This window comes from Capricornis sumatraensis, chromosome 20 (genome assembly GCF_032405125.1).
Source record: "Capricornis sumatraensis isolate serow.1 chromosome 20, serow.2, whole genome shotgun sequence".
Lineage (NCBI taxonomy): Eukaryota > Metazoa > Chordata > Mammalia > Artiodactyla > Bovidae > Capricornis > Capricornis sumatraensis.
This window is the reverse complement of record NC_091088.1, coordinates 62,141,171-62,208,970: the sequence shown is the minus strand read 5'-3', so window position 1 is coordinate 62,208,970 and position 67,800 is coordinate 62,141,171. Positions and strand designations below refer to the sequence as shown.

General features: G+C 54.2%; 5 protein-coding genes and 4 non-coding genes across 12 annotated transcripts; 8 read left to right on the top strand and 1 right to left on the bottom strand.

Moving 5' to 3' along the window:
• Positions 1-6,431: 6,431 nt before the first annotated feature.
• On the top strand, positions 6,432-10,072 carry KLK4 (kallikrein related peptidase 4). The gene is made up of 5 exons (XM_068992533.1): positions 6,432-6,492; positions 7,975-8,137; positions 8,566-8,819; positions 8,906-9,042; positions 9,920-10,072. The coding sequence occupies exons 1-5, from the start codon at positions 6,432-6,434 to the stop codon at positions 10,070-10,072; spliced, it is 768 nt and encodes a 255-aa protein (XP_068848634.1).
• Positions 10,073-19,572: 9,500 nt separating this feature from the next.
• On the top strand, positions 19,573-24,661 carry KLK15 (kallikrein related peptidase 15). Its single transcript, XM_068992531.1, has 5 exons — positions 19,573-19,617; positions 22,868-23,016; positions 23,329-23,612; positions 23,742-23,878; positions 24,509-24,661. The coding sequence occupies exons 1-5, from the start codon at positions 19,573-19,575 to the stop codon at positions 24,659-24,661; spliced, it is 768 nt and encodes a 255-aa protein (XP_068848632.1).
• A 1,621-nt stretch (positions 24,662-26,282) lies between these two features.
• On the top strand, positions 26,283-31,322 carry KLK1 (kallikrein 1). Its single transcript, XM_068992529.1, has 5 exons — positions 26,283-26,328; positions 28,093-28,252; positions 30,015-30,301; positions 30,449-30,585; positions 31,167-31,322. Exons 1-5 carry the CDS (start codon positions 26,283-26,285, stop codon positions 31,320-31,322), a joined length of 786 nt encoding a protein of 261 aa, XP_068848630.1.
• A 14,509-nt stretch (positions 31,323-45,831) lies between these two features.
• Positions 45,832-52,174, top strand: LOC138096353 (Friend virus susceptibility protein 1-like). Of its 4 annotated transcripts, none has more exons than XM_068992511.1 (5): positions 45,832-45,844; positions 47,689-47,726; positions 49,122-49,160; positions 50,145-50,184; positions 50,600-52,174. In XM_068992511.1, exon 5 carries the CDS (start codon positions 50,667-50,669, stop codon positions 51,495-51,497), a length of 831 nt encoding a protein of 276 aa, XP_068848612.1. In that variant the 5' UTR covers positions 45,832-45,844; positions 47,689-47,726; positions 49,122-49,160; positions 50,145-50,184; positions 50,600-50,666; the 3' UTR covers positions 51,498-52,174. The 4 variants fall into 4 exon arrangements, with proteins under 4 accessions (XP_068848612.1, XP_068848611.1, XP_068848610.1 ...); XM_068992510.1 differs by lacking the exon at positions 45,832-45,844 and adding an exon at positions 46,246-47,486; XM_068992509.1 differs by lacking the exon at positions 45,832-45,844 and adding an exon at positions 46,246-47,486 and having other exon boundaries at positions 50,010-50,184.
• LOC138097252 (small nucleolar RNA SNORD88) lies at positions 47,522-47,613 on the top strand. Its single transcript, XR_011146457.1, has one exon. It is a non-coding gene; the product is annotated as a small nucleolar RNA SNORD88 (small nucleolar RNA).
• LOC138097250 (small nucleolar RNA SNORD88) lies at positions 48,945-49,035 on the top strand. The gene has a single exon (XR_011146455.1). It is a non-coding gene; the product is annotated as a small nucleolar RNA SNORD88 (small nucleolar RNA).
• On the top strand, positions 49,965-50,057 carry LOC138097251 (small nucleolar RNA SNORD88). The gene has a single exon (XR_011146456.1). It is a non-coding gene; the product is annotated as a small nucleolar RNA SNORD88 (small nucleolar RNA).
• LOC138097249 (small nucleolar RNA SNORD88) lies at positions 50,436-50,529 on the top strand. Its single transcript, XR_011146454.1, has one exon. It is a non-coding gene; the product is annotated as a small nucleolar RNA SNORD88 (small nucleolar RNA).
• A 1,920-nt stretch (positions 52,175-54,094) lies between the features above and the next one.
• On the bottom strand, positions 54,095-58,876 carry ACP4 (acid phosphatase 4). Its single transcript, XM_068992505.1, has 11 exons — positions 58,775-58,876; positions 58,599-58,703; positions 58,440-58,526; positions 57,543-57,689; positions 57,135-57,233; positions 56,809-56,904; positions 55,432-55,564; positions 55,269-55,351; positions 54,741-54,883; positions 54,333-54,511; positions 54,095-54,257 (listed from the first exon to the last, which is right to left on the bottom strand). Exons 1-11 carry the CDS (start codon positions 58,874-58,876, stop codon positions 54,142-54,144), a joined length of 1,290 nt encoding a protein of 429 aa, XP_068848606.1. The 3' UTR covers positions 54,095-54,141.
• Positions 58,877-67,800: the final 8,924 nt, after the last annotated feature.

Sequence of the window (67,800 nt, the reverse complement as noted above, 5' to 3'; positions counted from 1 at the left end):
ACTATTTCATAGGATAATGAGGACATAGAATTAACGTTTGTGGAAAACCTAGAACAAAGGCGCATAGAACGTGGTTGGGCCTTTGGGTCCTGGTAAGTTTTCTAATTTCTATTCTGAGTGTGATCAGAAGTCTTTGGATCAGGTTATATGCCTTAGAGAGGACTCTCCTACAGTTGAAGGCTATTTGTGGATCAGCCCAGACAAAAGATCTGCCATTTCCAGAGCTTTTTTTTTTTTAGATCAGTGAAACTCATAGACGCCAAGAACAGCCCGGAAAAAAAAGAAACTCACTGGTCCCCCGTCACGTTGTCGTTTAATCACTCAGTCATGTCCGCCTCCGCAAACCCAGGGACTGTATGCCAGGATTCCCTGTCCTTCACTATCTCCCAGAGTTTGCTCAAACTCATGTCCATTGAGTCGGTGATGCCATCCAACCATCTCACCCTCTGTCGCCCCCTTCTCCTCCCGACTTTAATCTTTCCCAGCATCAGGGTCTTTTCCAGTGAGTCGGCTCTTTGAATCAGGGGGCCAAAGTATTGAAGCTTCAGCTTCAGCATCAGTCCTTCCAGTGAATATTCAAGGGTTGATTTCCTTTCGAATTGACTGGTTTGATCTCCTCGCAGTCCAAGGGACCCTCAAGAGTCTTCTCCAGCACCACAAATTGAACGCATCAATTCTTCGGCACTCAACCTTCTTTATGATCCAACTCTCACATCCATCTCACGTCCCCAGTCACATCAGTTTACATAGCATAAGCTTTTTTGTGTTGCTAATCTTTGATTCCTATTCCCTCCACACCGGCATTGTCCAATCAAAATATAGCAGCAACTGCCTAAGTACTTTAAAATTTTCTAGTAGCTACTGTTGCTACGCAACAAGAGAAGCCACCCCCAATGAGAGGCCCTGGGCACAGCTCCTAGAGGGTAGTCCCCGCTCGCTGGAGCTAGAACAATCTCTCAAACAGCAACGAAGACCCAGCACAGACAAAAATAAAGAAAGTAAATTTTAGAAAACTAAAAATCCGGTGACTATTTCACACCTACAGCAGCATCTCCACTAGAATGCTAAATTTTCATTTGGAATTCTAGGTCTTCATTTTAGAGCCTGTAAAACTTAAAAGAGTTGGAAAGGTGGATTCAGGTACCCGGCTGGTTCCAAAGGAACTTAAAACTTTCCCAATAATTGAACCAAGTGTTGGCATTTATGCTGAAACTCACTGAAATTAACTAAACAGTGAAAGCCAGTTCTTTAACCACACACTGGACGTTTTAAGCGCCCAACAGACATCGATGGTTGCTGCTGTTTGGGCAGTGAAGATCGAAATGGATTTTAATCTGCTTCAAGCCCACTGGTCCTCCCCCAACTCCATATCCCACCAGTCTGGCAGGAAATGTCTGTCACTTGCAGGCCCCATTTTCTTCTACAGGGGGGATGACATAACTTAGCTTGAAAATACCGGGAAAAAGAGAAATGTCCAGGCTGCTGGTCCATGGGGGCTACTTACTGCCTTTTTTTTTTGGCTGTGCCAGGTCCTAGTCGCCACACTCAGGATCTATGGTTGTGGCATTTGAGATCTTAGTTCCAGCATGGGGTATCTAGTTCCCTGCCCAGAGGCTGAACCCAGGTCCCCTGCACTGGGAGCATGGAGTCTTAGCTGCTGGACCGCTAGGGAAGTCCCATGAGGGCTACTGTCTTAACTTCTGCTCCTTTGACATTCACTGAGAGCTCCCCAGCCCCAGCCCCTGTCACTGTGAAATGTCCAGGAGACACCCCAGTAGTGGTCCCCACAGTCCACAGCCATCTCCCCAGCTCACAAGTGGGCAGGCTGTGGCCTCCGTAGTTCTCCAGGCTCCAACGCTCTCACCCCTCCCCAAATCCCTGTCTCCGTTGTCCCTGCTTCGGGGTGGACCCCCACCCCAGGTGTTGGCCTCTCTCGCCCCCAGGAGAGAAGCAGGAAGGGGAGATACTTTCAGCAGGCAGTTTTCCTACAGAATCCCCCATCGCCCTTGATAAGCGGAGAAAAACCACTTCTCTTCAGGGAATACAATCTATGCCAATGTGGTTTTAGTTATTGAATGAAACAGGGGTAACCCCTCCGCCCGCCACCCTCACGTTGGTTCAGAGCCAGTCTGAAGGCGTTTCCTGAGTTTACCGGGTAAAACTTGGGGGTGAATTTCCTAAGGCAGGGTCCCCAACCTCCAGGATCTAATGCTCGATGATCTCAGGTGGAGCTGATGTGATAATAATAGAAATAAAACGAACAATAAATGTAACGCGCTTGAGTCATCCTGAAACCACCCTCCCTGCACCCCACACCCGGTCTGTGGAAAAATTGTCTTCTGTGAAACTGGTCCCTGGTCCCCAAAAGAATGGGGAGTGCTATCCTAAGGGCTGGGACAGACGCCCCTGAAAACGTGGTCAGGGCCGCTTTGGGCCTTAGAGCAGATGACATCTGTAAGCAGGTGGCCAGCCTCCACTGTGTCCAGGAGATTTAAGATTCTCTTCTTAGCTCCGTCTACGGGAGCGGGAGAGGCTTGCTTTTCCAGTTACGCAATGAGAGGGGTACTTGGGGCTGGCGTGGCCGCATCTCACCCCCTCCCCAGCGATGCTCTACACCTTCCCTGGCTGAGGCTGCCCCTCAGCTGCAGATGGGGATGAGGGCAGATGGTTCAGGTGAGGGGCTGTGGACCCAGGTGTATCCTGAACCCCCATGACCTGTGTCCCGAGACAGCACACCCATCCCTCAGCTTCTGTTTCTGTTTCTTAATGAAGGAAGCTGCACGGCAGAGAGCTCAAGATGCGGGCTCTGGATTCAGATGCCTGGATTTGCTGCCACTTTGCTATGTGACTTTGGGTTAGCCAATTGCCCTCTCTGTGCCTCCCTTTCCGCCTTCATAAAATTAAGCATTATAACGGGGACCTCGTGGGATTATTGTGACGATAAAAACTAGTTGGTATGCATAAAACTGTTATGAAGGCACCTAGTAAAAACTGATATATAACTGTTAGATCTTTTTGTTTTTAAATATTATTATCCTGAGATGTGTGTCTTTCAGCATCTACCTTTCGCTTCGTTTCCAACTCTCTCGTGCTCTGTATCTGTCCATCTCTGCCCATTTGTCCATCTCCATCTTTCCCAGACTCTGTGACCTTGCTGCTGCAGCTAAGTCGCTTCAGTCATATCCGACTGTTTGTGACCTTATGGACTGTAGCCCACCAGGCTCCTCTGTCCATGGGATTCTCCAGGCAAGAATACCAGAGTGGGTAGCTGTTCCCTTCCCCAGGGGATCTTCCCAACCCAGGGATTGAACCCAGGTCTCCTGCATTACAGGAGGATTCTTTACCTGCTGAGCCGCCAGGGAAGCCCATCTCGCTCTCTGTCTCTCTCTATACCCTTCTGGGGTTTTATTTCTCTGCCTCTGGTCCCAGTCTCTTTGCCTATCTCTGCATCCCGTGGTCTCTGCCTCTCTCCACCACCCCCCTCCCCCCCGAGCCTGGGTTCTCACCCGTGGAGCCCCTGTTCCAAACCCTTCCCACTTGCCAGGCTGGAGGTGTCTCCATGATATGACCTAACCCCACCCCAACCCCGCCAAACACAGACACACTCACTCTTGGATTCATCCCCAAATAACTGGGTCACCTCTGCCTAACCTCAAGCAGGACAGGACAAGAGGTGAGGCCGCAGAGCAGGGTAGAAGGATGCCGCATCCACCCCCTTCTCCCTCATTCCAGCCGCCCCAGCCCTGTCCCTCCCTCTGGCTCCAACCCCCCTTCTCCCACTGCCCAGACCTAAGTCACGTCTGGGCAGCTGTGAGGTCTGAGCCCACCCTGCACCATCCACCCCCCCACCCCCCCACACACACCCCTCCTGCTGACCTCCTCCATGTTCATGGTCAAAGCTGCAGGTCCCCGGAGCAGAGGAGTCCGGGGTCTCTGTGCCCCCAGGTGACCGAACACCGCAGGCAGGTAGATGGAGACAGGGTCGGAGAACCAGACACTAGGGAAGGGCCAGACACAGAAAAAGCAGAGGGAATCGGGGCCCGAGAGAGACTGAGGGAGGCCCAGCCATCCCTCAGCATCACCTCAACTGTCCCTACAACCCCTCATCAGGGCGGTCCACACCTGCTTCTTGGGTGATCTCATCCAACCCCATGGCTCTAAACACACGTCTCCCCGGGTGACTGTTCACCATGCCTCACCCACCCCGGCCTCTGTCTGTCCCCTGGGGCTCATACATCCAACCGCTTGGCTCCCGATGGGCGCCCTCAGTTCAGCCCTTCTCCCCCACACCCCCTAGCACCTCTACACAGATGGCGCCACAAATGTGACCGCCAACACACCCAGGCGGAGACACCCTCCACGCCTCCCTTCTCCTCCCTCCCCACCGTCCACCCATCGATCGGGTACTTGACTCCCCGTCCCTCCCCTTTCTCTTCTCCCAGGGGCCACAGGCTCTCCCATCTGGGGGTCTGTTGCCACCTCCCACCTCCTCGCTGATTTCTCCGCTTCCATCTTACCCCTACTCCCATCATTCTCCACGCGGAATGCTTTTTAAAAAAGAAATCAGATCACGCCACTCCTATCTCATGCTTAAAAATCCAGTGCACTGAGGGACTTCCCTGGTGGTCCAGGGGTTAAGACGTCACCTTTTTAATACCGAGGGTCCCTGGTCGGGAAGCTAAGACCCCACATGCTTTGCAGCCAAAAAAATAAATAAAAAACGAAACATAAAAGTGAAGCAGTATTGTAATACATTCAGTTAAGACTTTTAAAATGGTCCACAGCAAAAAATAAAAATAAAAAATAAAAAATCCATTGCATTGAAAATACACCCAAACTCTCCCCTTGCATGCAAATCTCTCAGGGATTGAACCCAGGCCCTCGCAGCGTAAATGCCCAGTCCTAACCACTGGACAACGAGGGAATTCCTCCAACTTCTCTCTCTTTTTCCTGCCAAGTTCGCTGCCTCTCAGCTTTAAAGTCCCCTCCTCCGAGACGCCCCGACACCCCCTCATTTGCAGTCACCCCACCTGGTCCCAGTCCCTCTCTAATATCAGCCAAGTTCTCTGCACACACACGACTACCAGATATTCACTCGTCCCTGCATCTTTTTCTGCTGGTCGGCCTCCCCCGCTGGGACATGTGCCCCTGAAGCATCAAAACGTGCTTGTCCCTTCCCGCAGCTTGGAGCCTCAGAAGGGCGCAGGTGCTCTTTGACTAGCAAAGGCTTCATCCTACCCCCCACTCTCTGGGTGCCCACAGCATGCCTGGCTCGGTGTCCAGGCATTCCCCCCCTTCCCCCAGCAGAGTCTTTTGGAAGAATTTTGAGACAGAGGAACAATGATCACCCTGACTTTGCAGATGAGAAAACGGAGGTTCACAGGGGTGCAGTCACGTGTGCAAGGTTCCAAAGGCAGAATGTGCTACTGGGGATTTGAATCGGGGAGGTTCTGCTGGGGAAACTCAGCTGGGAGAGGGAGGAAGGGAGGATGAGAGAGATTTAATGAGAGGGAGAATAAGAGAAAAGGAAACAGAGAGTGTGTGTACATGTGTGAGAGAGAGAGGGAGGGAGAACCGGAGAGAGGGAGAGGAGAAAGCTGGCAGGCCACCAAGCAAGAAGGGGCCAGTGAGACCGGGGTCTCCTGGCCCCTCTGGCTCACTGAACTCAGCCTGGCACCAGGCAGCCTGAGAGCTCTGAGCTGCAAGCTGGCAGCACCTCGCCCCAGGAGTGTGTCCCTAGGGGGCAGGCCAGCCCAGCTGGGGATGTTTATAAGCTCCCCAGGGGGCCCCTGCTGGAGGCAGCAGGCAGGAGCCCAGCCCAGTGTAGGATCCCAGAGTCCAGAGGCAACCATAGGATCCCAGAGCCCAGAGGCAACCAGGTGAGCGTTCCACCCACTACTCCCCTAAGAGCAGTCTTCATGATCTCCTCTCCCTACAGCTCCATGTCCCTGTGGTTCTGGGCCTCCGGACCTTAGGTCTTCAGGTCTGTTTCCTCCAAATAAGTCTCTAGTTAGGAGGGTCTCTCCAGTCCTCCCTGTGTCTCCCCTGGTCTATTTCCCTGAATCTCTCTCTCCCGGACTCTGACTCTCAGCCAGTCTCTGATGTTCCCTCTTCTCTGCATCCTTGAGGGCCCTGTCTCCATCCTCCTAGGTCTCCCAGTCTATAGATGGAGAGACAATTTCTCCATCTCTTCCTCTCCACCCACGACTCTCTCTCTTTCCACTTCTCTCTCAGCCTCTCAGTCTCTCCAGGCTGTGGGTCTCTAGGCCATGAGCTCAGACACTGCAATGTGTGTGTGTGTGTCAGAAAGGGGGTGGTATAGATCCTTGTCTGTCCAATAATATCCCGGGGGTGGGGGGGCAGGAGTGGAGAGAGAGACCGATGGAAAGACTTGGTTCCCTAGAGACTGACCCTCATACAGGTGCTGAAGGATGACCACAGCAGGAAACCCCTGGGGCTGGTTCCTGGGGCATCTCCTCCTCGGTGTCACAGGTATCTGAGTGAGGTGTGTGTGTGTGAGATTGTGTCTGAGGCTTGTTACTGGGTGGGCACAACTCAGGGTCCTCCAGGACCTGACTGAAGCTGCGTGGGTGACAGTACGGTGTGACGGTTGCTCTCTGGATGCACACATGTGATTTCTTGTATCACAGGGTGTTTGCATGGGTGCCACCTGGGTACTGGCATGTGTGTGGCTTTGCATGCCTCCGTGTACAGTCGTACCCATAAGAGTCGGTGCATGATTGGGGGAACGGGTCTGACAGTCTATGCCTCTGGATACCCTGCGCAGTGACAATGCTGAGAGGACCTGAGTGATGAGGCTGCAAGGACCTGTGGAGCCGGAAAGTGTGAAAGTGTCAGTCGCTTCAGTCATGTCCCGTTCTTTGCGACCCTGTGGACTGTAGCCCGCCCTCCCCCCACACCAGGCTCCTCTGTCCATGGGATTCTCCAGGCAAGAATACTGGAGTGGGTAGCCATGCGCTTCTCCAGGGGATCTTCCCGAACCAGGGCTGGAACCCGGATCTCCTGCACTGCAGGCAGATTCTTTACTGTCTAAGCCACCAGACCTTGCCTGGGGTACCCCTGAAAGGGAGATTGCGATTCTAGGGGAGTCACCCATTGCTGGCAATCTGAGCCTGCTTCTTGGGTCTCCAATCCTGAGAGGCCCCAGGGACCCACATGAGGACGGGGTTGCTGTGTGAGCCGGCTGTCTGCTGCCCTGGGGGGACGGGACTGAGCCAAGTTGGGCGAGACACCCGGGCTACAGATACTGGCACTGCCTCCCTGAGCGTCTTCCTCTGTCTCCCTTGCCTCTGCCACCTTGTGTGGAGGGGTCTGCTCGTGCTGGGAGATGGAGGCCCCAGCAGTGCACAGGCCTGCCGTGGTGCTTGTGTGTGTGTGTGTGAGAGAGAGAGATGGAGTGTGGGTCTGGGAGATGGCTGTGACGAACTCGAAGCTGAAACTCTTCCCCGACAAGAGACCCGAACCCACGCCAAGGAGCCTGATGCGTGGAATTAAGGCCCCACACTGTGACTCCGCCCCTAGGACTCTCACTGCCCGCAGGATCCCTGACTCCATCCCTGCGATTCTAACCACACCCGCCCCCCGAGAGGTCTATTCCCATCCGACCGCCACACACCGCAGTGCACTGTGACCCCGCCCCCAAGAGGCCTAGTCCCGCCTCCTGTCTGTCTCCCAGCTCTGACCACGCCCCCGTGCACCGAGAGCCCCGCCCCCAACCCCGCTCCCGCAAGTCCGGCTTCCACCCTGAGCCACGCCCCCTTACCGCGGCAGAAGCCCCTTCCACCCAGTCAACAGTGGCTACGCCCCCTAGAGCCATGGCCACGGCCCCAGGAGTTAGTGTCCTGCATTCTGGGCCTTTGGCTCAGTCCTGACCACGCCCCCACGCCGAGCCCCGCCCCCAGAAGCCCCGTTTCGGCTCAGAGCCGGGTCCCCCAGCCCTGCCTCCGCCCTCAGGATCCCTCGCCTGGGGCGGCAGCAGCCGCATCATCAACGGCGAGGACTGCCGCCCGCACTCGCAGCCCTGGCAGGCGGCCCTGTTCTTGGAAAATGAATTTTTCTGCGGGGGCGTCCTGGTGCATCCGCAGTGGGTGCTGTCAGCTGCGCATTGCTTCCAGAAGTGAGTGCAGGGCGCCGGGGCGGGAGGTGCGGAGAAGAGGGACAGGGACGGGGCTTGGGTTCTAGGGAGGGTCTGGATGCACTGTTAGGGGCTTCATAGGTTAAGTCTCCGGGTACTAAAAGGAAGGTTCTGCGAGGGAAGCGGGAGTTCTTGCTTTGGAAAGACTCAGAGAGTCCTGGGTTGAAATCTCAGTTCCATTGCTGAGTATCTAGTAAATTAAGGCAAGTTCTTGCCTCTGGATTATTGCTTGTGCATTAGGATTTGAAATCATGACTGGGTAGTGCAGAGCTTAGCCAGGAAGATGAGGGTGGGGCAGGGGACCGGAGATGGCGTTGTGGTTGAAGACAAGAATGGAGATAATGGCGCGGCTGCCACAGAACTAACCTGTCCCCACGCTACCCCGGCACCCTCGACCCCCTGGCCCTCAGGTCCTATACCATTGGGCTGGGCCTGCACAGTCTTGAGGCCGACCAAGAACCAGGCAGTCAGATGATAGAAGCCCACCTCTCCATCCAACACCCAGAGTACAACAAACCATCTTTCGCCAACGACCTCATGCTCATCAAGTTGGAAGAATCGGTGCCCTCGTCTGATACCATCCAGGACATCAGCATCGCCTCCCAGTGCCCGGGCGCCGCGGGGGATTCCTGCCTGGTTTCCGGCTGGGGTCGGCTGGTGAATGGTGAGCTCCGGAGATGGGTGTGTCTGGTCTCTCTGAGGGGTTCTCCGCCCAGCCAGTAGAGGCTGATCTGATGCTCTGCGTCCCAGGCAGACTGCCCAAAGTGCTCCAATGTGTGACTATCTCAGTGGTGTCGGAGAAGATCTGCAGTGAACTCTATGCTCACGTGTACCACCCCAGCATGTTCTGCGCTGGTGGAGGCCAGGACCAGAAGGACTCCTGCCATGTGAGAGATGGGGGAAGGGAAGAGGGGAGAAGATCCAGGGAGAGGTGGAAAAGGGAGGGGACAGGGACCCCGTGGTGTGAAGAAACAGAGATATGGGAGAGAGACTGGAAGAGAAATAGACACGGGAATAAAGAGAAGCAAGGAAAGTGAGAAACAGAAATAAAGACAGATGTCGTAAGGCAGAAACAGACATACACACATACACACATGCACACCCGGAGAGAAACAGATACATTGACACACAGAGATGAAATGAAAGTGAAATAGGATAAAAAATCAACATACAAGGAGGTGCCGAGATGCACAGAGACTCCGCGAGTCATTGAGACAGAGAAGTAAGCTATAGTGGGAGAAAAAGAAGGAGAGACCCAGAGATGGAACAGCAGCAAACGCAAGAGAATCGGCCAGCTGTTAGGACATAGGGAGCCGAATTAGGTGTGATCAGGGCTCTGGAGTGGAACCTTTAAGGAATATGTTGCCGTCTTTTGCCCTCTCTCTCTCCTGTCTTTGCCTCTCTTCATTTGGCTCCTCTCTCATCTCACATCTATCTCCACTTCTCTGTGTTTTGTTTGTTTTTAATATTCACTTATTAGTCTGTCTACTGGCCTGACCTGCATCTTAGTTACAGCACACAGGATCTTCGTGCAACACGCTGGCTTCTCTACTTGTGGTGCTCAGGCGTCTCTCTAGCTGCGGCACATTAGTCGGTTGCCCCACTCTAGTTAGTTGCCCCACCGCATGCGGGAGCTTAGTTCTCTGACTAGGGGTCGAATTTGTGTTGCCTGCCTTGGAAAGGGGATTCTGAACCACTGGGCCGCCAGGCGCGTCCCCACCTCTCCGTGTTTTGGATTCTTTATTCTCTGTCTCTCCACAACAGGGTGACTCTGGGGGCCCCCTGGTCTGCAACGGGTCCCTGCAGGGCCTGGTATCCTTTGGACAAGCCCAGTGTGGCCAACCCGACGTGCCAAGCGTCTACACCAACCTCTGCAAGTTCACGGACTGGATACAGAAGACCATCCAGGCCAGTTAACTCCTGCGACTGGGATTCATGAAATTGAACCCCAAAATATAAGCTGCTGAAGGAGTTCAGGAATCTGGGTTCCCAGTGCCTTCCACCCTCAGACTCTAGAGTCTAGACCCCCACCCCCAGCCCCCTCCCTCAACCCCAGGAGTCCTATCCCATCAAGAATCTTTTCCCGTACACGGTGCCCCCTAGCGGCATGATGTTGACAGCGCCTTACCACTGGCAGAGAAAGCTGATGCTTCACCGTTTTTGTCCCTCCCCCTAAGCCCTGAAATAAAGTCTAAGAGAGTACCAGCTCTGCTCAAACTCTCCTCCTCGCTTCCTTTCCCATCCAAGGGATTCCAGCAAATAGTTTGCCTTCTTTGTGCCTCAGTTTTTTCATCTGGGAAATGGGACCCTTGACCAGGAGAGTCACAGGATCCCCATGGAAGAAGACATACCTGAGAGGAGGTTAAGAGAAACTGATTCTGTGGATGTTGTCCAGTTTCTGAAAAGTCGAATCAGCAAACAGCAAATTAATGGGGTTTCCTTATTTTGTTTAATCAACTTTAGTTGACTTATTTTGGTTCTTCGGTGCATTTTAAGAATTTTTCACTTGGGGTTGCCTCAGGACCCACCTGCTGTAGCTGGAGACTGGTGGCGAGAATCTGGGAGGCAGGGGTAGGGGAGTCTGAGGACGGAGAGAGGGGCGAGTTAGGACAGAAAGAGAGAAGACTGAAGGCCCAAGAATATAAGGAATTGTTATTATACTAAATACAATGGGGCTTCCCTGGTGGCTCAATGGTAAAGAATCTGCCTGACAATGTAGGAGATGCAGGTTCAGTCCCTGGGTCAGGAAGATCTCCTGGAGAAGGAAATGGCAACTCACTTAGTATTCTTGCCTGGAGAATCCCATGGACAGAGGAGCCCAGTGGCAGTCCAGTTAAAGTCCATGGGGTGGCAAAAAGTCGCACACAACTTAGAGACTAACCAACAGCAACTAAATAGAGTAAAAAAGATAAGAGTTTATATCCAGGAATGTCTTCATAAATAAACTGTGAACCTATACTTAAGGAGATATTCAAATTTCTCTGTATCTCTTCAGTATCCTCAAATATATAAAGTAAATGATGAGATAACTAAGAGAGACAAATCCCCACTCACGATAGAGGACTTGGGGAAATCCCTGGTGGTCTAGTGGCTAGGACTCTGTTTTCACTGCTGATGGCTCAGGTGCAAATTCAATCCTTGGTCAAGGAACTAAGATCCCACAAGCCACTCGGTGCGACCAAAAGTTAAAAAAAAAAAAGAAAAAAAAAGATTTTGAAAAACGTAAAGAGGACTTTAAGGAGCCTCTTAAAAAATAATAGAACAAACAAGATAAAAGTGGATAAGGACATATATGATTTGAACAAAGTGATTAACAAACTTTATTTAGTCATCATATATAGAACATTGCACCCAGTATCTGAATATACAACCTTTTCAAATCACACATATCTACTACAATGGCTAAGACTAAAAAGAAGGACAGCATGGTGTATTGGTTGTATGTAGAGCAGCAGTAATTCTCACATATTTCTGGGGGCGGGGGAGTATAAAATGGTACAACTGCCTTGGAAGACAGTTTGGCAGTTTCTTAGAACATAAACATACACTGTCTACCCCATAACCAGCAAGTCCACTCTTAGGTATTCATGCAAGAGCAATGGGGAAAAAAAAAAAAAAAACAACCTCCCACGAATGTTCATAGGAGCTTTATTCATAGCAGCCAAATTGGAAGCAACCAAAATGTCCATGAAGGAGTGAATGGGCAAACTGAACTATTCACACAATGCAAAACACTACTCAGTAATAAAAAGCTGACATATTGATATATACAACAGTATAAGTGCATCTCAAAATCAGTATGCTGAGTAGAGACTTCCGTGGTGGTCCAGTGGTTAAGAAATTCCAGAACCACAGACTCGCAGTTATTCCAGAATCCTAGGGTCTCAGTCATTCTAGAACCACAGACCTTCAAAATCTCTAGATTATCAGACCTTCAGATTCTAGAATAGAAAGGCTTGTTGTTGTTGAGTTGCTATGTCTGACTCTTCGTGACCCCATGGACCGAAGCACACCAGGCTTCCCTGTCCTTCACTATCTCCTGCAGTTTGCCCAAGTTCATGTCCACTGAATCGCTGATGCCATCCTGCCATCTCATCCTCTGTCACCCTCTGGATGGATACACATATCCACTATCTTTTAGATTCTTTTCCCATATACATCATTACAGACTGCTGTAAGAGTTTCCTGTGCTATACAGTAGACTGCAATGTTTTATAATTTGATGGGATTGAGAGTTACCTGGGTGTATGCATTTATCAAAACTCATCGAACACGAAATCTATATCTTGCACTGTGTACACCACGATTTTAAAAATATACCTCAAGGCCTCATTCAGTAAAGCAACCCCCTTGCCCCCTCCAAGATCGTCTTGCACCCCACGTCCCACCCAGGTCAAGTGTCTACAGTACGTAAGCCTTGTTGTCCCCTTCAGCACTTCAGTTGGTTATTTGTCACTGTTGTCTTTCAGTCACCTTTTTGTAAAATGGGGTTTCAGTTTTGTCTTTTTTTTTTTTTTTTTTAACACCGGTAAATACTTGCATTCGAGCCAGGAAGGGGAGGCTGAGGTCTGGCCCCCTGCTCTGCTCCTTTGATGCTGTGGGGCCTGCCCCTAGAGTAGACTCTCCTCTTTGGGTTCCCTGAGCTTCTTTGCTTGTAGTTTTCTCAGATTTGACCTGTCCATGTCGTGCCGTTCAACCCCCTTCAAGATGCCTCTGGAGGGCAGGGGAGACCTGCCTTCCACTGTGACTGGGCTGTGGGGTTCTGACTACCTTGCTTACAGGCTCATGACTTGATTAATTTGTTGTATTCGAAAACTTGAAATGTAGGACGCCATGAAGTATCTGTTTCTAGTTTCGGAATATTTCTATTACTTACAATTAATTAATAAAAGTGGGCTTAAAAACCTATCCATGAATGGGGGGTGGGAAATATATATATACACATTTGCACAGCATTTACAAAACTTGTACTGATACTGAGCTATGAAGCAAGTCTCAACACATTTTAAAATGTTAATATACCGAGGTTATTGTCTGGCCACAGTGTCATTAAGCTAGGAATTGACAAAATACCATAACTCGAGCTCCAGAATTCGGAGTTGGTCCCCCACACCCCGCTCCGTCTGACCCAGGAGTCCCCGCCCCCAGCACGCCCCGTCCCTCAGAGCCGCGTGTTGGCGCCACCTGGCTGCGGAACCCTCCCAGGACAGGAGGAAAAGAGGTTCCTTCCGGTTCCGCCTCGCGCAGCTTAAGAAATACAAAAAGTTTCAGGGAAAAACCTAGCTGTACGTGGGGCGTCCCCCCTCCTCAGAGTCACACTTGCAAGGTGGGGCCGCACACATATTTTAACTCCCTGGGCCTCAGTTTCCCCATTTTTAAACTGGGAAAAAGGGGGTTCAGAAAAAGAGGCCAAAATTGAGAGATGGGAGAGCCCTTGCTTCTTCAGGTCCTAATCTGCTCTGAGAAAGACCCCAAAACCACCCCTCCCCAAGATTCTGGGAAAACAGGACTGATGATGGCCTGGATTACTCATTACGTGCCAGGCACAGATTTCACACACTAACGCCTCAAAACACTGCAAACAGGCAGAAGCAATTAGTCTCATCTTACAGATGGACGACTGAGGCACAGAGAGGCCAAGTGACTTGCCTAAAGACACACAGCATTATGTGCTGGAGGTAGGATTTGACTCTAGGCTGCCTGGAGTCAGAGTCAACGTCTGAATCACGTCCTCTGTTAACCTGTCTTTCACACACCAGCCTAATTCTGACTTACACACCTGCTCTATGCATATCAACTCGTCCAATCCCATCCATTCTCCACTCCCTCCCCCACCCTAAGGCCCCATCACAGATAAGCAGTGATAACTAGAGAGAGGTGATGCTTCACACCCAAAGAGCCAAGGACTTCTGGACCATTCTCTTGTCCCACTTTCCAACTTCCGCAGCCTGGGTGACCTTGAACTTCTTGGGGTGCTACCCTCCCCGCCATCTATCTGCTCCTGTGTGCGATTAATTGTTTACTCTGTACTCTTAGCTCCTTACACGTATCTGTCTTAGAAACTCCTTGTAAAACTCTGTGATTTTATCTGATTATTATTAAATAAAATTACCTGGATTTTAAGGATGAGAAACTGAAAGCACTTACCAGAATTTCCAAAATAGTAAGCCGTGGAGCAGGGGCCTGAGCCCAGGCTGTCTGACTCCAGGGCCAGGACACTGAAATACTACTTTCGACTGGTTCCATAATGAAGGGGAGGGGGTTGTGGAGAGATGAAATTAGAGGAGACCCAACACCACATGAGGAGTTCCCTGGGGCATCAAGAGTCCAGTGCCCCTTGGAGAAGGGGACAGGATGCAGCGCCTGTCTCCCTGGTAGAGAGGGTTCAAGATGAAGCTTCTTGCCTCCGCATATGTGCTCAGTCGTGTCTGACTCTTTGCGACCCCCTTGACTGTACCTGCCTTTGACTGTACCCCGCCAGTCTAAATTCCTCTGTCTATGGAATTTTCCAGGCAAGAATATTGGAGTGAGTCGCCATTTCTTACTCCAGGGGATCTTCCTAATCCAGGAATCGAACCCACGTCTCTTGCATCTCCTGCATTCGCAGCAGATTCTTTACCACTAGTGCCACCTGGGAAGCCCCCTGTTCCCTCGGGGTAGGGGGGGTGGAAAATCCCAAAGGGGCTCAAACACCAGGCTGAGACGTTTGTTCAGGGGTGATGGGGAGTCGCCCCTGGAAGTGCCATGAGCAAGGAGGGGGCGGGGTCGGCTCTGCGTGTCTAGAGAGACCCTCTGAGGCCAACTGCTGAGGGACAGGAGGGGTCAGAGTAGAGGATGGGAGGCCAGGGTGGAGGCGGGGGCGAGGTCCAGGAGCAGAGTGGGGCACCTGAGCCAGACCAAGAAGACGGAGCGGAAGGATAGGGGTGGCTGCCACTGGGCTGTAGGGAGTGAGGGGAGGGATGGAGTCGCCTGGCCACATGACTGGGTGGACAGTGGGGGCTCTCCCTGAGACGGGAAACGTGGGAGGAGGGAGGAGGAGAGTTTGGGAAAAGAGAGAAATGAGTTATGACACACTAAGTGAGACAGACCTGGGGCCTCCCCGGGGTAGGTTGGGGGTGCCTCTCAGGAGCGTGGCTGCCCGAGGCTGGAGTATTAGGGTCAGATGGAGGAGAGCTCCTTGGTTGGTAGTTGAACCACGGAACTGATGAAAGAGAGACTCCAGGGAGTGTTCCCAGTTAAAAGACTAGGGCGGGACGAGGGCCTCAGTGGAGGTGAAGAACGTCTGGGGAGATGCCCAGGGCGGCATTGATTCCCCACGTCTGACTCGGGCGAGTGGGCGGGGCGAGGGGCGGGCGGTTGATATCGCCGCGTCGGGGGCGGGGTGAGGCGGGGCGCCCTCCCCAGGAGCTTGAGCTCAGGTCGGTAGGAACCTGGGCGGCGCGCTGGTGTGAGCTCAGAGTCCCATCCGTGTCAGGGAGACGCTCAGAATACGTGCCTGTGAGAGCTAGTGGGAGGGACAGGAACACATGTGGTGGTGATGGAAAGCGCTTAGCCTGGCACCTGGGATGCCCTTGCTATGATTACTCCTCGCCACCACCCGGCTAAAGCCGAGGGAGGTGGTTCCAGGGGTGGAGGTGAACAGACAAACTAGGTGGCAGAAGGCAGGATTCATCTTACCCTCCGTGGTGACCTTTGCTGTGATGCCCCTCTCTGGGTCTCAGTCTTACTATGTGTGTGAGTCACTCGGTCGTGTCCGACTCTTGGCGACCCCATGGACGCCCGCCAGGCTACTCTGTCCATGGAATTCTCCAGGCAAAAATACTGGAGGGGCCATTTCTTTCTCCGGGGAGCTTTCCAACCCAGGGATCGAACCTGGGTCTCCTGCATTGGCAGGCAAATTCTTTACTGTCTGAGCCACCAGAGAAGCCCCAGTATTGAGGAAGCTGTAATAATACCCACCTCAGGGGGCTGTCAGAACGATAAATGAGATCATGCGAGGCCAGCACTCCATAAACAGCGGCGGCTAAACTGCCAAAGCAGTGGTCCACTGCGAGTACAAAGGCTCTGAGCACAAATTTGCGGCAAGGAAAGGAGACAAAGTAGTTCTAGGGTAGATTCCAGACTGGGAATCAAACTACAGACGGGGTCCCAGAACCTCTGAATATGACAGGGTTCTCGAATGTCTAGAGATGTGCAGTTCTAGACTATTTTTCTATCTTAGGTTTAAGGGCAGGAGGAGAAGGGGGCAACAGAGGATGAGATGGTTGGATGGCATCACTGACTCAATGGACACGAGTTTGAGCAAACTCCAAGAGATGGTGAAGGACAGGGAAGCCTGGCATGCTGCCGTCCATGGGGTCACAAAGAGTTGGACACGACTTAGCAACTGAACAATGACAACAAGCCTTTCTAGTCTAGAATCAGAAGGTCTGACATTCTAGAGATTTTGAAGGTCTATGGTTCTAGAATGACTGAGACCTTAGGATTCTGGAATAACTAAGAGCTTGGGGTTCTGGAATGTCTGAAAGACATCTGGGGGGCTTAGATACCATCATTCACCCACATTATCTGTGGGGAACTCAAGGGCTAGGCATTGGCACTAACATCCTTAACAGTCAGCCCCAATCAGGCAGCCCCTTCCTGTACACATGATGGATTTCCAGAAACATGGAAGAAATATGCCTATAACAGCTCCCATCTTTCGCTGGGTGATCTGAGGTCAGCCTCCTTCTCCCTGTGCCTCCTCATTAGTTAAACTAGCCATGATAGTCTCGAGACAATTTCCCAGGGTCCTCTATGGTCCTGAGACACTAGAAAACAAATCTAAATTCCCAAAGTTTTGCGTTATCTTAGTGATGATCTCCAGTCTCCAGAAAACCAGAACCCAGATTTCAAGCTCAATAAAGACCATAGGATCCAGAATAGACTCCAGCTTCCCAGTCTCTGAAGTCATGCTCTAGAGTCAGGATCCTAGGAATCTCAGATTCATGGGAAGCCAGGCCCCTGTCTCCCAGTCCAGTCTTTTAAATACACAATACAGATTTGAAAGTCGAGACTTCACATTTCGGAGTCTATCCATGTAACCTCAGAGTCTAGACCCACACTCTAGAAATCCAGGCCCCAAAACTGAAAATCCAAAATTTATCATTCATATTCCAGGCCCCAGGGCCTCGAGTCCTATATTCCACACACCAGACTTCAGACTCTTAATCTGGACTCTAGTATTCAGAGGCATCAGATCTAGAATCTAAGCCTGAGACCTGGCACTCAAAGGCCAGGGTGCAGGATGCAAATTCCAGACCCGAACTCCCGAAGTCAGACTCCCAAATCCACCCCTGACTCCAGGTCATGAGTGCTTGATTCTAGGCCCCAAACTCAGAATTCAGAAATTGGAGATCCAGAATCAAAGATCCAGAATCCAGATTTGGGAGGTTCGGACTGCAAGATCCAGAACTGGGTGTCTAGGTCCAGAATCCAAGATCCAGAACTGAATATCCAGATCCAGAATCCACTGTTCAGAATCCAGAATCAGAGATCCATGATCCAGAGTAGAGAGTTCAGAATCCAGAATCAAAGGTCCAGAACTTGGAGGATCCCTGTCCAGCTCCAGAGTCCAAGATCCAGAACCCTCATCCAGGCACAGGAAGCTGGGCTCTAGAATCCAGTTTCTACACTCCAGACCCCAAATTCCTGGTTACATGCTCCGGACTCCTGGCTCTGTATTTTGGTCTCCTCCAATTTTCTGCTCTTGCCCTACTGCCTCCTCTACCCCCACCCCGCAGACAAACTGCCCCTGGGAGGGAAGTTCCTCCTCATAGACTCAGACAAAAACTTCAGCCTCATAAATGCTCATTAGGCCTTGTCCCGCACCCCACCAGCCACCTAGGCGTCCCCGCCTGTAAACTGACTCCCAGCCATTTCCCACCCCACCCTCTCCACTCCCCCAGGACCCGGGTGGAGCTGGGAGCTTATAAATTCAGGCGTTGGGGTGCCAGCTCCCTTTCCTCTGGCATCCAAGCTGCCCCAGATGCTGCTGGAGGATCTGGAGGGGGTGAGATCCTTGAGATGGAGGAGAGGGGTTGGAGTGAGGAGGGACACAGGTCTGCACTGGTCTAGGGGAAACAGGAGGTGCCCAGGTTCCCGGGAGCAGATATGGACTGCCTGGAGGGATTTTCGTGTCAAGGGCACCTGGGGAGGTCCATGTGTTCTTTACCCAGACACCAAGCTGGACCTGAACCAAGAAAATGTCCTGGAGATGTAGGAGGGAGCTGCAGCGGGGAGGTGGGGGAGGGGAGGGGCCGAATCAGAAGGACATCTTCGAAAGCATTTGTACCAGGGCCAGGAACCAAGGTCAGGAGTTATCACCGGAGCAGGTCAGCTCAGCACAATCTCCCCGAGGCCTCCCGTGTGCTAGGCCCCTGGCTGGGCAGTGCGGGGGACACAGAGAGGTGCTGACCTGAGCATTCCTGGGGATGAAATCAGAGCAGGCTCTCTAGGACCCAGAAGAGATACCTGTCTGATATCAGGGTCTCCCAGCTCAGCTGAGGGCTGAGCCTCAGCGGGCAAATATGTATTCTGAAGCTGAAGGGAAGACGGACTTTAAGCCCCAAGCTTGCCCAGCACCATGCAGTGCTGGGATTCCAGAGTCCAGTCAGGCTGGAACTGCCTTTAGGGAGTTCTGGGTCTGGAAGGGGAGGCAGACACCACTGACTTGGGGGAGGTCAGAAGTGGACCTTGAAGGGAATGGCATACCTGGGAGGAGGAAAAGCCTGAACAGAAGTGTAGAGGCATGACATTGCAAAAAGGGAAAAAATGGAAGAATTGGCTGCCTCTAGGGCCAGGTCATGGGAGACCCAGCCAGTAAGGGTGGAAGGGGAGAAGACACTCAGGTCCTCGCAAGTGAGGCTGTGGGGTCTGGGACTTTATCCCGGGGGAACTGAGGGTCTGCAAGTGCTGTGAGTGGAAAAGGGAACTGGTCACCTCCAAGCATAGGAGCATTCTGTGGGGGCCATGTGGGAGGACAGGCTGGTGGGGGGTGTGGGACTCGAGTAGAGGGACAGGCTGAGTGAGGGGAAGCCCAGAGGCCGGATAGAGGGCTGGTATAGGGTTTGGGGAAAGAATGAATCTTGAGCCAGAGCCCTCGGGCAAGTGGATGGTGTTGGGGTCTGCCAGGCCATGGGGACGCCGGGGAGTCTGACTAGGTGCCTGGAGGAACAGCAGACTCCTGCAAGATGGGGAACCCGGGAGGAAGAGCAAGTTGGGGTGGAGTACAAGGATGCTGAGAAGAGGTGTCTTAAGAAAAAGTGGGATGAGTTTGTGCCTGGAGGGGTCCAGATGGGGGTGGGAGGGTCCAGCCTCACACCAGCTCACCCTCTCCCCTCCCCAGACTTCAGCAGAGCCCTGGTCCCTCCGTCACGATGTGGCTTCTCACCTTCTCCTTCCTGCTGGCGTCTGCAGGTGAGGTGGGCCCAGGTCGGATCCAAGGGGACCATCTGAGAATCCCTGCCCCCACCCCCACCTCAGCCACCCGCCGACCCCCACCTCCCCGGGGTTTCCACCCTACCCCAAGCGCTGTCGGGGGCCCGGGGCTGCTCCAGAGTCCCCGTGGTGATGAACATGGCCCTTGGAGGACCCAGACCTGAGTTCGGGTTCTGGGGCTGCCCCTTTCTCGCTGTGTGACCTTGAGGAAATTGCTTCCCTTTCTGGTCCTCGCGCGCCTTCTCTAGAAGACGACCTCCCTGTAACAATAACAGCAAGGTTTCCATAGTACGATGTAGGTAAAGCTTATGCATGCGTGCGTGCTGAGTTGGGTCCAACTCTGCAACCCCATGGACCGCAGCCTACCAGGCTCCTCAGTCCACGGGGTTCTCCAGGCAAGAATGCTGGAGGGGGTTGCCATGCCCTCCTCCGGGGGATCTTCCCAACCCAGGGATCGAACCCACGTCTTCCTGCATCTCCTGCATTGCAGATGGATTCTTTACTGCTGAGCCCCTGGGGAAGCCCCATGGGTGGGCTCTACTGCCCTCATTTTACAGGGGAGGGGGCTGTGACTCAGAGAGGGGTAGCCTCTAGGTCAAGGTGACTCCAGGTGACAGGAGAACTCCAGACCAGGTTCAGCCACCTCCCATGGAGAAATTAAGTGTAACCTGATGCCTCTACTCTGGACAAGCAGAAGGTGGACTGTAATTAACCTCTCCCCACATGACCCTCACTCCTGGGGGCCCCTCAGACCTCCCCCCAACCCCGCTGCCAGCCTCCCCTCTGGCGCTCTCCATGCTCCCTCCTTTCTGCCCCCACCCCATCCCCCCACCTGCCCGCTGCACCCGACGGGGGCCTCCACCCTCCTCCAGCTTTGACTGGCCAGGTGCAGCCTCGGTGCCCAGCTGTTCAGCCCGCACCCTCTGACCTTCTCCGTAGGACAACCCCACCCTTCCCGTGTTAAGCCCCTTGTCCACCACATCCGCGTTCTCCCCCCGCCCCCAGCCTGGCCAGGGCCCTTGGCCCAGTTCCTGACCCCGGAGCTGGGTAGCGTGTGGTCATTTGGTATGGCTGTGTGAAGCCCGCCCCGGTGTGCGTCTCCGTGTGCCTAGGGAGCTGTCACCTTGAGGGGACATATCCCATTGCCCGGTGTAGGGGGTCATGATCTTGACCCTTCCCTGCTCATGTACTTGTGCACAGTGCAGTGTGGGTGGGGGGAGTGTGTGTGTGTGCACGGGTTACCCTATGTGTCTACATCCCGACCACACGTGTGAACCCGGTCCCCAATTGTGAAATGCAGTTAGTGACCTTGAACACCAAGGCAGTGACTTGAAGGCTGATCTAGAGATGGATAAATGTGTCCTGCCCCGGCTGCCTGTGTCTCCAGCAATGTGTCTTTGACCTTGAATGCCACCTCTGTGTTCCCTGTCTCCCTGGGTCTGATCTAGTGTGTTCACATCTGAATTCTGGCCCTCTGGGTCGGTTCTATAACTCTGAATCTCCACAAAGTGGCTTGGGAAGGAATCACAGTTTTGACCTTGACCATCTTTATGTGAATTTGCACATATGTCTGGCTTCCTTGGCTAAATTTGTGTTGATGACTTAAACATCCACATGTGTGCCTACATAAGTAAATCTATATGTCCTTTAGCTTCCCTGGTGGCTCAGTGATTAAAGCGTCTGCCTGTAATGCAGGAGACCCCGGTTCCATCCCTGGGTCGGGAAGAGCCCCTGGAGAAGGAAATGGCAACCCACTCCAGTATTCTTGCCTGGAGAATCCCATGGAGGAAGGAGCCTGGTAGGCTACAGTCCACAGGGTCGCAAAGAGTCGGACAGGACTGAGCGACTTCACTTCACTTCAATATTTATTAAGCAGTTACAATGTGCCCCAGGCATCATACACACCATTTCTCTTTCTCTCTCTTGCCCTCTCTCCCACTTAATTCTTAGAACAATCCCATTTTACAGATGAGGAAACAGAGGTACAGAGAGGTCAATTTGCTCAAAGGCTTATAGATAATGTTTGAATACAGGAGTTGTTACTCTATCATTTCAGATTTAACCACTACACTATAGACGCATGTTGGTGACCAGTCTTTGGGAACCTGAGTGTGTACTGGTGCCTCTTCCTGTGGACCCTTGCTAAAGATTTCACTTTGTTGTTGAGACCCCATGAGCAAGTATGCAAGCCTGTGACCTTGTATATGCAGATACACACAGGAGACTTGATCTGAGCTTCTATGTCCACATCTGGGTCTGTAAATGTGTGTGTATGCACACACGTACATACACATGCTGGCGTCCTAACTACCCCTATTCACATACACACATGGAGTTCTGTGCTGTGATTCTTAGAGCTGCAACCCACGTATGTCCAAATGAATTGCAGCTTAAAGTGTTGGCAATATCAGTTCCTACGTTTAGAAAACTGACTGTGTCCCTATGTTTGCCCATGACCTTGTGTGGCCACATCTGTGTCCTTGTAAGACACTGCGTTTGGCTGAGATGTCCAGACTCTGGAGCCAAGACTTGTGTCATACCTATTGAGAGGCCACATCTTTGTGATGGCTGTGACAGCTCAATCGGTGACCTTGAATGGCTGGTTCCGAGTGACCATCTGTCTGGATCTGAATCTATCATTCTTGTCTCCACTTCCTCTCACAGACGGCTTCCTGCCCTCTTGTCCTCTCCCTGTCCTCGCTCCCAAAGTCCTGTATCAAATGGGTGGGGGCTAAGGGCAGGGACACGGTTCTGGAGGGAATAAGCGGCAGCTGGAGCCTCCCCTGGCTGTCCAGTGGTTAAGACTGTGCTTCCACCGCAGGGGACCCTGGTTCAAGCCCTGGTGGGGAAACTAAGATCCCACATGCCATGTGGCATGGCCAAAAAAAACCCCTTTTTTTTTGTTTAAAGTAGCTGTTGTAAAAGCTAGAGAGAAAGTTGTGCTAAAAAATCAATAGCAGGGGCTAAAACGAAGGCAGTGAACTTCCTTAGCGGTCCAGTGGTTAAGATCTGGGGCTTCCGCTGCAGGGGCCACGGATGGGCCCCTGGTTGGGGAAGTTCTGCATGCCACTGGCCGAAACAACAACAAAGACAGCCACAGGGACATCTTAAGAATTTGGGGGAAGGCAATATCTGGAAAATGTGTGGTGAGGGCAGGGTGCAAGAAGGTGCAGGGTGCAAGGGAAAGGGCTCTGTCCTCAGGGATCGCCTCTCTCTCCTTTCTCAGTGGCCCAGGATGACAGTGACAAGGTGCGCAGGGGTGAGGAGTGTGTGCCCCACGCCCAGCCATGGCAGGTGGCCCTCTTTGAGCATGGACGCTTCAACTGCGGTGCTTCCCTCATCTCGCCGCAATGGGTGCTGTCTGCAGCCCACTGCCAAACCCGGTATGAAAGCTAAGGGTCCTGAGGTGGTGTGGCGGGAGGGTCTAGGAATCTGAGAATCGTAGATTTTGAGGGAGAAAAAAAAAAAAAAAAAAAACAGCTGAAACTGGGGGATTGAGTTCCAGGTGTGTGTGTGACTTTGGCACCTTGGTCTCTGAGGGGCAGGGGTTGGAACTATTGGCTCCAGGGCCCTGGAGAAAGGGTAACAGGATCTCCAGATTCCCAAAGGGTCTGGGGACCCCGAGTTACCCGCCCTTTGATATTTCTGTCCTCTCCTCACTCCGCTTGCTGGTAACCACTCGCCCGCCCGCACAGCTTCCTGAGAGTGCGCTTGGGCGAATACAATCTGCGCAAGCGCGATGGCCTGGAGCAACTGCGGACTGTTTCTCGCATCATCCTACATCCTCTATACGAAGCGCGGAACCACCACCACGACTTGATGTTACTGCGTCTAACCCGACCCGTGCGTGTCACCGCCGAAGTGCACCCGGTCCCGCTGCCCGCGCGCTGCCCCCAGGCCGGCGAGGCCTGCGTGGTGTCCGGCTGGGGCCTGGTGGCTAACAAGCAGCCTGGGGCCACAGGGAGCCCCGAGTCACAAGGTGCGTGCGTAAAAGGATGGAACTTGTTGTCGGGCCTCCCTCGAGGACCTTATTCTCCAGGGCTCTCGGGCGGAGGGGACAAGGGCCTGAAATTTTACAGATTCGCTCCAACTCTACTGTCCACTGCAGTGAGACTCCCGGATACGTTGCACTGTGCCAACATCAGCGTTATCTCCACCGCGTCTTGTAACAAGGACTATGCAGGGCACCTGATGGACACCATGGTGTGTGCGGGCGTGGAGGGCGGAGGCACCGACTCCTGTGAGGTCAGAGCTGACAGGCAGCCACGGAAGGAAGGGAAAGGGCGGGGAAACAGGTTTGGGAGTTGGAACAGGGGGCCGGGTTTTGCTTGCTGTGGGCCAGGGAAGATGCTGAGGATAGGTTTGAGGAAGGGAGAATGAAGGGCCCTTAGGATGGAGGTGAGGTGGGGGATGGGCTTAGAGAGGTGATGGGTTTGGGTTGTGTTTGGGGTGGATGATGTGGTTTGGGCTGGCCGTTGAGGATGGGTATGAATTTGGCTTGTTTTCAGATGGGAGATATATCGAGGTTGAATGGAGGACGGAGATGAATTTTGTTTGGGATGCAAAAGACGGGAAGATTGGGGCTGAGCTGTGTTGCAAGTGAGGATGGACGTGGGTTAGGTTAGATTTTGAATGGCAAAAGTGCGAGGTTGGGTTGGGTTGGGTTGCTGGGTGGGGGTTGCAGTTGGACATGGGTTGTATTGAGCTCTGTTGGGTTGAGGTTGGGTTCGATTGGTTTGGATTAAATTGAGTCCTCCTGAGTTGAGCTGGGATGGGTTTGCATGGGGGTGGAGGTGGATTGGGTTTTGTTTGAGATTCTGAATGGTGGTGAAGATGGGAATGGGTTCCCATGCAAGCTTCCCCTTCTTCCCACAGGGCGACTCTGGGGGACCTTTGGTCTGTGGGGGTGTCCTGCAGGGCATTGTGTCCTGGGGCGATGTCCCCTGTGACACGACCGCCAAGCCCAGTGTCGATACCAAAGTCTGCAGCTACTTGGAGTGGATCAAGGAAACCATGAAGAGGAACTGACCATTTGGGCCTACTACCTGTGTCCCAGCAGCCCCATCCTGACCTGGAACGGAACTGGGCCATCCCCCCAAGACCCGGTCCAAGGCCCAGAGGTTAGCCGTAGACTTGCCTGTCTGAAACCAGAGCCGGTGCTCATGGTCACCTGTTTGATACCAAGATAACAGGAAACACTGAAACAAGCTTCTCTGTGGAAGTTTCTGCAACTTACTTCTGGGGACTAAGGGAAAGAGGGGCAAGAGACTGGGAGGGGAAATCAGAGCCACCCGATCCTGGTCCTTTTCACCAGCTGCCCCGATCTTTAGGCGAGAAGAAACGACATGAAGCAGGGCCCTCTCTGTTCATTCAGCACCTTTTGATCTTGAGCCAAAGATCCCACCTCAGTCAGCCTGGCTTTCCCCATCTCATGTTGCTGTCCTTAGAATTAAATGATGTGATTTATAGGGACTGATCTGAATAGTCCCTGGCACTGAGAAAAGATTCTGTATTTCCGGACCCCAGTGAAAGGACGCAGTACACACTAGATAGTCGAGAATGACTTCCTTTTCTTCAAGATTGAGTTCTGGGCTTCCTGGTAGCCTCGGCAAAAAGGCAAAGACTCTCCTTTCTGTAGGCAGGTTCCTGACATGCAGCAGAGGTTGGGCCCCCATGAGCTGCTTTGAATCTACTTCCTGACCCCCCAAATGTGATTTTTTTCCCAAGGTCACCGAATGTTGGAGCACATGAACCTGCCTCCTGATACCTAAAGATTTTATGGAGAGGAGGGTGGGTTGGAATTCATGGAGAAGATCTCTTGACCCTGGAAGGCAGGTATTCCAGGATCTCTGGGATTTTGGAGGACATGACTGAGCATCCAGACTTGGGAAACCAGGAGGAGGTAGATAATGGGACCCTCCCATTGTCTGGGGCGGGGGACATTAGATTTTGAGATGCTGGGAAATTCACTCTGGAAACCATTGAAATGTCGTATTTCTGCATCTGGAGATGCCAGGATTTGGTGATGGGTACCTAAGACTTTCTTATGAAAGGAACAGTAGATGTAGGGACCTGGATTCCAAACCTGGGAATGCAAGAGTCAGGGCCTTCTGAAAGCCCAGACTTACATTTCAGAAGGTTGCTGGGAGCTGAGAAATTGGCATCTTTGGCTCCAAGAGGTTCGGGGAGAAAGGAATCAGAACCCCACTGCTGGTATTTGAGGGTGCACTGGGTCTTGGGGGTACATAGCCTTATGTGGGGCTAAGGTATCTGGGGCTTGGTAGCGGAAGTCAGTGGTTCCTCCACCATCCTGTTCGTGCCCCCACTCACCCCTCTCCCCCTCTGCTCACCAACTCTGGCCCCACGGGCAAGCTCCAGGCCCTGCTCCGGCTGGCTTCTGGCCGCAGGAATGCTTCCAGCGCGATTGAGGGCCTGCAGAAGAACAGGTGCTCAGTGTCCCGTCCGTTCCACAGCTCTCGGGGTGGGACAAGGTTGTCCAGCCCCCAGGAAGCAGGGGCAGGGCTTGAGCCAGCATCTGGGTGCCAGCAGGGCAGGGGTGGAGCCCTGGGGAGGGGGAGGAGGGCTTTAAAAGCCTCCTTTGGCAAGGCTCCCCAGCTACAAGCTCAGCGCCTGCCTGCCCCTGGACACCATGTGGTTCCCGGTTCTGTGCCTTGCCCTGTCCCTGGCAGGGACCGGTGAGACAGTGGGGAAGATGAGGGAGGGTGGGGTTGGGCCCTGATTCTCCGGCTGTCCCCGCCATCCCTGCTCCGTAACTCCTTCCCCTCCCAGCTGGCACCTCAGCCTTCACCCCTCCAACCCCGTCCAGCCCAGACCAGGATACCAGGCTCTTTCTTATCTCTCCCAGCCGCACCCTAAAATCCAGCCTGTCACTCCTCAGTGTCACCTTGCTCCCACCAGGTCCTTCCTCCCTCCTGGGAAACAAGCAGGGTTTCATCCTCTTCCCCACTCAGACCCCTGCCCCTGTCCACTTTATGGGGCGGATCCCCATCCATGTCTGTCTGTCTCTTCCAAGGAGCACCCCCAATCCCATCGGACGCTGGGACCCCAAGTCCCCACTGCTCTCCCTAGTTCTCTATGGCCAGATGGTCTGGCTCTTGAATCCCCAAGTCCTAACACACCCTGGCGATTCTCCCCATCCAGCTGTCAGCTCTCAACTGGCTCCTCCAGTCTTGCCATCTGATGCCCCCTAAGCCCCTCAAGATCCCCGAATTCCAACTAGACACTGACGCTTCTTCAAAAACAGACTTTCTGGTTTGTGACCAGGTGGGCCTCCCATCTGGTGTGGGGGGTTTTGAAAGTGTCTCTTCCTCTCCTCTTTGTTCCAGAACCTCCATCCCATACCCCCAGCCTTCTCCCCACCGGGAAAAATATCCGGAACGCACAACCACGTGCCCCTTTCCATGTGGGATTCTCATTCTCCCCACGCGCCAGCTGTTCTCCAGCTGAACTCCTCCCACCCAGCTCTGGTTTCCTGGGACCCCCTGCCACCTCTTCAAGATCCCAACACACACCTTCTCAGCCCAGCTGTCCTGTCCCAAGATACCTCAACATCTGATTCTAAAACCTCCCCCATCAAGTGAGTTCTGTGTCCCCACAGCTGCTTGGCCCCTGGCATGCCTTCCCCTTCACTTCTGTTCTGGCCCTGCCCCCAGGAGAACCCCAGGTCCCCAGACCATGAGCCCCATCCCCACGAGAATCACCTGAATCCAGAATGACCACCATTCCACCTTCCCTCCTCCCGAGCTCCCTCCCAATCTGACCCCAACCTGGTTCCAGAGCTCTAACTCCTCTTAGATTGTCATTCCTGGATTGCAGGACTCTGACCCTCACGGGACTCCTTTCCCAGCCTAATCCTTTCATTCGCTCTTTGATCCAGAACCCCAGATTCTCCCGTGTCTCCCGGCCCCAATCCAGGAGTCCCCAGATCCTCCGGATGCTCTTCTTGGCCCCTCTAATCTGAATCTGCAAATCTGAATTCTTTCCAGAGCGCCTGACAGTCAGCCCTTGCCCTGACCATTTCATCAGCCCAGGAGCCCTTTCATCCTCCAAAGCCTTCCTCCCACAGCCTTGGGCTCAGCCTCCTGGGGCCTTTAACCCTCGGTTTCCCCTCCCAGAGCCCAGAGCCTCTCGTCCTCCACTCCAAGAAGCCAGGCCATCCAAACCCCACACCAGATGCCTGCTGTACACGTTGTCTTGTCATTCCCTCCCTAACCCCCAGGGTCAGCTCTGTGCTCTGCAGTCTCCATACCCAGGATCAGCCTCCAACACCACCCCACCACCCCAGCGATGGTCCCCAGAATTCCAGGCCCTTCGCACAGCCCCTGGCCCATGTCCTCAGGCTGCCCCCCAGCTCTGGTCAGGCACTCCCATGGCCCTGCAATCCCACAGCCCACTGCCTTGCCCCCCTCCCCACCTGACCCAGAGCACCTCCTCTGCAGGCGCTGTGCCCCCCATTGAGTCCCGGATCGTCGGAGGCCAGGAGTGTGAGAAGCATTCCCAGCCCTGGCAGGTGGCTATATACCACTTCAGCACCTTCCAGTGTGGGGGCGTCCTGGTGGCCCCCCAGTGGGTGCTCACAGCCGCTCACTGCAAGAGCGAGTAAGTAGGGGCAGGGGGTCTGGAGGGGGCCCCGTGCACACAGGATTAAGCGGCCAGCACTGACCCTCGGGTGGGCTTCCCTGGTGGCTCAGACAGGAAAGAGTCTGCCTGCAATGCCAGAGGCCTGGGTTCCATCCCTGGGTCAGGAAGATCCCCTGGAGAAGGGAATGGCAACCCGCTCCAGTATTCCTTCCTGGAGAACTCCATGGACAGAGGAGCCTGGCAGGCTACAGTCCTCGAGGTCGCAAAGGGTTGGACACGACTGAGCAACTAACACACACACACACACACACACACACACACGCACGCACGCACGCGCGCGCGCGCGCGCGCGCACGCAGGCACTGTCCCACGGATAACCTCAGGGGAGGCTGGGGGCCTCAAGCAGAGACGGGGGTTGGAGGGGGTTGTGGTCCAGGGTCACAAGACGAGAGAGGCAGGGCTGGGACTGGATGACCCCAGGGAAGCCTGCTCCACGGTTGCCTGGCTCTCTTAAGTCAGTCCTCCTAACTGTCCCTCTGTCTTTCTACGTCTCCCTCTGTCCTGTCAGTCTCTCACTAACTGGTTCTGTGTGTCTGTGACGACGATTTATGTCTATCTCCCTCTCTCTTTTGTCTCCGTCTCTGTCTCTCTCCCTGTCTCTGTCCATCTCAAGGTCTCTGCTACCATCTTGATCACCTATGTGTCACCCTCCATCTCTCTGCCCTCCCCCCATCTCTGTCTCTGTCTCTGACTCGGTCTCTCTCTGTCTCCGTCTCTCTCTCTCTGTCTGTCTCTGTCTGTCTCTCTCTCTCTCAGTCCCTCTTCCATCACTACTGAGCACGCCTTCTCCCCAGAGAAACGGAAGAGACTGTCCCCATCCGTGCATAGAGGGGTGGCTCTAAGGGGACACAGAGAAGGGCTGGTGTCAGCTTGAGCTGGGGAGGCGAGGGCAGGGGAGGGAAGGAGGAAGAAGAGGGAGGGAGGGAGCTGGGGCAGGAAGGGGACGCAGACCTTGGGCCGGGGGCCAGGCCACCTGCTCTCTGGGGAACCAGCCCCGGAGCCTCCGACGCAGCTGAGCTGGTCCCAGGCCCCGCCCCCTCCTGCCTTCCGCCCCGCCCCCTCTCCCTTTTCTCTGTCAAACTCTCACCCGCTCGCCTCCCCTGCCTGTTCCTCGTTCTCTCTTCTTCCCACCTCCTGTGGACCCGTTTTCGCTCTCCTTGCTCCTTCCGTCTTTGCCCTCCCTTCCTCTTTTTTTTGGCCTATTTCTCACCGTCTCCGTCTCTTCTTATCTCCGGCGTGCTCTGTCTCTCCCCCTTCTTTCCCGTCCCCTCTACTGTTCCAAGCTCTTTTTCACTCCGTTTCTTTGTCTCTGTCTGTGACATTGTCACATTCTCTTATGCTTGCGCTCACTGTTCTCTGTTTTCTGTGACTCTATCTTTCCTGTCTCTCTCTCACCCCCTTTCCTGTTTCTCTTTGGACCCCTCCTCATGTTCTCCTGCTCCGTCTCCCTTTCCTCCCCCACTGCTTGCTTGTCAGTCCTGTCTGACCCTTTGGGACCCCATGGACTGCAGCCACCAGGCTCCTCTGTCCGTGGAATTCTCCAGGCAAGAATACTAGAATGGGTGGCCATTCCCTTCTCCAGGGGATCTTCCCGATCTAGGGATTGAACCCGGGTCTCCCGCATTGCAGGCAGGTTCTTTTACCGTCTGAGCCACCAGGGAAGCCCTTCCTCCCCCGCCCCCACCCCACTCTCAAGGTCTCCATCCTCTCCTTCCCCTAGAAATTACCAGGTCTGGCTAGGTCGCCACAACCTGTTTGAGGACGAAGACACGGCCCAGTTCGCCGGTGTCAGTGAGGACTTCCCAAATCCGGGATTCAACCTGAGCCTCCTGGAAAACCACACCCGCCAGCCAGGAGAGGACTACAGCCACGACCTCATGCTCCTCCGTCTGCAGGAGCCCGTCCAGCTCACACAGGACGTGCAGGTCCTGGGTCTGCCCACCAAGGAACCCCAACTGGGGACCACCTGTTATGCCTCCGGCTGGGGCAGCATCAAGCCAGATGAGTGTATGCCGGCGTCCAGACGGTGCACCGTGGAACCCGGGCACCGGGGTGTGCGGGAGGAGGGGCCCGGGGACCTGAACTCGAGAGTCTGAGGGAGGAGGGCTGAGGGTGTGGGGTCTGGCCGCAGCTGTGTCTCTCCCTGGCCCGCAGTCTCTTACCCAGACGATCTCCAGTGTGTGGACCTCATCCTCCTACCCAATGAGAAGTGTGCCACAGCCCACCCCCAGGAGGTGACAGACTGCATGCTGTGTGCTGGACACCTGGAGGGCGGCAAAGACACCTGCGTGGTAAGCCAGCCTGCACCCCCCACCCCCAGCCTCCGGGCCTTGAAGTGCTGGGGGCGGGGGCTCAGATTCTGCGCTGGGGTTCAGAGCTAAGCAGGCAACCGTCCCCATCGCTTCACAGCTGTAGCTTGCTACCCCCTTTCCTTCCTGTAGCCCCAACCTCCACACACATCAGAGTTCACGCGTTCCTCCCTCTGACACACATTTCCGGTCCAGTCAGAGAAAGCCTGGGGAGAGGTGAGCTTGAGGGTGGGCGGGTCCTGTAGGGTCCTGCTCCTCCTCCGCACTGACCTGCCTGCCGGGACCATCTTGCTTCTGAATCCTGAATCCTGCCCACCCTGGGCAGGCACTGGACCCTGAGACTCCCTCCCCATCGGCAGGACTCGAGCCACTGTCCCCTCTGTCGGAATCCGCGCTGATGTTCTTAAGGGAGTGGGCTCTGGAGACAACTATCTCTTTCTCCAGAGATGGGGAGTTACTGTCTGGATCTGTGCACTCGCGTCTAAGTGCTAGAGCTCACCAGGCAAAACCTTCAAGTCTTTGCTAACCTCTCTCACACTCTCCCCTCCTGCTTTGTGCTGTAGGGTGACTCAGGGGGCCCGCTGATCTGCGAGGGTATGTTGCAAGGAATCACGTCATGGGGCCACATCCCGTGTGGCACTCCCAATAAGCCCTCCGTCTACACCAAAGTGATTTTGTATCTGGACTGGATCAATAAGACCATGGCTGACAACCCCTGAATGCCCCCGCCCTGTCCTTTACCCCTAGTAAAATCGAATATGCATCAAATTCGCATCAAGTCCTGGTGTCGTTCCAGCTTCCAGACGCTGGACACCTGGGAACTCGGGAACCATCCGGCCCGGACTAGAGCCTCTCCAGCCCTCCCGGACTCTTAGCGGGAGATTTGCAGTTATGAGCAGCAGGGAAAGGAAGGGTCAGAGGCAGGTGTAGACAGAAAGGCTCAGGCCCCAAAGGGCAAGGCAAGGACTCTGAGCCCCACTCTTCCTTGGAGGGAGAGCAGGAAACGGAGGCTCAGACTCTGAGAGAAGGAACCCACGTTTTATTAATGGCTGGGAAAGCCAGGAACGTGAAGGACGGTGGAAATATAATTGCAAGCCACACCCCCCGGGGGTAGAGCCTGTTCCACGGATGAGCGGGGCGACATCCAAGGCTGGGTAGTGTCATGTCTGTCCGGGTGGCCAGACTGGACGTTCTGGGGCGGTGCTGGCCCTCGGAGGGGTAGGAATGCCTATAATGGCGTGAGGCTTCAGGCCACCGCCAGTGAGAGCTAGACACCTGGGGGCGGGGCCTCACCAGGCTCGGGGGCGGGGCCACACCGCTCTGGCCACGCGCAGAATGCGAGCGGGCACCGTCGGACTTCCGGGGTGGGGGCAGGGAGAGACACGCTGGGCGGGAAGGCCAAGGTGAAAGGGGTGGCCCGGCATCAGTGTCCTGAGAAGCTCGGGTGCAGTTGGCTGGGGGTGGTGGGGGGCCGGGGGCAGGCTCTTAAACGGACAGGTCCTCGTTGTGCTTGGAGCCTGCGTCCAACGACGACGGCGGTTCGGATAAGGACTTCCGGGTGTTCTGCAGCGAGGCCCACCGGCGGTAGCTCATCCGCCGTTCCATGGAGGGCGTCCCTTTGCCCCACATCCCCATGTAGTTTAAGTAGCTCAGGATTCCTGGGGGCGGGAGTGGAGGTGCTAGATGGCCCCCTAGGCCCCGGCCCGTCCCTGCAGGCTGACCTCCCATGGGGTCCACCCCAATCCGGTCCGAGGCCCTGCCTGGTACGCTCGCCCCTGGCCCCACCCCCTGCCCTGCCGAGACCCCGCCCTCACCGGCCCACAGCATCAAGGCTCCGGCACCCCAGCTCAGGTAGGTGGTCACCAGGTAGGATACCTGTGGCCTCGGTTGGAGCATCTCGCAGTTGGCTATAAAGAGCGTCAGGCTGAGGAGAATCAGGAGCCCTGCACTGAGATGGGGCCAGAGATGGACACGAGGCTGGACAGGGACCCAGAGACCTCCAGAAAGAGAAGCGAGCCAGAGACATTCTCTCCCACCCTGCCTGACTAGCGTGCCTGTGCGCGCGGACACACACACACAGACACAGACACACACACACAGACACACACACAGACACACAAACACACACAGACACACACACACAGACACACATACACACGCACGCATGCGCGCGCGCGACAGAAAGATACCAGTTAGAACTGAGAAACCTACAGCAAGCGCAGAGCAGTGGAGGGGGAGGGCGGGGCAGGGATGCAGAGCTCAAGAGACATTCAAAGAGACCCAGCAGGACAGAAATTCTGGGACACACCTCCCCGAAGCCTTTTCCCAGGGCGACATTTACCAGTGAAGGAGCTGAGGGTACTGAAGACGAGGTCGGTCTTGTTTAGACGGCGGAGCGCTGGCCGGAAGGAGAAGCCCACGGCCAGGAGGAGGACTAGAGACAGGATCAGGGCCAGGATCATGAGGCCCATGCTCATGTGGATGAGAACTGGGGGGAAAGGAGGTAATGCCCCAGGCTTGCCCCTAGATACTCTCCAAAGTCATCCCCAGCAGACACCCCTGAAGTTTAGCTACAGACATCCTCAGCATCACCCCCAATGCCATCACCAGAGTCACCTCCTAGAAACTCCAAGATGATTCCCACCCTCACAAAGTCAACCCCAAATCATCCCCACTTTCTTTAAAAAGTGTGAATCGCTATGTTGTACACCTGAAACTTATATAACGTTGTAAGTAAACTATACCTCGATTTTAAAACAAGTCATTCCCACTTGCACCCTCAAAGTTGCCCCAAATCACCCCCTCTTAACCCAAAGTCAACCCCAGTCACTCTCATAATCAACTTCACACATACCTCTAAGGTCACCCCACAGATGATCCCTGAGTCACCCCCCCCACATCCTCAAGTTCAGCCCACAGAATCATCTCTAGCATTTCTAGAATTATCCCCACAGACACCCCCAGAGTTACTCTGCTTGTACTCTCCAAAGATTTCCCACAGCAGATCACATTTATACGCTCAGTACCAACCCTCCACTCCCAATAGCACCCTCGAAGTTACCCAGGACAACTCAGTCACTTCATACCCCAGGGTTCCTTAATGACACCATTCACACCCCTAGGCCTCCCCAGATATACCAAGGTCATCCCTAGAGCCCCTCACAGACATTCTCTAAATAACCCCCCAGACGTCCCCCAGAGTGCACACACAGATGTACACACAAGAAAACTTCCAAATACTCTAAAATCAAGGTACCTAAAAGACAGAATCACACTCAGTTTGAAATTGACATCCAGTTTTCATTTCAGCATGACAAGAGTTTCAGCCCTTTCTGAGAATTACGTATCTTCCTCTTAGCCCTTTCCTACTTTATCTACTTTTGAACAGTGCAAGACTGTTTCATCCAAATGAGCTAAAACTCCATCCGCTTTGTTACTGGCAAACTGCATGTATATACAAAATAGAAATAGTGCTCTCAGGATCAATCGCATAATCCTGGTTGAGTGTTTTTCACAGCATACTCTGCCCTCTGGGATCACGGAAGTAGTCATGTAACTCAGGCTGAGTCAATCACAGTGCCCCAGGGACTTAGGCATTGGCTCAAACATAGGCACATGCACCAAGGCCAACCAATCAAACTCTTCCCTGGGACTTTTTCTAACTGAAACTGTCAGCAGTAAAGAATCTGCCTGCCAAAATGCAGGAAACACAGGGTCGATCCCTGGTCCGGGAAGACTTCCGCATGCCTCGGGGCCACTAAGCCTGCATACCACAACTACTGAGCCTGTGCTCTAGAGAAGATTATGAGCTTGGAACTGCCTGAGACTTACATCCAGCCTCATGGAATCCAGCCAACCACAGAATGACATCGTCCTAACCACAACAAAATGGTTCAGGGAGAAGTGAGAAATCTCAGGGTAGTAAATCTGGTCCCATCGGAGCTAATCCTGAGACCCTCATGTGAGGGCCACAGAAGACAACTTACTCTCTTTTCTCCGTGGTTGTGTACAGAAAAAACAAAACGGGACCCCAGAAGCTGCTGACAGCCCCACTGCTGCTGTACAGCACAGCTTGCCTGAGGGCCCAGCACACAGGAAGCCTTCAAGGGGAGATGGCAAGAGACAGACACCTTTTGAGCACCTGGATCCAGCAGTACCTGAACCCGAACAATTTCTGCCTATGGGCTTTTCTGTAACTTGAAACGAGCTTGAGTTTGGGCGGTATAAGAGAAAGAGATGTCCCAAGTAAGATTAATACTGCACAATGTTCTGAAAGTTTTATGAGCACTTATTTGCGATCTGAAATGAAGGTAGGTGCATTGACTTGGGGCAGGGGTGGAAATCCTTACGATAATAAGAAACCTGGATGAAACACTTCCTATAATATGTGCCAGGTACTATTCTAATTCTTTGGTGTGTTTTCACTCACGTATTCCTCAAACAGCCCACAAATAGGTACCAATATCACTGGCATTATAGAAATGAGGAAGCCAAGCCACACAAGGGTAAAGAAATATGCTCAAGATCACTCAGCTACCAAGTAGCTGAGCCAGGGCTCCAACTCAGGTGCCCTGGCTCCAGGGTCTGGGCTGACTCTGTGGTAATGCTCAAAAGCACTGGAAAGGCAGAGACCTATAAGGAAGCAAAATGTTTCTGGGCTTCCCTAGTGGCTCAGCAGTAAAGAATCTGCCTGCCAAAATGCAGGAGACACAGGTTCGATCCCTCGTCCGGGAAGACTTCCGCATGCCTCAGGGCCACTAAGCCTGCGTACCACAACTACTGAGCCTGTGCTCTAGAGCCCAGGAGCTGCGACCACTGAAGCCCACACACCCTAGGGCCTGTGCTCCACACTGAGAGAACCCACCACAGTTAGAAGCCTGTGTGCCGCCACTAGAGGAAAGCCCATTCAGCAGCGAAGGCCCAGCGCAGCCTAAAACAAATTGTTATTTTAAAAAATTCCTGAAGGAGCTGAAAGCCATCTTGTTTTCTTTTTAAAAAAATAAATAAATAAAAGGAGTGGGAGAGAGAATGATGGTGTCTTTAGCCATCTAATCATGAAGCAGATTGGGGCTGGACCAAGTGCAGCACTCGTCTTCCCAAGCACAGGGCCACTCTCGTTGCCTCATAAGCCGCATACCACTCCAGGAAGCTCCCTCCCAAGGCCTTCACAGAATTTCCAGAGAGCCCCTCGAGAATCCTAAAGATTTCTCTGGCAACCAAGAACACCCAAAGAGATGCCCCCAGAGGTTCTCGCCCTTGACCATCTCTAAAGACCACCACCCCCACAGAGCGCCCCCAAGCCTGCCCCATCCCCCACTGACCCGTGACTTGGCGCAGGTCGGCACACGTGTGCTTCTCACAGTTGGTCCAGAAGCCCACGTAGCCGGTGTAGGAACCGTGCAGGTAGGCCATACGCCCATCCAGCACGCTGAGCAGCATCATGGTTGCCAGGATGATGAAGACGAGACACCAGGCTCGCAGGACGAACTTGCGGTCCTCCTCCCATGAAGAGATCGGTTCCACTGGGGAAGAACAGAGTTCCCGGGGCCTGGGTCTGCCTGCGTCACTCTGTTACATCCTAGTTTCCACCTTTGAACACAACCACATGCCCCCCCGCCCACCAGCCTCACTTCGCCTGTTACCCTGTACGCAATTCCCTTCCACCCACAGCCATCTTCCCAACCCCACCCAAACTCCAATCCCGGCTGCATCCCCATCTCTGTCTCCTGTCCTATCCCAGCACCATCCACAACCCCATGCCATCTCCAGGATGCTCCCTGTCCTAAACCTCAAACACAACTGCATTCCCATCTCTGACCCTGACGGCGCAGGTCACCTCCCACCTACAACCCATCCTAAACCCAAATCAACTTGTTTTGTCTCCAGCCTCATCTTCTGTTCCCTCATTCCCCAAATCTCAGCTCAATCTCTGCTCCCAACATCATCCCCTTATCTTCATCCCTGTCTCAGATCCCAGCCCAGGACACAGACAACTGTGACATGGGCTCCAAAGGGTGCTCACGAGGTCAAGACCCATGATGTCAAAAGAGTGCCCACCAGGGCTTCCCTGCTGGTCCAGTGGTGAAGAATCTGCCTTGAGATGCAGGGGACACCCGTTCGATCCATGATCCGGGAAGATCCCACATGCCTCGGAGCAGCTAAGCCCATGCGCCGCAACCACTGGGCCTGTGCTCCAGAGCCAGGAGCCGCAACTGTGGAGTCCACGTGCCGCAATTACTGATGCCCGTGCCTCGAGAGCCCGAGCTCCACAACAAGGGACGCCACTGCAATGAGAAGTCTGCGCGCTCTAACTAGAGAGTAGCTCCCACTTTCTGAAACTAGAGAAAGCCCTCGTGCAGCAGTGAAGACCCGGCAGAGGCAAAAATAAAAGAGTGGACACGGGTGGTGCACCCAACAGTCCCCAAGGGCTATGGGAAGAGACCCAGTCTTTTGCAAGATTCAGGGAAAGGTTAGGAGACACAGAGGCAGAGGAGAAGTAAAGAGAGCAAGAAGACACACAGAACTTGAGAATAAAGGGATGAAATTGATTTGTAGAAGGCCCTGGGGGAGGGGGAACGGTGGGAACAGGCAGGGGGAAGGAATTAGAGATTCAGATCTCAGGCCCTCCAGAAACTGCAAGAATTGACCTCAGATGTGGCCCTCGACCCAGCGCCGCCACCGCTGTGTCTAGCCCTGACCCCACCCTGGGCCCCTCTCCCATCCTGCTCTGCCTTCACCCTGACCATTCCTGATCCTCTTCCCCTAACCCTGCCCTGTGCTGACAGCTCTCTGACCCAGCCGTGACCCCTTTCTTGACCCAATCCTGACCCCACCCAGACCCTACACTGAGCCCACCCTGACCCAGCCCGAGCCCCCGTGTCTCTCACGTGCGGCTAGAGTAGAACATGAGTCCATGGCCAACGTCCCAACCTCCTGGAACCCCTCCAACTGTCATGGAACCTCCCCCCAGCCCCAGCGCCAGGCCAGACTAAAGCTCCAAGGCCTGCCTGTGGACAGTGAGAGAGACCACGACCCACAGGAGAGGGGACAGAGAGGTTCAGACCCTGAGGGACGGAGCCGGAGGCCCAGGAGAGACCAATGGGCTTCCAAGAGGACACACTGATGGTTGGCAACGGGGGATGAGGCGGTTGGCAGGGTGTTGAGTGCATCCGGGCACCGGCCTTGTCTCATATCTCCACATGGCCCAGAGGTCCCGTTCTGGTCAACAGAGCACTCAGCCGGATTCCCTCCTGGCCGCTCCCAGCAACTCCCAAGGTGAGAGCCAAAACCTTTCGTCCAGCACCTTCAGGTCCCGGGTCACTAACCAAGACCCTCAGTCCTCCCCCCAGACTCGCCGGGTCAGTATCCAAGAGCTGCTGCCTATCATCCACAGTCGCCGGGTCAGTATCCAAGACCCTCAGCCCAGCACCCCGACTCACCGAGTCAGTATCCAAGAGCCGCTGCCCATCACCCACAACCGCCGGGTCAGTATCCAAGAGCCGCTGCCCATCACCCACAACCGCCGGGCCAGTATCCAAGACCCTCAGCCCAGCACCCCGACTCGCCGGGTCAGTATCCAAGAGCCACTGCCTATCGTCCACAGTCACCGGGTCAGTATCCAAGACCCTCCATCCATCAACAGTCAGCGACTCAGTATCGAGGACACAACGTCCGTCATCAGCTGTCACCGGGCCAGCATCCAAGACCCACTATCCGTCACCTACAGCCGCCAGTTCCACACCCGAGACGCTCCCCCATGTTTCCAAAGTCGCCTCTTCAGCAACCAAAACCCCTTGCTAACTACTCGCACCCCTCTGACCAACATAAAATCAGTGACCTGCCACAGCCAACTTAGTGTCCAGAGTCCCAAGTTAAGTCTTCAAACCTCCACGTCACCAGTCCGGGCCAGAGTCGACGTACCCCTTTCAATTACTCACAGTCCCGAGGCCAGTATCAAAAGTGTCGAGTCAATTGTCTGGACCTCCCGGGAGACCATCAGAGACTCTTTGAGCAGCTCCCAAACCAGCCAGTCCATCCTGGAAAACAACGCTCAGAACTTACCATCGGCCTCCTTCGCGAACAATGCTGGCAGGTGAGAGGGCGGGTTTGGGGTCCAGAGTTCTAGGAGGTGGGGTATCAGGCAAAAGTCAGGGACCAGGGAGGCACGGTCAGTATATGAGGTAGAAGTCGGACTTAGGGGTGGCAGGGGATGAAGGCTGGCCCTGGGTGGGGCACAGCATAGAGCCCGGACCCGTGATTCCACCCAGCGATTGGAAGGGGCAGTGGCAGCTCCTGGAAGCTAGGATCTGGAGGCCAGGGAGCCTTGAGGCTGTTCTGGGGTGAGCAGGTCTTAGAGGGGGAACCTGGGGGATACAGGGCATGGAGAACAGACACAGAGGAGAGAGAGTCTGAACGTCAGATTGCCCGGGATTCTGAAACGTGGACTTAGAAGCGGGGGTGGTCGGCTGGGCTGGCCAGCTGGACCCGATGCTGACCCTGCTGGTGGGCCGCCCACTGCAGGTATCTGGGCAAGTATAGGCTCAGCCACTCTCAGCTGCCCATGGGCTGGTGGCTGCTGCACGAGGCCAAGAGGATCAGCCGCCAGCTGAACCTACTGCTGAGTCTGGCCAGCATAGTCATCATCGGCCTCATCTCTCTGGGCCAGCCCTGGATCCACTTCCAGGTGCCTCTGGCACCCCCGGGGGACCCTGGCTTCCGGACCATCCCCATCGACACCGTCTTTGTCGTCCGCTGCTCGGATATGGCCTGCCTGCAGGAGTATGACCAGAATGCTTGTAAGGCCTGCCCTATTCCTGGGGCTCCTCTTTCCTCTTTGTTTCAGGGACACCCCCGCCCCGTCTTCCTGCCTCCCTACGGCGGGTCCTCCCTTTTCCTAGGAGGGTCCTCACTGCCTCAGAACCATCCTCACTGTCCTTTGCTCATTCTCACCTACATGATACCCATCCTCACAGTTCTCACAACCTTAGCATCTTACACACTATTCCTAAGGAATCTGTCCACATCGCGTCAAGTTGGTTCCTCAATGCTCACCCCGCTCATCACTGCCCAAGAACCTGTCCTTACTGACCCGGAGGTGCATACCTCAATGCCGAAGGCATCTATCTGCCTCAGTCTCCCTTCTCTGGAGCCCAGTTTCAATTTTCTTACAATGCTGGGGTAGCGTGGGGGGGGGGGGAAGAATTCTCAAGGGAGAGGGCTTAACAATGCCCCTAGGCTCCCGGGAGACCTTCTCCCCGCCAGGCTCGGGGCCTGAGGGCCTGTCCCGGTGTTCCTGCTTCTCTTCCTCCCCCAGACTTGCTGGACTTTGCCTGGGCCTTCCTGCTGGTCGCCAGCGTTACCAACTTCATCCTCTGCATCATTCTAATAAACATCATCTTCTCCACCAGCTCCAACGTGCCCTTACTGGACTTCTCCAATGTCATCATCACCGCCCTCACAGGCACGGCGCTGAGACCCTCCCCTGAGGAGCCAAGTCAGGACCGTCCTGATACCCCAGCCCCTCCCCACCACGCTTCAGTCCCACCCCCGTCCTCGCCCTTCACCCCCCACCCCAAGCCTGTCTCCCTCCACATCTCCACCCCATCCCAGGACAGAAGATCAGTTTCCAACCCAACTTCTCCAGCCCCGACACCGGCCTCCACGTCACCCTCCGCCTCCACCACCAACACAGCTCTAATTCACTCATATTCCCGTGCGTGATGTCCATTCCCATCCCCACGCCCACTCCCGACATTACCTTCTTTCCAGCCCCCAAACTATCCCCATTACCATCTCCGACCTCTTTACAAACCTTGACACCAAATCTCCATGCCTAACCCTCCTCAAGACTCATGCCAAATTCAACCCACCCCTGTCGCCTGAGTCTCAATCTCCAACTCAAGCCCCATCCATCTCTGATCCCGTCTTCTTCATCCCCAACCTCAACCACCACCAGATCCTGGTCACCTGTGACTCGCTCTCAGACTCAACCCAATGCATTCCCGACCCCATCTTCTCACCTGTCTCCAATCCATCCCCATTCCCAACCCCAGCTCAACCCCATCCCCCCAAACCTCAGAGTCCATCCCTCAAATATCCACTGCCCCAATACTCAACTCCATGTTCCAGTTTCAACTCCATCCCAGAGCCTATCTCACCATCACCACCACCACCACCACCAGCTGTGATTTTGCTCAAGCTAGGTCGTGTTTCTGAGCCACAGTTTTCTCATCTGTAGGAGGGGGTTGAAATTCCCTACCATGTGGAGACACAGGGAGGACTGAATTAGAAAATGGCAGTACACGATGGCAGCTATTTAGCTTTGCACACAGCCTTGCCATGATAGTCCTCTTACTCTTTTCCACATAACTCAAAATCGATATTCTGATTAGAATAGTTTAGTTTTCCATTTGCGTGCCAAGTTAGGCTTTTTTCGAAAAGCAGTGCGGGGGTGCAGGGGGGAGGGGCACTTTCATTTGGAAATGAAGGATATTGTGTTCCTATCTCCTGTAATAATTGATCACAACAGTCTGTTGCATCAAAAAAACATTTCTGGAGAGTGATAGTAAGGGCAACAGGAGAGAACACCCAGCTTCCTGTTTTCTTGTTAGTAAAAGGTATTTTATCCAGTTTTCCCAGTAACTCTTCCTGATTGTTTAAGGGACAAAGTGTAGAAAACATCTCTGCTTTACGTCACCTAACATAGGACATTTCTCTGTAAGAAAATCACATCTGGGACTTCCCCAGCTGTCCAGTGGTTAAGACTCCATGCTTTCAGCGCAGGAAGAATGGGTTCTGATCCCTCATTGGGGAACTGAGATCCTGTGTGCCACTGGACGCAGCCAGAAAAAAAAAAAAATTATTTTTACCCATTTCCCCTTTTAATTAGATGGAAAGCACTTATCTCCTATATTATTTTTCAAAACCATAAAAAATTACCCTGTTCTCCACTACAGGAGGGGAGGAAAAAGAGTCTTTTCCTTTTCACAAATTGTCTTTTTTTTTTTTTTTTTAAGATTTATTTATTTTTGACCTTGGTGGGTCTTTGCTGCTGCACATGGGCTTTCTCTGGTTGCAGTGAGTGGGTGTTACTCTTCATTGATTGTACGGGTTTCTCCTTGCGGTGGCTTCTTAGCACAGGCTCCAGGGCGAGCAGTCTTCAGTATTTGAGGCACACGGGCTTAGCTGTCCCACAGCGTGTGGGATCTTCCTGGAGCAGGGATTGAACCCATCTCCCCTGGACTGGCAGGCAGATTCTTAACCAATGGGCCACCAGGGGAAGTTCACAAATTATCTTTAAATTCGTATCATTTCAAAATAAAATTAAAATATCCAGAACAACTAAGTTTCTTGTCCACTGCTTCAGAAGCCCAAAATTAAACACCCAATAGAGCAACGATAATCTCAGTTTTTGAGGACCCACTGTGTGCCAATCTCAATAACTCCTCATGACGACCCAAGGAGACGGGTCCTACAACTACTCCCATTTTACAGATGAGGGAAATGAGGCTCAGAGAGATGGGAGTGGCTGCCCTGAGGTGGGGGATACAGAAGCAAGAGCTCCAGTCTGGTAGCTCCAAAGCCTGTGGTTTTAGATGTCACCACTGCCCGGTTAAAGAGCCACGCCTTGCCCTTACCCATGTCCTCCACCGTGATACTGTCAGGAACCTGCTTTCCTGCCTGTGAGCAGAGGTTCATGAAGGTGAAAGCGAGTGGGAAAATAAGGAGCAAGACCCTGGCAGCCACGCAGCTCTGGGCAGGGGTCCTGCCACACGTGACGCCTGGCCTCCTAACACCTGTACTCATGCAGGGACCAGCCTGATCCTGGGTATCCTGTTCTACCTGATGCAGGCCCGGGAATACCTGCAGGAAGGCATGACCTACAAACTGGGGTGCAGCTTCTACCTGGCATGGACCGGAGTCTTCTTCTTCGTGATGATTGGTCGGGGCCAGGGCAGGGTTGGGGTTCGGGGCTTGGGCGTGGGTTCCAGGATGCAGATGGGGACCGGGGTGGGATAGATTTGGGATGGGGTGAGTTTGTGGACAAGGGGGAATGGACTGAGGAGGGAGATGGGGTTGGGTTGGGCATAGAGCTAGATGTAGAGGCGGGGTTGGGGTTTGGATTTGGGAATGAGTTGGGGAGCACGTAGAGGTATGGGCCTAAGTTTGGGTTTTCACATGAGTCTGGGGACATGATAGGGAGCACAGCTGGGCTTGGAAAAGCGACTGGCATCAGGCTTGGGCTGGTGAACTCTGCGCCTCACCCTCTCTGCTTTCTTCCTTCCCCCAGGTTTCTTTTCCTATTTGAACTACATAAATTTCTGGTCCCTCCTGGCCAGCCAGGCCATCTGGACTTAAGAAGTGGGAATGTCCCCATCCTCGAGTCTGCTCCCGCGGCTCCCTGCCGAGCAACCTGCCAGCCCTGCTCTCTAGTCCCGGACCCACTACCAAGAGTCCTGTCCTTTTTTCAGTCCCCTCTGAAATCCCTCCAACTCAGATTAATGATGTGTATTTTCAAATAATCTGTATTTCTCACCCAGAACGTTCGTTTAGTTCAGTACCTTGTGAGTGTTCCCTGGAAATGCCACGCCTCCTCGGGGCCCTCTGGGGGAGAGGGATGGGTGGGGGAGGGACTTGGGGGAGAGGTTCCTGGCATACAGATGGTGCTCAAGCAATGTCTGTTGAACAGCTGACTCTCCCCAAGCTCTTTGGGCTTCATTCTTCACACTTGTGACCCCCTAACAATTTGCTCTTCCTGGCACCCACATTTCACCTCTTGCCCTTACCCCTTAACCCTCCCACCATCACCCCTTACTTCTCTCCACACAGGTCTATACCTTTAATTAAAAAAATTTTTTACAGTATCCCATTCCTTCCCTATTTATTTATTTTAAAGGCTGTTACATGTAGCCAGTTTTTGCAGATGGTTTGGGGGATAAAGATAGTACAGTTGTCCCTCGGTATCCGCAGGGAATTGGTTCCAAGACTCTCGTCGATACCAAACTCTGGGGATTCTCAAGTCCCTTATATAAAATTGCAGAGTGGATTTCCCTGGTGGCCCCGTGGTCAAGAATCTGCCTGCCCATGCAGGGAACATGGGTTCAGTCCCAGGTCCAGGAAGTTTCCACGTGCCATGGGGCAACCAAGCCCATGTACTACAATTACTGAGCCCACACTCTAGAGCCCAAGCTCCACAACAAGAGAAGCGACCACAGTGAGAAGCCCCCGTATCACAACTAGAGGGCAGCCCCTGCTCACTGCATCTAGAGAAAGCCCACGTGCAGCAATGAAGACCCAACACAGCAATAAACTGACTTTAAAATTGTAGGGTATTTGCATATGAACTATGCAAATCCTCTTGTACACGTTAAATCATCTGAAGATTTACCTATAATATACAACAGAAACGCTATGTAAACAGTTGCTGAGGCACACACCAAATTCAAGTTTTGTTTTTTGGAACTTTCTGGAACTATTTTCCCCCCCCAATTTTTCCACCTGAGATTGGTTTAAATGTGAAATCTGTGGACAGAGAAAACCAACTGTACCTTAATCTAGTTAGAGTTTAGTCTATAGTATGTGCTCATTAAGTGTCATTACAATAATTGTTCTTGTCTCCCACAAAAGGCTCTCCAGTGTATTCATTTTTAACAAAAAGTGAGCTGCAACTATGTGCCAGACACAGGGTCTAGAGCAAACTGGACACAAACCCTAGTCTTTAAGGAATTGACAACTTTGCAGGGAGGCAAACCCCCCTATCCTGCAAAACCCCAAAAATGCCCACAAGTAGATATGTTAGGAGAGAAGAGCTATGAAGGAAAAGAACAGAGGGTCAGGCAGAGCAGTCTGGAAAGGAGAGGGTCTGTTATACAGAGTGGACAGGCAGGGGCTCCATGCTAAGCTGACCTCTGAGCAGACACAGGACTGCAGAGACAGAGCCATGGGGACTGATTGGGGGGAAAGAGCTCCAGGCAGAGGAGACCACAAAAGCAAAGTTCCTGGGGTAGAAATGTCCTTGACAGGATCCAGAAAGACCAGGGAGGCCAATGTGCTGGTGTAGCCTGAGCAAGGAAGAGAAAGGAAAGGGCAGAAAGGGAACAGAGCCCAGGTCACCCTCGGCCGTGTGGGCCACAGTGGGGACTTTGCATTCCTGAGTGAGGCAGAACCAGTGAAGGAAACGTTGTCACTTCTTTAACGTGCAGAGTTTAGGTCTCTTGCTTTTACTTCAGATCACAGTCTCCTCACCAGACCGGAGAAAATCCCGGTGATCAGGGGAACAAGCTAAAGCGTGTTCTATTCACACAAGGGAATACTTAGCTACCGCTTAAGGAATGAGGTCACTCTGTGTACTGATGGGAAGAGACTACGTATGGGACAAACTGGAGTTAAAAAAAAAAGCATCTTTACCCATAAAACGTGTCTGTGTGTGTGTGTGTGTGTGTGTGTGTGTTCACGTGTCCATAAAATAAAAGTCCACACCAACCTGTTGACATTGGCCACTGTACGCAGTAGGAGGATTGAAGTAGACGTTTCATTTCATACGTTTAAAAAAAAAAAAACTTTTACAGTCATGTCAGTTGCAAGACACTCCTCAGATCTCCAACCATACCAAGATTACAAGCTTCCAGGCGAGCCCGGGCCTCCAGCCCGCTCCTTTCGACCCAGGCGGGCGGCCAGCTTTCCCGCCTCCGCCCAGCCCCCGCCCACCTCTCACTGCGCAGGCTCGGCCTCTAACTCGGCGCCAAGCGGACGCTTTCCCGGAACGCCCCCTTGTCAATCTCCGCGCTGGCCCCGCCTCCCACCCTGCGGATGGGACTGTCTGAGTAGGCCCCGCCCCCACAGCCACAGCGCTCACCCCTGCCGCGCTGGCAATCCCAGCGGCGTCGCCTTCCGGCCCCGCCCACATTCGGGGAGGGGCCGGAAGGCGCCTCTCCCCCATGGCCCGCCTCTCGTGCTGTTCACAGAATTGCCTGACTCTAATGCAGGATAATGGCCCCCAGTATTTGCTTGCTCCCATTTTCTCCGCCTCCTGGAACAACGTCTCATCTCCTGTTAGGAAGATTATTATTCTTATTTCCTTCCTCAAGCACCAAAGTACAGTTTCTGACACCGGCGTCTGTGCTGGACGCCCCGGGGCGGGGCCCAGCTGGCGCCGCGGGGCGGGCCGTGCGAGCGGCGCGCGCAATAAAGCAGAGCGCGCGGCGGGTCGCACGTGAGTTGCGGAGAGTGAGGCTCGGGTGAGGTTGTTGCTTTGTCTCCTGTTTGTGGGCGCGCGCGTGTTGGGGACTGGGTCACGCGTGACGTGTGTGCCCGGGGCTGCAGCGGGGGCGAGCATGCCGTGGCGGGGACGGTGTCAGGGCCTTCGTAAGCACTCGGCACCCGCGCCTCAAGGCGATCCCTGAGTGTTCCCTTCGGGGCGGGCAGTGGCTCGCTCGGAGAGGGTGGTGGCTCCCTAGGGGCGCTCAGCGGGTGAAGGAGGAGTCCTGCTGCCCAAGCGAACGCGGACCCCCCGGGGCTGGGCCTCCTTTACGCCGCAGTCTGGCTGCGCCGTGTCTGCTGCCCACGTTTCAGGGCTCCGCCATCTTGTCGATTTCTGGGGGGATTTTGCTGGGTGGGGGGAGGTGGGGAAGGTAGGCTTATGACAGTCTTTCTGCCTGAGGTTTTCCACTCCAGTGTTAGCTTACACGTGCCTTCTTTAGGAAATCGTTCTTATGTATTCTGATTTCGTGTGGCTGGCGTGTTTGTGCGATGTAGACCAGAGGCCTCGTGGCAGGTAGAGACAGGACCTCGAGGGATGCCAAGGAAGGAGTGGGATCTCTTAAGTGAATTACTGGGTTGTGTCAGAACCAGAGGGGAGTAATTGTCGGACAAAGCAAAGGGGGCCTTCGTTCACTTTCAGGAGTCATTCTGACACAGTCATTTAAATACCAGTTTTGTGCTCGCTCAGAACGTCAAAAGTTTCGTTAAGCGTTAGTTCTGGGCTAATGGGGCTTTCTGGATAGCGTTTTCCTAACTCCCGAGCAATACCACACCTCCTCCAAGGAGATCCAGCCCAGGAATAGTTAGCCGATTTTCTGTTTCCCCACCACAACCCAGCAAGAATCTCCTCCAGCTTTGTTTCTCCTTTTAGAAAACAGTTAATTTTATCCTAACTGTTGCCTTGTCACAAGAGGAAGGCAGTTTCTCATCCATTCATCACTCTTTAGCGTTGTCCCATATATTCCCTTTTCAGGCCTTTTCGTTGTTAAAATCCCCAAACATACAGGCAAATAGACGCTTAACAGGATGTTTCGCCATGTTTGCTTTTTGTGTACTTCATGTTTTGGAAATGAATTTCTTATTTCATCCAAAATCGTTAACACAGTGTCTCTAAAATTGCATTTTTTCTATTTAATGACAGTGTTGTCATCATCCTCAATGAGATTAGTTCCTTCAGGAGGCCCTCTCCTGTCCATTCTGTGGTCATAGTTCCTGTCATTTCCAAAATGTCTTTCACTGTTTTGTTCAAAACTGGTTGCGTTTTAAGGGTCTCTGGTGACTGCTCCTGTTGCTTGTACTTCAGGTTTCTCTTTTCCTCCTTATACACCACCCCCAACCCCCTGGACGGTTTCTTCCAAGGGATTTGCATCTTAGTAGCCACTGTTGAGGGTCGGTAGCCGAGAGAGTCAATGCTGGAAATCTGCAAAACTGGGCTAAGGGGAGTAGTCAGTGGGTTCTCTCCTTATGGTGGGTTTAGGACAGTCCTTTGTGGACCTGTGACACTGGGGAGGTGAAGGCATCTTGGTGTCACCACAGGGAAGGCTGTGCGCATTTGTACCCCGTGATGGACTTTGTGTTTCCCAGTCTCTAGGTACTGTTAGCTTGCTTGGCTTCTGTCCCTGAAGGTGAGTGGCCTTGGGACCTGGTTGCAGAGGGACTCGGTCTCCCATGATGTCCAGCACTGGGCTCCGATTACTCCCTGAGGACGCAGTGCCCCCAGGACCTTTGACAACCTGGGGATCTGAGGGGCCTTGGTTTTGATGTTCTCTGGATCCCCCCCGCAATACTCTCTTCCCCCACCCTCACCAAATCCTTCCTGTGTTACAGGTGTGTCTTCAAGCTGAGGGGCCACCCACCCCACCTTGGTAAGAACCCTTGCTCCCAGTCCCTGACCCACCCAGATCTAAACTATCTCACCCTCATTTGGGGTGACTTTGCATCTAGCATCTCTGGGACCTAGTTTATCTGCCAGCAGTCATGCAAAGCCCAACTGTCCTGTTCTTGGGCTTAGAGATGTTAGTCAAAAGATTGCTCTCCTGAGCCTCAGTTTCTGTGTCTGTAGAGTGGGTAAAATCCATCAGGAGCAGATAGGCCCCAGTCCTCTGCCCAGTGGGGCTGGGGATAGTGATGCCTCCTGCCTTCAAAGGTAGGGTTTGAATATGGCAGGGAATATGGACTGCAGAAGGGGAAATACATAGTCTGTCCATGATATCCACGGGGATTGGTTCCAGAGCCCCACAGGTATGGAGGGCCCAGTGTAAGTTTTTGGGTTTCAGGGGAAAAGACTCATCCAAAGTCTGATTTTCAGACTCAGCAGAAAAGCAGCAGAAAGGCTGGAAGCCCTGTCCTTGTCACATTGCAAGGTGATGATGGTGGGATTTGTAGACAGTGTACCTTTCAGCAGAGTTTAGGCAGCTTCCCGTGAATCATGTGTATGTAAACTGATACAGTTATCAAGTTTACCCTCAACTTATACAGTAGCCACGGTCAAAGAACATGGTTTATCTGGAGACTGTCACAAAATGTTCCAAGTTTTGGAGAATGTTTTACAATTGTTTCAATAGCTAAATCATCAAATAGGCATGGGTATGTGTGTTACCCGAAAACAAAGGACTGTTCCCAGTTCTAGGAGGGTTATTTTCCCCCTCTATTCAATGAAGTTTGAGCCTTAATCTGTATTTCCACTAATAAGGTTGACCTGAGATTGATGGAAATAGATTACTCTCTAAATACATACTATGGAGAACTGAAAGTTAGATTCTTGCTGACAAGTACCTGAGGGGGTGAGAAGCTGTGTCCTCTGAAGGCTTAGCTCAGAATGGGGAGCATCGGAACGTCTTTTTGGAAGGGCTCTTCTCTTCCTCCAAAGTGATGTGGGCCGAGAGGGAATTTCTGGGGAAGTGTGGAGTTGGGAGGATGCCACTTGGGCAGGGATATGTGAAAGGGCTGAGAAGAGGAAGCCCTAAGGGATGTGTAACACCTGTAGATTTCCAAGGCAGCAGAACTGGTGAGATGGAAGTGTTTTATTCTGCATCGGCCAGTCTGAGGGCGGCAGGATTGGGATGTGGGGTTTGAGGGCACTGGGACCCCCATGATGTCCAGCACTGGGCTCTGATCTCCACTGAGGACATGGTGCACCCCGGGACCTTTGACACCCGGGGATCTGAGGGGGGTCCCACCTCTGGGGAGAGATGGAGGAGGGGGCATGGTTGCTCCGCACCCCACCAACCTCCAGCTCCCCGACCCCTTACTGTCTGCAGGTGGTTCCTCCAGGAGTTGAGCAGCCTGGCCACCCCTCGGTAAGAACAGAAGAGACTCCCCTTGTTATTAATACTGTGATAATCATCATCCAATTTACAGTGGCATCAATTTGTTAATAAAATGTATAGACTATGGTAATATTAACAAAGATAGCTGCTGAGCACTTAGTCTGAGCCAGGCCAGGTTTCTAAGCCCTGGAGTCATCCCCCCAATAACCTCATGATTTGAAACAGGTGCGCTTTTGCCACTATTCACAGCCGAGGTGGAGGCGCATAAAGGTTGCTGTTTACCCATCCTCGGCTCCTGGCCAGGAGGGGGCTTATTTCTGCAGCCCCCATCCACATTCAGGGGGACTGGGATGGTGGGGGCTTTCTCTGTCAGCCCTCTTCCCTACAGTTGAGGATACAGGACCAAGGAGGTGGATTTTGATCGCTGGTTTTGCCACTTTTGACATTAGGGCACCTTCATGATTTGTCTACAAGGATAGGGTTGGGGTGGGGTGTGTGCATGCGTGCTGTGGACCGGCCTCCCTTGAGGTCCCAGGCCCCACCCTGCCTGGGCTTGTAGCTAATGCCTCAGCCGGTCCTGCTGGGGATCGCCCAGGAGGTGGCAGAGCTGGGGAGGTCCTTGAACAGTCAGCCTTTGCAAGCCACTCCCAAAAGTACTGCATGCTCCCTGAATTCCTGTGGCATCCGCTGCAAAGATGGAGGGGTGGTGGTAAGAGGAAGAAGGGCTGGGATGCAAGAAGGGCTGGGATGAGGAACAGGCCAGCCTGGGGTTGGGGGTGGGGGGTTGGTTTGCAGAGAGATGTGTTCAGTTGGTGCTGGAAGGTGCCGTGCGGGGGACCTCCCGTGATGTCAAGCACTGGGCTCTGATCTTCTGTGCAGACATGGTGCTCCCCCAGGACCTTTGACACCCGGGGGTCTGAGGGGTCCCGGGCTCTGGGCAGAGGTGAATGGGGATCGTGATTGCTGCACCCCACCAGCCTCCTCTTCCCCACCCCCACGCCTTCCCGTCTGCAGGCAGTTCCTCCAGGAGTCAGCAGTTGCTTCAGCCCTCCCGGTAAGAACAAGTTCTTAGTGGGTTGGCCAATGCCGTAATCCTTATCCAATGTAGAGATGGTGGTGGTGGTATCCGTACAGGCAGATGCTGAGCACTCAGCTATGAACCAGGCACAGTGCTAGGCACTGAAGGCATTTAATCTTCACAGTAACCCCACGATGGGGGCACGGTGGGTGGTGTAAGGTATAAGGGGAACAGCTTGGGGTCTGCGGAGACATCCGGTATCCGGGCTCCTGAAGAGGCCGTGCTTGGGGCCCCTGTGATGTCCAGCACTGGGCTCTGATCTCTCGTGAGGACATGGTGCCCCCCCCCAGGACCTTTGACACCTGGGGGTCTGAGGGGCTCCCCCTCTGGGGAGGGGTTGTGGGAGGGTGACTGTTTCCCTGCCCAATGCCCCTCCGTGCCCTTCCCGCAGCTCCGGCGGCCGCGCCCCTCCGGCCTTATCGCTGGCCCCCGCACCTGGAACGGCCACGGCCACGGCCATGGCGGGGAGGGGCGACCGCTACTACACGTACACCGAGCTCCTGGCCATCGCGCGGCGCTTCCGGCAGAACCCCAACGAGCTCATGATCAGCTGGATCCTGCGGGTGTATGACCAGGGCGGCCAGGCCCTGTCGCTGAATTCCGGGGAGCTGGCCCTGCTGGGCGACCTGACCGGCGATGCCGTCTTCAACTACCACTGCAAGACCCTGCGGGGTGACTGCAAGACGCTGCTGGCCTGGCTGCTGCTGGCCTGGCGCCGGCGCTGGGAGTCCTTCCTGCACTTCGAGGCCACCGAGCTGCCCTTCCGGCCCTGGACCACCATGGAGGAGGGCATCCAGCTGGTACGTGAGCTGGGCATGCTCGACTGGATCTACCGTGAGCCGCTGCTCCCTGAGCCTGCCGGGCTAGCGCCGGAGGACCTGACCTTCACGCAGGGCCTGCAGCGGCGCCTGCTGACAGCCGCGCCCTCCGAGCTGCGACTCTCGCTGGTCAGCCTGCTGGTCAAGGGCATGACGGTGCTGGAGGCGGTGATGGAGATCCAGACCATCGCCGACGTGGGCTTGCTCTGGCGCCAGAGCCAGCCGAGCCGCGCCAAGCTCATGCTGGGGCCGAACCCCACGCGCAAGGACCTCATGGGCTGGCTGCTGAGCCACGGCGTGCCCAAGGAGCGCGTGGACAAGCAGCCCACCAAGGTCCTCCTGGAGCTGTACATCAAGGAGGCCAAGCGTAGCCGCGGCCACGCCCCCTACGGGCTGGGGGAGGAGCAGCCCCCGCCTCCCCCGTACTCCGACCAGGCGTGCGGGGAGGAGCCACTGGTGCGCCACGACTAGGCGCTCCCTGTCCTCGGGACTGGGGCCCGGACCTTGTAGGGGAGACGCAGAGCTTTGGCCGGCGTGTCCAAGGAGCCCTAAAGAGGGGTGGTGTCCGTGCCCCCGGCCACGCGTGGGCATCACCGGCTACTGCTGGTGGAAAACAGGTGGCTGGCTCTTGGCAGCTGCTGCGCGATGCCGGGAGAGAGTCTGTTACATTTCCAGTCTGTTACACTTTAGCCCGATGGGCATGGTGGGGTGGGTGCGCCTTCCGCCCCCACCGCTCTGCCTCACGGCCCCCACCCCCACCGCCCAGTCACTACAGGCCAAGTGGGAGACCCTGCTGCCCACACTGTGAAAGCACTTTGAAGTTTGTACCCTTTTTCTTAAGGTTGTCTTTTTGTTTGTTTTGGGTTTTTTTAATGCAATATTTTTTTTTACTCTGATCTTTAGCAGACAACACTTGTTTTTTAGCGGTGCTCGTTTCCCCCTTTGTGAAGGATTGTCTCTTAAAAGACTTTTTATTTTTCCTGCAATTCCTTTCTCTTAAAATGGAATTTTGCCCCTTGCTCGCCTGCGAAGGGGACGGCCTGTCCCTTCTGGTTTCTCCAGTTGCATGTGTGGCTGGAGGGTCTGTCACCTCCGGGCGAGGGGCACTGCGGCCAAGAATCCCAGCTTTGTGAGGATGGACAGCCCTGGCAGGTGGTACCACGCATCCATTAAAAAAAAAAAAAAAACCCATGTGTCACTCCCTGTGAGCTATGGTGTTTGGGTGCTGGGCTGAAGCTGGAGCCAGAACCACCTTCCCCTGGTGGGGCCAGGGGTTGGTTGGATGGTCTCCATCGACACACACACCCCTTCCCCTCACCCCTCAGCTGTCTGCAGAGGAGAGCACTGGTCTTTTGGTAGGCCGTGGGAGCTGCTCCCAGCAGCAGGGTTAGGTGAATCGGCTAGAACTTTCCTTGGGTCTTCTATGGCTCTACGGGGCTCCCCTGGTGGCTCAGTGGTAAAGAATCTCCCTGCCAATGAAGACGTGGGTTCCATCCCTGGGTCAGGAAGATCCCCCTGGAGGAAGAAATGGCAACCTGATCCAGTATTCTTCCCTGGCAAATCCCATGGACAGTGGAGCCTGGCGGGTTACAGTCCATGGGATTGGACACAACTGAGCACGCTTACACGTGGATCCATAAGCAAGAGACTATGTTCCTGTACCCCCTCCGCCCCCCCAAGACCATGGAGTGCAGAGAGCATTCCTAACCCTTCCCTGAGGCCCTGTGACTGTCCTGGAACTCCAGGGATGATGGTGGCCTGTGTGCTCATGACCCAGGCAACCTGAGGGGGCCCGGCTCCCCTGCCCCATGATGCTGGGCGGTGGGTAGTGTCAGGGAGGGTGTACTGGCCCCACTTGGAGCAGGAGGGGAATATTCCTGTCCTGTCTAGCTGTGAGGACCCAGCTATTAACCTCAGCCCTTTTTCTCCCATGCTTGGGGGGTCTGGGTCTGAACACCAGGCCCCCACCCCTGGTCCTCCAACTCTGCCCCATCTAATAGGCACCAAGTGGCGTTACAGAGTGCCCGCTGCACACCAGGCTACTCGTACAGTCAGGTGGGCTGTCGACAACGATGCAGACATGATCGCTGGTACCCCAGACTACTGCTTGGTTGTAGGCAGAGCTTCCTGGGTTGAGGGGTGACTGAAGCCCCACAAGAGCAGGCCTGGCACCACCCAGTCTCAGACAGGCACCCATGAGCCTGCTGTTCATCAGGTGTGCGGTAGCTTCCCTTAGTTCAGTGCCCACCCACAAATGAAGCTCCTGATCTGTACCTTCCACTGGTACAAATGGGACCTCAAGGCAGCCACTGGCTACGACACCCAGCAGTGGGGTCCCTCCCCCTTCAGATCATCATTGCAGTCCCTGCTATGCTAAGCAGCCCACCGGCAATGTTACAGGCCCCACCTGCTCTGCTGGTTCCCAGGAGGTTAATTTCAGGGGTGGGGGAGTTTTTGTATCAAAGGAGGTGGGGCTCAGCTTAGTCGCTTGTGACCTTCAGCTGCCAGGCTTCCCTGTCCATCACCAACTCCCGGAGCATGCTCAAACTCATGGCCATGGAGTCGGTGATGCCACCCAACCATCACGGGTTGGGGCACAAAGGCCAGTTAACCCAGAGTTACGGCCTCCGGACCAGTCCCAGCAGGCTGGCAGTGGGACCAGGCTTTCAATCTCAGCTCTCTCCCAGAAGTGCGTAACCCACAGTGGGGGGCTCACCCGGAGCACAAGTGATGGCACCTAGAAACGGGTTTCCACACGTACACCCCGTGCTCCCAGGCATGTATAGAAACGTGCACATAAACACCCATACAGGTATTACCCACAGAAGCACAGGACCACATAAGTGCACATGTGTCAAGTATGTATATACACAAGCACTGCACGGATTCGTGCAGGAGCGCACGCATGAATAGCCGTCCGTGTGCACCTGCACACAGACCCACGCATCCTTCAGCCCACCCTCATCCACAGGGCCAGGTGTGGCTTCCAGGCTTGGGAGCCCGCCCCCGCGTTCCCCCGGCGCGCAGAGTAAGTCACAGAAGCCAGAGGAGCGGGTGAGCACAAGTGTTGGGATCCAAGTTCAGTTGTGGGGGAAAGGGTGCCCGGTTTCCTGGCTCACACGGGGCCCCCCCAGGCCCGCAGGCAGCCAGGTCTCCAGGCCAGTAGGCCCAGCCCCATGCTGAGGGCCGCCAGCACGGCCACAGCCCCAGCCAACAGGGGCACCACGGTGGCTGCGGGGAGAACACGGGGGTGTGAGTCACGAGACCGGCGCCCCCCACTCCCACCCCAGCGCCGAGGGCCTTCACCTGCGGGGGTAGCGGGCTCGTGGGAGCCGTGGCAGGGAATCCCGTGAGCCGGAGGCCGGGCGGGGGCCGTCAGCTGGCGGAATCGGCTTAGTGGACAGGGGGCTGGGCACCCGGGGAGGCGGAGAGTCAAGGGCAGACCAGCAGAGTCGTTGCGGTAGAAGAGGGAGACGGTGACATTCCTGGAGGGAGAGAGGAGGTATCTTGGTCCGTCCTCGCCTTCCCTGCCGCTGACTTTGAATCTGGAGAAGAGCGATTGGATGAAACATGGCGCTTCTGACTCCTATCCCTGCCAATACCGTCCCTGTAAACTCCGCCCTGTGCCTGGGTCACGCCCTGTACCGGGGTCTGCATCCCTCCTCCTCCAGAGCGTCCGGCCCCGCCCATTTCCGGGTACCGCCCCCTCCTCACCCTGGGCGGTCTCCATCTGCGTTGTCGCGGTCCGTGTCGCCCAAGCGCCGCCGGAACTCAAAGCCGAGGCAGGCGGCGTAAGGCGGTGTGTGCCCGTCGTAGAGACCCAGGGCCCCCTGGAGGGCCAGGAGAGTGCTGTCGTGCTGCGGGCGGATCCAGGGCTGAGTCGGGGCTCCTCCAGATGGCCCTCAGACCCCTTAGTACAAATCCTGCCCCCCTCAAACCTCCTCAACCCTGGAGGCAGCCCCACCAGTTACAGGTGGTCATTTAAGAAACATGACTGGACAGCTCAGCCAAAAAGCCTGTCCTTCCAGAAGAACTGAATTCTTTCCCATCATCACATCATCACCTCCCTTCCATCCAGATTCCATATCTGGTGATGTGATCCGGGAGTATGGTTTGGAGATATGTGTTACTCAAGGCATGAGGCTGAGGTTCCACTGGGACCATCAATCCCCCATCACCCAAATCTCACCCTCTCCCTATCTCTGTGCCCACGCGGCACTGCCTCCATTCCCAAAGACTTACAGCGGAATACATAACCATCTTGAGTGGCAGCCCCAAGCGCTGCACCCGGGAGAAGTTGGCCAGGATGGCATCTAGCAGGATTCCTGACAGGGCAAGTCAGAATGTTAAGAACCCTGCAAAGGAAGGTGCCTGGGCCTCCCAGCCGCCCGGCTCCACATCTCACCCCCGCTCAGCTGGGCCTTCTCCGCTGCCTGGGGTGGGCCCACATGAGCTCCGATATCCAAAGCCGAGATCTGAGCTAGTGTCTGCAGGACATCTGGAGAGGCCCAGGGTGGGAGGGAAAGACCATGGGCTTGCTGGAGAGAGAGGGAGGGGACAAAGTGACCGCGATGTCCTGAGCTCTTCATGCTCCCCTCAGACCCATCGGCGATGCCCCCATCAGCTGCAATTCACTCTTCCAACCCTCCTCTGATGCCCTCATAGGTGAGGTCTGGTCAGGAACTTATGGTGTGGGTAATGTGCTAAGCTGCTTCAGTCGTGTCCAACTCTTTGCGACCCTATGGGCTGTAGCCCACCAGGCTACTCTGTCAGTGGGATTCTCCAGGCAAGAATACTGAAGGGGGTTGCCATGCCCTCTTCCAGGGGATCTTCCCAACCCAGGGATCAAACCCGCATTTCTTACCTCTACCTGCATTGGCAGGCAGTTCTTTACCACTAGCACCACCTGGGATGTCCTTGGTGTGGGTAATAGCGATTATTAACCATAGTAATGACCGTTATTGCAGAAGCCCTTATTGGAAACCCTTGGGGCTAGGGCTGTTTCAGAATTCGGACGTTTGGGGGGACTTCCCTGGTGGCCCAGTGGCTAAGACTCCCCACTTCCACTGCAGGGGGTCCAAGTTCGATCCCTGATCAGAGAACTAGATTTCATATGCCTCAACTAAGACCCGGTGCAGCCAAATAATTGCTTAATTAAAAAAAAATAATTCAGACGTTTGGAATTTCACAAAGGTCTGGTGATGAGAGTAGTATTAATATATATCTCGTAACACATCCAGTGGGGGCTGGGGCAGCCGCCTTAGACACATACGTTGCTCTTCCCACCATGCAATTAGGAACATTCCCATTAAGTGGGTAAGCAAGGACTGCCAGCTTCCCGTCAGCGCCTGGGGCCCAAGCTTTGCCTTCCCGCGCTTTTCCAGTTAGGGAACTGGAGGATTGGAACAGCAAACACTAGGCCTAAAACGCCTCACTGTGTGCCAGGTGCTATTTTAAGCGCATCGCGTGAATTAACCCCTTTTGATCCAAACAGCAACCATTGTCGTTGTATAGATGGGGAACTGCTGCTAAGTCACTTCAGTCGTCTCCAACTCTGTGCGACCCCATCGACGGCAGCCCGCCAGGCTCCCCCGTCCCTGGGATTCTCCAGGCAAGAGTACTGGAGTGGGGTGCCATTGCCTTCTCTGATAGATGGGGAAACTGAGGCACTAAAGGTTAAGTGACTTGCCTGAGGGAACACAAGTAGTGAGGGGCAACGCTGGGATTGGAACCCAGGGCCCTTAACGATTTGGTAGGCTGGGTGAATGGGGCAGGGGCCCACCTGGCAAATCAGAGTGTCCAGGACCTTCCACGCCTTGCGCAGCGGCTCCCCAACCAGCGGCAGCCCCGTGAAGTTCTCCAGGCGAGTCAAGAAGTCCTGCAAGCACCGAACCAGGATGAGTGAGCCTGGCAGACATCAACACCCCTAGGGTCCAGCCGTGTCCGGCCGGCCCCGCTGGCCCCTCCCAGATGCCCCGCCCGCTTCAGCCTGCCGGCCCCTCCGTGTCCTGTGGGTCCTGCCACATCCCACTGGCCCCGCCCCATCCCGGTCGGCCCCGCCCCCGCCGGCTCCTCCCCATCCTGCCGCATCGGGCGGGCCCGGCTCACCGTCCAGCCCTCCAGGGCTGTCTTGTACTCGGCGGCCTCCGTGGCCTCTCTCAGCAGCTCACGGTATCGGGGACAGCTGCGCGTAGGGAACCTCAGCAGCTGGAGGAGATTGAGGCTCAGAGGGGACAAAAGTGTGACCGGGGCCCGACTGCAGGCAGGGAAGTGGGACTGGGGGGGTCCTGTCTCTGGTCCACGGTTTCTCCCAGATATGGCTGAGCAGCGCGGGGTGGGCGGCTCACCCCATCAGAACAACTCAGCCCCAGGGAAGGCATCCTTGCTCTGGTTCCGGGGAGCCCCCTCCCCCCACCCCCGTCGGGTCCGAGCCTGGTCCTTGAGCCGCCGGCCCTCTCCATCTGAGTCCTGTCTCTTTCCATCCCTCCCGCCCCCAGGCCAGTCCAGCCCCCTGACCTTGTCCTCAGTGACCGGCACCGTGTGCACAGGGATGGGTCTCCAGGTGGCCTCGGAGCGCCCTGGGGCAGCCTCAGGGAACAACCCCGCCAGGTTGGCCTGAGCACTCTCCAGTGTCCGGTCAAAGTCTGTGCTGCGAATGTACACCTGGATAGGGGGGTGAGAGGACAGGCCAGACGACCACTGTCAGGGTCAGAGGTCAACTACAGCAGCAAACCAAAAGCTTCAGATTCAGCTCAGGGTCCAAGGTCAGGTGTTGGGGGTCAAAACTCAGGGCAGGTTCAAGGACCTGACCTTCAACATTAGAAGTTGGTATCAAGGGTCAGAGGTCAATGTCAAGAGCAGTTGGGGTGGGAAGTTGGATGGACACTGAGGATTAAGGGGATCAGTTGAGCCAATGAAAGTCGGAAAGGAAGATCAGAGTCGCTGGAGGTGGAAAGTTAGAGGTCAAGAGGAGGAAGGCAGGTTGGAGGTCATGAGATCAGGTCAGCAGGAATGATGCTATGGTCATCAGAAAAGTCAGATTTGATGAAGGGTAGAGGTCAAAGTTTGGAGTCAGAGGGCAGGTAGAATCAATGAGGGCCAAAGATAGAATCAATCAAGTTTTGAAGTCAGAGGGTCTGATTGGAGTCAGTGAGAGTCAGAACACAGAGTTGGAGACCAGAAAATAAAAGTCAGAGTTGATGGAGGTCAGAGGTCAAGATGTGACTCAGGTCGAGATGGAGTCAGGGGTCAGTGTGGGTTAGTTGATGGTTCAGGGGTCAGAGATCAGACCTAAGTTTCAGGTCAGGTGGATGGGGGTCAAGGGCCAGAGATGGAGGCCCAGGGAGGCGCTGAAGTCAGTGGAGGTCAGAGGTGAGAGGTCACGAGGTAGGATGAAGGTCAGGATGGCTGTACCTCTTCCCGCCGGTACTCAGGGCTCAGAAAGTCCTCGTAGCGGCTCCTCAGGAAGCGGCCCAGCTCCAGCTGCTGGCGGACCCCCTCCTGGGGACAGAGCCGGCTCAGCAGACCCCTCCCCACCCCACCCCACCCCACGCTCCATCCCCAGCATCTCACCTCGGTCAGCTGGCCCAGGCCACGTGGCCACAGGGTGGATGCAAGCTCCTTGTGCGGGTCAGTGGGGTAGGAGGCCAGCGGGGCCCGGTCGCCATGGCGGAACACCTGGGGAGGGGACCAGGTCAGGGCCAGGCTGGGGGACGTGAGGGGCCGGGACGGGGCAGGGGGCACCTCACCACCGCCACGAAGACCAGGGGTCCTTCCGTCAGGGCCGGGGGCAGCAGCAGCAGCAGCAGGAGAGGTCCGGCGGGGTGGCCCCGAAACCCTGGCCCGGCCATCTCCACACAGCCAGACGCTGAGCTCAGCGCACTGTCTGCGCCGCAGCCACACCTGCTCATTACCCCCGCCCCAGCACCCCCCCACCAGAAGAGCAGGTCCCAGCACGCCTCCCCCTGGATCCAGAACCCCCGATCCCCCAGGGCTTCTGTCAGCCATGGATTCAGCGGGGATGCGTCCATTTAATCTTCCCCGCAACCCCAGGAGATGTTGATCTGATTGCCTCCGTCTCCATGGTGTGGATGGGGAAACTGAGGCACCGCCAGGGTAGGCAGTTTGCCTGAGGGAACACAGCTAGTGAGCGGCAGAGCTGGGATCTGAACCTAGTGCCCTGAGAGTGGGTGCAGAGGGAGGGAGACCCCCATCCCTGCCCCACATTCTAGACCCTGCCCTCTCCTCCCTCCCCAGTCTGCCTGCCACGTCTGTTCTTTGAGGTTCTCTTGAGCTTCTTGGTGATTTCATCTTCTTACAATGCCACTCACAGCTGGCCAAAGCCAGCATGGCCCAGAGGCTGAACACCCATACCCTGGAGCTGGGACAGGTTGGATTCAAATCCCAGCTTTGCCATATATAAAGCTGTGTGATTTGGGGCAAGTTACTGCCCCTCTCTCTGCCTTTGTTTTCTCATTCATAAAATGGGGACATACACGGTCTGTACCTCGGAGAGGTTCTTTGAGAATTGACAAGTTCTAATAGATTGGGAGCCCCACTAGCTCACTGGTAATCTGCCTACCGATGCAGCAAATGTAGGAGACGCAGGTTCGATCCCTGGGTGGGGAAGATCCCCCTGAGGAAGCAATGGCAACCCACTCCAGTATTCTTACCTGAAAAATCGCATGGACAGAGGAGCCTGGCAGGCCACAGTCCATGGGGGTCGCAAGAAGTCAGACACAACTAAGCCACTGAGCATGCACGCAACGCAATACAATATGTTCGGCATTACTCCAAGGGTTTGCAGAATGACTACTCAATAATGTCAGTGATTTATTGCTGGGTAACAGATCACTCTGAAACATTACGAGGACTTCCCTTGTGGTGCAGTGGATAAGAATCCACCCGCCAATGTAGGGACACGGCTTCCAGCTTCGATCCCTGGCCTGGGAAGATTCCACACGCCCTGGAGCAACTAAGCCTGTGTGCCGAGGAACTAGATCCCCGCAAGCCACAGCTAAAGATCCTGTGTATGGCGTCTAAGACCTGGCACAGCCAAGTAAATAAAGGAGACCACAGAGAGCTCCCTGGTCTCTCCCATCTCAAGAGGACACATCAAGTAACTGGCCATCTGTGAACCAAGAAGCCAGCTCTCTCCAGACACCGATTCTGCCAGGACCTTGATCTCTGGATCTCCAGCTTCCAGAACTACGAGAAAGAGATTTGTGTTGTTTAGAAGCCACCTCATCTATGGTGTTCTGTTAGAGCGGCCCAAACGGATTAAGACAAGCCCCAACTCAAGATCCTTAACGTAATCATTGCTGCAAAGTCCCTTAAGCCATGTGGGGGTTCTGGGGGTTGGGGTGTGGGCAGTTTGGGGTTATGACTCAGCCCACCACACAAGTAAATAAGGGGTGGCCTGCCCCACCCCTCTGACCCACTTTCTGCCCTTCTCCACCCTGTACCATGCCTTCAAGGAAGCCATCTGTCTTCAGCACCATCCTGGCCCCTCTGCTTTCTGGATCCCCTTTGGGGTCAGCCAGTGAAGGGAGCAGGAACTCCGAGGGTGATGCTGGCTGTAGTACAGCTTTCTTAGGGGAGGGCCCTGTCCCTTGAGCATCTGGTGACATGGATCTCACCCCTTGATGCCTATGGTGCATGTGATAAGTCGCTTCAGTCGTGTCCAACTCTTTGCAACCCTATGAACTGTAGCCCACCAGGCTCCTCTGTCCATGGGGATTCTCCAGGCAAGAATACTGGAGTGGGTTGCCATGCCCTCCTCCAGGGGATCTTCCCGACCCAGGGATCAAACCTATGGCTCCTGCATTGCCGGTGGAGCCTTTACAGCTGAGCCACCGGGGAAGCCCCCCTGATGCCTAGGCGTGTGTATTGATTCGCTAGGGCTGCCATAACAAACAACCGCAAAATGGCTGGTTTAGGCACCAAAAATTAATTAATTTTTAAAAATATTTGTCCGCTTATGCGGCTGTGTCGCATCTTAGCTGCAGTGTGTGGGCTTCTCCCTAGCTGTGGAGTGCAGGTTTAGTTGACCCCAGCTTGTGGGGTCTTAGTTCCCTGGCCAGGGATCAATGCAGAGTCCCCTGCATTGGAAGGCAGATTCTTAACCACTGGACCACCAGGGAAGTCCCTAGCCATCATAAATTTATTGTCTCACATTTCTCGAGGCCAGGAGTCTGAAATCAAGGTGTTGGCAGGAAGTCGGTCCCTCCTGGGAGGAAGGATCGGTTCCCAGGCTCTCCCTAGCTTCCGGGGTCGCTGACAGTCCCTGGCTTTCGGGAGCATCACTCCAGTCTCTGTCAAAACGTGGGCTTCTGCATGTGTGTCTGTCTCTGGGTCTCTTCTCTTTTTATAAAGGACACTGGCTATGACCTGATCTTAACTGGATTTACATCGCAAAGACCCTATTTTCAAATGAAGTCACTTTCACAGGTACCTGGGGAGAGGACTTGAACTGACCTTTGGTGGGGGTGGGGGGATTCAGTTCAATTCCTACCAGGTGGCAGCAGCTCCCCAATCTTTCTAAGCCCAGCACTGCACCATCCAGCCACCTGTGAACCTGAGCCCTGCATTAAATTCTCTCCAGTCAGACCTTTTGGGACTGCACCTGCCACTTTCTGCTGCAACACTGAAACGGAACATCCTTCCAGATTTTTCAACACATATATATTTTTTAATGTCATTTATTTGCTGTGCTGAGCTGTATGCATGATCTTAGTTCCCCGACCAGGAATCGAACCTGTGTCCCCTGCGTTGGGAGTGCAGAGTCTCACCTGCTTTGGGACCATCTTAACCACTGGATCACCAGAGAAGTTCCAACACACATTTTAAAAATATCTGTGTGCTTTTTACTGAAATGAGATCCTGCAGTTTTGTAACGATCTCCTACTTTTCACGTCAACAGTACTTTCACCGCATCTAATAGCCACTCTCAGAGGACCCACATGTCCTCCCAAATATCGTGTACAGCTGATATATCCAAGCTAGAACCCAGTTCAAAATCACCCATCGAACCTGGTCATGTGTCTCTTATGGATTTGCTCAAGTAGAGCAAGCCCATGTGCCTTGGGTTTTTTTCTTTTGTTTTGTTTGGGGACACAGACTTCTTGCAGAGACCCTGCCAGTTTCCCTGTTGAATGTCTTACCTTCTTGGTAAGGTATCATTTCACAACCGATTCTTGTCATTTCCAGGCTTTACGTTGTATAAATTCACTGGAAACTCTAGATCAGCAAGTACTGAATCATTGCTACTAGGCATGTGTGTGTGTGTGTGTGTGTGTGTGTATCACATAGCTTATAATTTTAAATCCAGAAAGGTACTCATCTGGGCCTTCCCTGGCAGTCCACTGGTTAAGAAGCCACACTTCCACTGCAGGGGTCATGGGTTCAATCCCTGGTGGAGAAAAGAAGATCCTGTATGCAGTGTGTTATGGCCAAAAACTAGAAAAAAACGAGTATAAAAAACTACTCAGCCAGGTAGATGCCTTTTTTTTCTTTTTTGCTTTTACTTTTTATTTTTTTTTTTACAAACTAAAATTTTGCCTAAGGCCACCCCACACTCACAAGTGCCAGAGCTGGAATTCAAACCCATCCCATTGGCCCCTGAGCAGGAGTTCATCCCTAGCCCCGCCCTCCCCCTCCTCCTGTCTCCAGCCTCCAGGCTGCTCTCTGCTCACAGCTGAAATAGGGAAACAGAACTATCATCTCGATCAGCCACAGCTGGGAACGTGCATGTCCTCAGACTCAAACTGTAGCCACTCTGGGTAGAGATGGAATCGTGGATAATGAGGGCTGACTGCACTGGTATCTCTGTCCTCCGTATCTCTCCTAACCTCGAAATTAGTCCTGAAGGATGGACCCAAAGAGATTCAGGTGTCTACAGACCTCACCTGCTGAGAAGGAGGGCTGGTGGAGTGAACAACAGGGACCCCCGGAGGGCCGTGGGAGTCCCAGGCGCATTACGGAGCCCTTGGCCCAGAGATGGGGAAGTTGTTACCTGCGCCGTGATTTCTACCTTCATAACTGGGGCTCCCTGAGATGAAAAGATGCTTGCTCCTTGGAAGGAAAGCTATGACCAGCCTATACAGCATATTAAAAAGAAGAGGTATCACCTAGACAACAAAGTTCTGTATAGTCAAAGCTGTGGTTTTTCCAGTAGTCATGTATGGATGGGAGAGTTGGACCATAAAGTAGGCTGAGCACTGAAAAAGTGATGCTTTTAAACTGTGGTGTTGGAGAAGACTCTTGAGAGTCCCTTGGACAGCAAGGAGATCCAACCAGTCCATCCTAAAGGAGATCAGTCCTGGGTGTTCACTGGAAGGACTGATGCTGAAGCTGAAGCTCCAGTATGTTGGCCACCTGATGCAAAGAACTGACTCATTGGAAAAGACCCTGAGGCTGGGAAAGATTGAGGGCAGGAGAAGAAGGGGGAGACAGAGGATGAGATGGTTGGATGGCATCACCGACTCAATGAACATGAGTGTGAGCAAGCTCCAGGAGATGGTGAAAGACAGGGAGGCCTGGTGTGCTGCAGTCCATGGGGTCACAAAGAGTCGGACACAACCGAGAGACTGAACAACTGCTGCTCCCGCCCCCAAAACTGGTGATGGGGCTCCGGAAGGCTCCCCCACTGCTGCGTCTCTCAAGCTTTCGTCTGGTGGACACTACTGGAGGACATCTTGCTTGGGCCACCTCACCTGCTCTCCTGGCCTGCAGCCTCCTCCTGCTCCTACTCCGAGATGTTTCTGCCACTTAGAGCTGATCCCGTTCCTCCCCAGCGCCCTCTGGGGTTGTAGGTCTGGCTTCTCCCATCTAAAATATCCCCATCTCAGAGTTCAGATGCTCCCTGTATCCGTCTCCCCTAAAGCCTGCGGGGCCAGGTCCCTTCTACCCAGAATGCCCTTCTCCGGTCACCATGGCAACCATTCTGGTCTCCCCTCAGGGTTCCACCCGCTGGTCTTCTCTGTCTGGCTCAGAGGCTCAGGAAAGGGAGAAGGAGGCCAAGCAACCCAGAGTCTGGAAGTCATGGCCATGAACTTTCAGGAAGTGAGGAGGAGCCCAGCGGGTGGGAGGGTGGTGCCCCAGGGCAGGGGTGGGGGTGAAGAGAAGGGACGGGCCCTGACCTCTGACCCCTCCACCCAGAATGTGACCCTGGCCATGGCCGTATTCACCATCCTTGCTTCCATCTACTTCTTCAACAAGGTGAGTGGGAAGGGGGTGGAGGTGGCAGGCTAGATCTTGGGTGCTTCGACCTCTGTGTTATCATTTTCGTCTCTCTTCCCTTCCTGTTTCTGTGGATCTCTCTGTCTCTTTTCGTCTTGCAGGCGCAGCAATGAGAAGACACAGCACCACCTAACCCAAGAGTCCTGCCTCTGTCCCGACCATGACTCTGGCCTCTGAGACCAAATAAATGTGACTGAGTCAGCACACCCTGCTCCATCTCACCAGGCCAGCAGGCACACCCCCTCCAGCCAGCTCTGTCTGAAGTCCAGGCTTCTGGGTCAGAGAGAGGAAGCCTGGACTCCTGGGTCTGGGGAAGTTGGGGACTAGCAAGATAGACTTTCAGATTTGAGGCTAGGAGTCCAGTCATCGAGCTGGGTTTTGAAGGATGAGTAGGAGTCTGTCAGAGTTTAGAGGGGGAAGGACACTCCAACTTGTGTGCAAGAGCACAGAGAGGAGAAATAACAGGGCTGATTCCCCACCTGGTACCAGACTGCTGTGTACTTCAGATTTATTTCTTCTCTCTGAGCCTTGGTTTTCTCCTTGGACTCCAAAAGGCCGTAGCAAGGATAACCTGACATGAAAGATGTGAATGGAATTGGCAAGCTACGGAGGGTCTGTAGTGGTCATCTTCACTGTTTCATTGTATCAACATATCTTTCTCTTAGCAAACTCCTATTCAGCCTTCAATGCCCACTGCAAATGCCCCTCACTATAAAAGTATCCAGACCTCCAAACACATAGCCAGTTACCCCCTCCCTCCCTCACTGCCTCCTCTCCGCTCCCTGTCTCCATCCCCAGTAGGTGGAATGCCCTGGGTGATACGCTAGCCTTTAGTTGAGCTTTATTCATTTTTTTTTTTATCAGATAAACATTTCATTTCAATTCAAGATTTGAAAAGGAGACTTCTGAGCAGAGTGACTGAACATCCTGGGTTTCCAGGGAAGGCCTAGCAAATTCGAATTAGGAATTGATTTATAGTCTTACTATAATTTTGGCTTGCGGAATGCAAAATGCTTTGGGCCAGTTATTCCAGTATAATTGGGAACCGAATCCTCTTTATTTCTTCCTTTTTATTTATTTGTTTTTAGCTGTGCCGGGTCTTCATTGCTTTGAGGGATCTTCTTTAGTTGCAGCGAGTGGGGGCCCCTCTCTAGTTGTGGTGCGCAGGCTTCTCATTGCGGGGGCTTCTCTCGTTGCAGAGCACAGGCTCTGGGGCTCATGGGCTTCCGTAGTTGCAGCATGTGGGCAGCTAATAGCTGCGGTGTACAGGTTTAGTTGCTCCGCAGCATGTGGGAATCTTCCAGGACTGGGAGTCGAACCCACGTCTCCTGCACTGGCAGGCGGATCCTTTACCACTGAGCCATCACGGAAGCCCCTTTCTTTAAGTCTTGAAAGTTGTCTGATTCAAAAGGTAGTCTTACTTACAGAGGGGCTGGCTTCCCAGGTGGCACTGGTGGTAAAGAACCCACTTGCCAGTGCAGGAGGCTTAAGAGGACATGGGTTCGATCCCTGGGTGGGGAAGATCTCCTGGAGGAGGGCATGGCAACCCACTCCTGTAATCTTGCCTGGAGAATCCTATGGCCAGAGGAGCCTGGCGGGCCACAGTCTATAGGGTCACAAAGAGTCGGACACAACTGAAGCGACTCAGCACACAGCACTTACAGGAGACCTTGTTTGCAAAACTGAGAATAACCACACGGGGGCGGTGTTGGACCATGTTCCCAGCCAGAACTTGGTCCCCCTGGTTAAATTAGTTGATTTCTGCAAAACCAGAATTCTGTGACCTGGGCGGGGAAGCCTTCCTCGTCCCTGGACCTTCGCCCTGCCCCTCATCCCTCTCCTCCAGTCCTCCTAGGGGTCCTTCTATAAGCAGAGCTGACCTGTCCTTCCCTGCTCACAGTCCCTCCCCCGGGATAGCTGTCCCAGCCCAACAGACTGGCATCACAGCAAGGTGTATCTAACCTCACAGCCCTCCAGGCTTTCTTTAAAATCTCGCCCACTTCCCATGCCCCTCCTGTAGCACACCCTTGCCCAGCTGCTGAGTCGTGTCTGACTCTTTTGTGACTCCATGGACTGCAGCCTTCCAGGCTCCTCCGTCCATGGGATTTTTCAGGCAAGATTACTGGAGTGGGTTGCCATTTCTTTCTCCAGGGGATCTTCCCGCACCAAGGATCGAATCCAGGTCTCCTCGAGTGTGTCTCCTGCATTGGGAGACAAATTCCATATGTAACTGAGATGGTTTAGAAAAGAAAAAGAAAAACACACCCCAGGGCCATTGCACGTGCTGTGCTCCCAGCCTGGAGCATCCGCCTCTGTTTTCTGTCAGTTCCCCCTGAAAGCCTTCCTAACACCCCTCCCGATCAGAATCAGGCTCCCTACCCCTCACACACCTTCCCTGCTCACCCTTCTCGGCAGTGACTGGGAGCCTGAGGGTGGGGCTGCAGAATAAGATCTGACTCCTGTTCAACCCCCAGCATGGGTCTTGGCTATCAGTGTTTGTGAAGCAAACAAATATTGACAAAGAAATTGATCTCTGTGTACTCCTTTACTCCCCCCTCCAGGGTTTTCAGCCATTGAGGGCTGGGTTTTCTCAGTCCCCTGGGAGCTATCGAGGTTGCATTTTCACAACCACAGGCACTTGGAGATGGATGGGGCTCAGCCCACAGCCCTGGGACTCCCTGGGGAGCTTTTGAAACTCCCAGAGCCCAGCTCTATTCCGGACCACTTAAACTACAATGCCTGGGGATGGGGCCCGGGCATTGATTTGCTTTTAAAAGCTCCCCCCAGAGATGCTAATGGGCAGACCAGGGTCAAGAGAAGCATCCCAGCAATGCGTTTTCCAAAGACGGAAGAGAGAGGTTTTCCCCATTGGGGCTTAGTAGGTTTCTAAAGTAGCTCTGTGGATACAACAAAGGACTCAGAATGTGGAGCAAAAATTAACCTTTAGTTTAGAAACATTAGGGAGTTCGAAAACCAAAGACGACCAACGACATCCTTCCCCAGAGGCTGGGCCACTGGAGAGATGCTTAGGAAGTGCACAAGTGTTTCAAAAGGCAGCGAGAGAAGGTGAATGATAATGGGTGTCCTGGGGGCCCAGAAAATCCGGTGGCCCAGAGCTGTCCTGTGGTGCTCGGTCCTACCTATGGGGACCAGGACATCCCAGTGGACGTGAGCCTTACACGGTTTTAGCTCCGAAAGTCCTATAGCCCAGTATAGCATTGCTGAGTCCCGGCAATAACCAGGAGCTACCTGGGAAGCCCTAGCATGGACCACAGCCCACCAGTCTCCTCTGTCCATGGGATTCTCCAGGCAAGAATACTGGAGTGGGTTGCCATTTCCCTTCTCCAGGGGAATCTTCCCAACCCAGGGATCGAAGCCAGGTCTCCTGCATTGCAGGCAGATTATTTACCATCTGAACCACCAGAGAATGGTTGGTTTTGTCTTTAGATCCAGGCCCATGTCTGTCTGTCTGTCTCCCCCTGTCCATCTGTCTCTCTCTCCACTCGTTCTCCCCTCCTTCCCTTCTAGATGAGTT

Coding starts and splice junctions, on each gene's coding strand:
- KLK4 (XM_068992533.1), top strand. CDS start 6,432: ATGACCACAGCAGGAAACCCCTGGGGCTGGTTCCTGGGGCATCTCCTC. Junction 6,493..7,974: donor TCTCCTCCTCGGTGTCACAG/GTATCTGAGTGA, acceptor CTCCGCCCTCAG/GATCCCTCGCCTGGGGCGGC. Junction 9,043..9,919: donor ACCAGAAGGACTCCTGCCAT/GTGAGAGATGGG, acceptor TCTCCACAACAG/GGTGACTCTGGGGGCCCCCT.
- KLK15 (XM_068992531.1), top strand. CDS start 19,573: ATGTGGCTTCTCACCTTCTCCTTCCTGCTGGCGTCTGCAGGTGAG. Junction 19,618..22,867: donor TGCTGGCGTCTGCAGGTGAG/GTGGGCCCAGGT, acceptor TCAGTGGCCCAG/GATGACAGTGACAAGGTGCG. Junction 23,017..23,328: donor GCAGCCCACTGCCAAACCCG/GTATGAAAGCTA, acceptor CCGCCCGCACAG/CTTCCTGAGAGTGCGCTTGG.
- KLK1 (XM_068992529.1), top strand. CDS start 26,283: ATGTGGTTCCCGGTTCTGTGCCTTGCCCTGTCCCTGGCAGGGACCG. Junction 26,329..28,092: donor CCTGTCCCTGGCAGGGACCG/GTGAGACAGTGG, acceptor CCTCCTCTGCAG/GCGCTGTGCCCCCCATTGAG. Junction 30,302..30,448: donor CAGCATCAAGCCAGATGAGT/GTATGCCGGCGT, acceptor CCTGGCCCGCAG/TCTCTTACCCAGACGATCTC.
- LOC138096353 (XM_068992509.1), top strand. CDS start 50,078: ATGGGGATCGTGATTGCTGCACCCCACCAGCCTCCTCTTCCCCACCCC. Junction 50,185..50,599: donor CAGTTGCTTCAGCCCTCCCG/GTAAGAACAAGT, acceptor CCCTTCCCGCAG/CTCCGGCGGCCGCGCCCCTC.
- ACP4 (XM_068992505.1), bottom strand. CDS start 58,876: ATGGCCGGGCCAGGGTTTCGGGGCCACCCCGCCGGACCTCTCCTGCTG. Junction 58,704..58,774: donor CCCTGGTCTTCGTGGCGGTG/GTGAGGTGCCCC, acceptor TCCCCTCCCCAG/GTGTTCCGCCATGGCGACCG. Junction 56,905..57,134: donor CAGCCCTGGAGGGCTGGACG/GTGAGCCGGGCC, acceptor CGGTGCTTGCAG/GACTTCTTGACTCGCCTGGA.